This window comes from Mixophyes fleayi, chromosome 6 (assembly GCF_038048845.1).
Source record: "Mixophyes fleayi isolate aMixFle1 chromosome 6, aMixFle1.hap1, whole genome shotgun sequence".
Lineage (NCBI taxonomy): Eukaryota > Metazoa > Chordata > Amphibia > Anura > Limnodynastidae > Mixophyes > Mixophyes fleayi.
Genome location: NC_134407.1, coordinates 86,570,626 through 86,642,714, shown reverse-complemented (window position 1 = coordinate 86,642,714; position 72,089 = coordinate 86,570,626). Strand labels below are relative to the sequence as shown.

General features: G+C 37.6%; 6 long non-coding RNA genes across 6 annotated transcripts in view; all 6 read left to right on the top strand.

Annotated features, from left to right (window-relative positions):
• Positions 1-2,688, top strand: part of LOC142160331 (uncharacterized) — a 2,729-nt gene extending 41 nt beyond the window's left edge. The window contains exons 1-3 of the long non-coding RNA XR_012693160.1: positions 1-118; positions 922-975; positions 2,465-2,688. The exon at positions 1-118 is cut by the window's left edge and continues 41 nt beyond it. This is a non-coding gene — a long non-coding RNA (uncharacterized LOC142160331). The remainder of the gene's footprint in view (positions 119-921; positions 976-2,464) is intronic.
• A 4,664-nt stretch (positions 2,689-7,352) lies between these two features.
• On the top strand, positions 7,353-9,993 carry LOC142160330 (uncharacterized). The gene is made up of 3 exons (XR_012693159.1): positions 7,353-7,456; positions 8,235-8,288; positions 9,770-9,993. It is a non-coding gene; the product is annotated as an uncharacterized LOC142160330 (long non-coding RNA).
• An 11,958-nt stretch (positions 9,994-21,951) lies between these two features.
• Positions 21,952-24,659, top strand: LOC142160329 (uncharacterized). The gene is made up of 3 exons (XR_012693158.1): positions 21,952-22,119; positions 22,884-22,937; positions 24,436-24,659. It is a non-coding gene; the product is annotated as an uncharacterized LOC142160329 (long non-coding RNA).
• A 4,601-nt stretch (positions 24,660-29,260) lies between these two features.
• Positions 29,261-31,992, top strand: LOC142160328 (uncharacterized). The gene is made up of 3 exons (XR_012693157.1): positions 29,261-29,428; positions 30,217-30,270; positions 31,769-31,992. It is a non-coding gene; the product is annotated as an uncharacterized LOC142160328 (long non-coding RNA).
• Positions 31,993-35,689: 3,697 nt separating this feature from the next.
• LOC142160327 (uncharacterized) lies at positions 35,690-38,464 on the top strand. Its single transcript, XR_012693156.1, has 3 exons — positions 35,690-35,872; positions 36,676-36,729; positions 38,239-38,464. It is a non-coding gene; the product is annotated as an uncharacterized LOC142160327 (long non-coding RNA).
• A 6,319-nt stretch (positions 38,465-44,783) lies between these two features.
• Positions 44,784-47,759, top strand: LOC142161421 (uncharacterized). Its single transcript, XR_012693396.1, has 3 exons — positions 44,784-44,964; positions 45,734-45,787; positions 47,600-47,759. It is a non-coding gene; the product is annotated as an uncharacterized LOC142161421 (long non-coding RNA).
• Positions 47,760-72,089: the final 24,330 nt, after the last annotated feature.

Below are 72,089 nucleotides of genomic sequence, written 5' to 3'. Positions count from 1 at the left end.
AATCTTCCTAACATTTGATTTACTACAATCTTCCTGAGAACCATGTCAGGAGTGAAGGGACAACAGAAGAAATGCCCAGAGCCTTGCCCACCACCACCACAACAACCTTGCCAGGATCGTAAGTGTCTCACTGGTTGATCTTTTCCTTAAAAACTATACATGGTATACCAAGCAATTGGTAATATTTTAAAGAACATTTGTAAATGTGCTGTGAAAAGTATATCTTGGATACAGTTTAGGCAACCTATATAGGGCTATTCTTCCATAGTAGTCCCTTACTTCTAATAATAACAATAGCTGTATTATAAACCTTGTGGCTATATATGGTACCATAAACTGTGCTATTTGTCTTATCTATTGCTCTATGATGTCATAACTGACAAATTTCTAAAACGTAATATCAGATGTTAAGTGCTTTTGTAGATAAAAACAACATAACATAATTAGTTATTGTAAAGACATAGGGGTATATTTACTAAACTGCCAATAGCAACCAATTAGATTCTAGTTGTCATTTTGTAGAATGTACTAATTAAATGATAACTAGAACCTGTTTGGTTGCTATAGGCAACATCTCCAGTTTTTCAAACCAGTTTAGTAAATATACCATGGTTATTTTCAAAATAACTATGTCTTCAATTTTAAAAGATACCAATACTTGTCATTCAACTGTCTTGTCAATTCTCCCAACTTAAAACTTCATTCTGTGTTGCATTCTCCGCAAATGTTAGATCTATGAGAGCATGGATAAAACACTATCTGGGAGAGAGAAAACACTAGGAGATATATACAGATATATATATATATATATATATATATATATATATATATATATATATATACTACCTTTTGTTTAAGTCTTTGACTACAAATATAATCCACTCCGAAGTGAGCAAATGATATATACTGTTTTTGTTTCAGCTTGCAAGCCAAAGCCGGTGTGTTGTCCTGAACCAAAATGTCCTCCCCCACAAGGTAAAAAAACATGAACCAAATATTTCCCTGAATGCTGTTAGTGCTAGTTTGTATGTAGATATATTAGACTTTCACGCCAATGAAGTTTATTTTTATTCTGCATTATAGCATTATCTTTAGAACAGAATTTAGTACTTTGAAATTTGTTCAATAAATTTGGGGGTCAAGATGTCTGTGTTCTCTCTAATTTGTTGATATTTTAATTGTACTTTGTTTATTGTATTTTTCTGTTATGTTATATTCTGTTTCATCCTGTGCTCTCTGTACGACCCTGTGGACCCTTTGTGGCACCATATAAATAAAGGATAATTAGAATAATAATAAATGCTTTTGTTTTGTGATAATACATTTAGTAAAAGCAAAAAGTATTTTCCAATCTTTTGTCATATAAAATATTTTATGAAATACTCAATTTCAAGGATTAATGTGTTCCATACATAAATATTTAAATATAAAGTATACTTTGCACGTGTCTTTCTCAGTTACTCAATTTGTTGCATGTAGTATTATTATTATTTATAAGGCGCCACAGATTCCGTAGCGCCGGATACAGAAGTAAGTAACAAATAGATGAGGTAATACATATAAGTAGCACAGATGAGTTAGAGATATCCTATGGAGTCTCACACGGAGTGCAGAAAAAGCCATGACAGGATGTACGAGGGAGTCAGACAGTAGACAACATGGGATAATAGATAGAGAGGCCCCTACCTGCGAGAGCTTACATTAAAGGGGTGGTGAGAGACAGTAGGACCAACTGAGAGATAATGGAGATGGCAGGCGACCTTACTCTACTCTATGATGTCCTTAACTAAGTTTAGCTACAAATACATTTGTTCCCATAACAGTTGTTGTCCCTTTGATGCATTCATTAGCCAAATATGTGCTTTGACCTGGAATATATTTATGCATATTATTAGCTTGCCTTCTAAGCTCCTTTTTCCAAAGTAACACAAGAATAGTTTTTCTAGCATCTTTTGTCAAATCTACCCTTTCTTTCTATTTATTATTGAGGTTGCCTGTGTCTGAATGTCTCAAGCTCTTCTATATCCTTTTTTCAATGAAGTGTCCAAAATTTTACCCATGATGCAAGATGTCGTCAAAGTAGCGGCTTACGCTATTGTTATACTATATGTGCATTTATTCCCCTTTTAATGCATTGTTGCATCACTGTTCACCACAATTGGATCAGTGGCATCAGTCACAACCGTGGATGGCCAAATTTACATAGAAATCTCAATATTTTGTGCTGGTATATATACACTTACTGTCAATTAAATACCCTCCATACATGGTATGCAGGTCAACATTTGAACCATTTTCTCCAATTTAATCAGGTTGGTAAGTTTGGTCAAATTGACTAACCAAATCTGCACCATGTGAGCAAAATTTCATTTATTTGTGCAAGTAGATGGGCACATTATATATCTACAAATGCCACATATGTTCACACAGGTTACTTACTATGTGTTTATTTTATCTTTTGTAGAGCCGTGTAAGCCAACTCCACATTGTCAGCAGCATCATCACCAGAAGTGAATGAGGATAGCAAATGGAATATCTGCAGACAACTTTACAGAGACCCTTTTGGAAGTTATTATATGCATGCTACTACATGTTCATCAATTGTAATTAAGTGGATGAACTAAGTTATACTCCACTGAAACAATGATACAATGTGATTGAGTAAATATTAAAACATGTAAAAACATACATTTATGGTTTATTCATTTAAAGTCAGTGTCTATATTTACACCATTATAAATAGTGGATGTGGTAACTAATCAACAGAGCAAAACTACAGAACATATAAAAACAATTGTTAACAGACAACACTGATAATATCTATTTAAGGTGCTTAGAAAAATAACATTAATCAATACAGTAAAGAAAATATTAATTGACATCACTAGATAAAAATAATAACATAAACATTTTTGAATGGACCATGACCAGTTTCTACTAGGGATAATTAAACACTTATATTACATAGTGAACTTTCTTGTATAAGAACATCACCATATGTAACTGGGTGAGGGGAATCATTTCTAATTCCTGCTACTCACCAATACAAAGGGAGTAATTACAAGCTCAAAGCCTAAGACACTGGTGGGCCGTGCAATATTTTTCAAGGGTTTTACAACTGGCCCATGTTGTAGAAGGAGACCACACATAACTTTTAGCAATAATCATTTGGTCACATTATGACATCTAAGTACGAGTGTTTAAGCAGCTGAAAAACAAATAATTTTGCATCTGGCTAGTAAGGTCATACTAACTTGTTACATAGATTGTATAAGTGCACTGTGCACATTCTGCAACATCAGACCCACTAAGAAGGAGAGGATCAGGAGGGCCACATGCCACGCTTGACTGCTAAGCCAATGGAAAAGCTGCAGGCATTTAGAAAAAACGCTTAGCCAGTTATAGAAAAGATTTTTGCAAGCTGCACTCTGAAATAGTGTAACAATAGAAATCCTGACAAATTGTGACTTTCTAGGAATATTTCAGCACCTTGTGAAGAGTATGTGAACCTGAAAGACATTGACAGAGGGCATGGATGCTTCCTGCTTTGCAATTATTATTTTTATTATTACTATTATTATTATTACTAAAATTATAAGCATTTATTTATATAATAGCACCAACATATTCTGCAATGCTTTATAAATTTGAACAAATACACAGCAAGACTGAGTTTTAAGGAACATAGAAAGAGATAAGAGGGCCCTGCTTGCAAGCTTACTATCCATAGGAAATTAGGAGTTTAATACATAGGGTTAAATGCCACAAATTGCATGTTGATTCAGCCAAACAGGAAAACATATATAGTGGGGGTATTGTCACACAGAAATTTTGATTTGAGAGCCAGTAGGTTGTTATGAGCAAGTAAATAATTGATGATAAGACGCAAATATCTTAGGCACAGATTAGAGAGACTGAGTTGGGAGATATCTTGAAACAAGTAAAGAGATGTATGTTGGTACAGTTTAGTTAATGGTTTTGCATGTTAGTAGAAGTTTTTGATATTGGATTCTGTAAAGTACAGGCAAACAATATAAGGACTGGCAGAGTTGAGCAGCAGTAGAAGAATATTTGTTAAAATAAAACAATAAAAAAATAGTCTAGCTGCTGCTTTCAAAATCGATTAAAGCATCTAAAGTCTGGTTAAGGGAAAATCAGCAAGAAAAGAAGTGTTTTTGTGGGAGTAAATGCTGCCTCCCAAGGTGCACACTGCTAGAGGAGAATTAGTTATCCTATGGTGGAGGGGGTGCCTAGTTATTTTCAAAAGCAAGATGATTCTCTAGCCCTCTTGTAGCTTTGACTACCTTGAGCTTCTACTGGTGTCTTAAGCTCACTTGCTTCTTGGTTGGAACCTGGTGGTGCTCTGTTTGGAAAAGAGAAAGTTATTCATCACAAGGAAGGCAAAACAACTAGTGATTAATGCAGGCCTCCCTCCTCTTACCAGCACTGACATTAAATGAAAGTACCCATGTTTAATAATCTGGTCACCTTCCTGAGATTAAAATAATATTATTCATATTTTAAAAATAGGCATATTTACCCCCAACCAGCCCCGATATTAAATTATTAGCATTCATATTTCACAAATAGTCCTTCTTCTACTGCATCTCGGTTCCACATTCAGTTAAAAGAACCCAAACCTCCCCAGTATTAAATTAATAGTCCTCACCGCAACAATCATCCAACAATTGAATGAATCGTCCCACTAATAAATTAATAGCCTCAATCCCCATTAAATACCAATAAGTGAATAGCCACGACCACCGATAGATTTATAGACCCTACTCCAATTAAATTAATAGCCCCACTGTTAGCTTGAGTCAAGTGATTCCCCTATTTAGACTTTTTGAAAACCAGCTAGAGAAATTGAAGGAGGAAATGAAATAAAGCAACTACGCTAAATATCTTGGACTTGTAGATTAAGTACTTTATTCACATTGCTAGGATCCAAGAGTTATAAACATCTTGAATTCGGATGATTACATTTTGGCAACTGTACATGATCCTAGTTTAAGAGCTATGTCTTTTCTTTCTTTCTAACTGACCCAGATCTCAAGAGATGCAATGAGCTCCTGGTCAGCAAGCTGACAGCTCAAGTGGTACATGACACAATGACGTCTCCTTCAGTTTCTCTGGAAATTGCTGCTAGGAAAAAACTTAGCTTTCCCAAGACACCCAGTGGTGATGCAGATGAGTCTGCACAACATTTTGACATTTTGTCTGGTGTAAACGAATTGGCCAAAAATCGTGACAGCTCTTCCGTAAAATGTACTGCAAATTCCATGAGGAAGGCCATTACCGGCAATTGCTTCAAAGTACACAGACTTCTGTGATGGTGGATTCCAGCAGGGATGAATTAGTATTGTTTGAGGGTGTTGTACACACTGATGATGGTGAATATGATGACAGTGTAGATTGCAGGTGCTATGATCTACTTGAGAGAAGGGAGCTAGCTGATGATGGTTTGCTTGGTAATATTTTGGGTAGAATGGCATGTTGGCAATTTTATGTTTTTCTACAGTAAACTTTCACCTTTATTAGAGAGGTGTTTTTTTTCTTTAAAAAGGTACAAGCTTTCTATTTACATTTTGGTTTCCCTGACATAAAACCAATATGCACTTGAATATAGGCTTTAGCACATGAGGTGGAGGGATTAGTATCATCAGGATTGAGACTGGAGAGTGACAAGAACAATTGGACTGAAGACTGGAGAGTGACAAGGACACTGCCATTCCTCCTGTTTCTGTATGAGCTATGGCACAATATAATGTAACTGTAGATGTTGAAGAACACTGCCAGCCCTATTGTTTCTATTTCAGCAATGACACTTAATAATGGAGCAATGAAGCTCTCTTGTTTGTGTGAGAGCTATATAACACAGTATAATTTGACTGCAGATTTAGAAGATCATGACTGCCAGCCCTGTTATTTATATTTTAGCAATGACATTTAGCAATGGAGCTCTCCTGTTTGTGTGTTAGCTAGATACATCATACAATGTGACTGCAGATTTTGAACAATACTGCCAGCCATATTATTTCTATTTCAGCAATGAGAAATAGCAATGGAACAATTGAGCCCTCCGGTTTGTATGTGAGCTATAGAACACAGTACAATTTGACTGCAGATTTAGACCAAGACTGCCAGCCCTATTATTTCTATTTCAGCAATGACAATTAGCAATGGAGCTGTCCTGTTGGTGTGTTAGCTATATAACACAGTACAATGCGACTGCAGATTTAGAAGAACAAGATTGCCAGTCATATTATTTCTAGTTCAGCAATTACAATTAGCAATGGAGCTGTCCTGTTGGTGTGTTAGCTAGATAATACCGTAAAATGTGACGGCAGATTAAGATCAAGACTGCCAGCCCTATTATTTCTATTTCAGCAATGACAATTAGCAATGAAGCAATGGAGCTCTCCTGAATGTCACTGGAGACTTTGAAGAACACTGCTACCCCTCCTCCACTTCACACAGAATTGTAATTCCTCCTTTGAGTATGGAAAGAAGTTAATAATTTGTTCTTAACACCAGGGAAAAACATAAAGAAAATCATATTTAACCAAAGAGAAATTGAGTTGGTCATTAGGCCTCCAAATGACTAGGGTCTTCTACTTCTATAAATATGTCATTGAGATATTACAACAATTTGCAAATGACACAACAAACGACAAGCTAGCATATAATTTTGAATAAATCATGTTAATGGCAGAATAAACATAAGAGAAACAGCTTGTTGTCATTTATACTTTATTAATCATTAATACATGAGTACATACAACAGCCATCAGGATGCTTGCTCATCTGCTATTAGATAATTGTATTGCTACATAACCTGTGCGTGAGTATACATTGATTTTTACCTGAAATCACTTTACAACAAAATACACTAAATAACTGGTGGAAAAAGAATTCACTATATTTGCTGAAATCTAAATAATTATTGTGTGGTAGCTACATGGATGACACATAAACATTTTATTGCACAACATTAAAAATAAATGTGTTGCTCACATAATAGTGCATCTCACTAAAGAAGATGCTCTTATGGAATGTGCTTTAGGAGCTTAAGATGATAAACTATTAAGGAAGGGATGATACATTTTCAACACTCTAGGGGTTAGGGATGAAACACACAAGGGACCTCCCTGTCTTTCAGGAAAAAGGTACATGATTATATGCAAATATAATATTTCTCAACACACAGGGTCTCTGAGTAAGTAAGTAATAGAGTAGGCAGTAATTATGTTTCACAACTGGTTTGATTGTCTCTCAAGTGCATAAAACCCACAGCACTGAAAGAGACAAAGCACAGCAGAGAGATCATTTGCATCCAATCTTAGTAACATTTGATTTACTACAATCTTCCTGAGAACCATGTCAGGAGTGAAGGGACAACAGAAGAAATGCCCAGAGCCTTGCCCACCACCACCACAACAACATTGCCAGGATCGTAAGTGTCTCACTGGTTGATCTTTTCCTTAAAAACTATACATGGTATACCAAGCAATTGGTAATATTTTAAAGAACATTTGTGAATGTGCTGTGTATCTTGGATACAGTTTAGGCAACCTATATAGGGCTATTCTTCCATAGTAGTCCCTTACTTCTAATAATGACAATAGCTGTATTATAAACCTTGTGGCTATATATGGTACCATAAACGGTGCTATTTGTCTTATATATTGCTCTATGATGTCATAACTGACAAATTTCTAAAATGTAATATCAGATGTTGAGTGCTTTTGTAGATAAAAATAACATAACATAATTAGTTATTGTAAAGACATAGGGGTATATTTACTAAACTGCCAATAGCAACCAATTAGATTCTAGTTGTCATTTTGTAGAATGTACTAAATAAATGATAACTAGAACCTGTTTGGTTGCTATAGGCAACATCTCCAGTTTTTCAAACCAGTTTAGTAAATATACCATGGTTATTTTCAAAATAACTATGTCTTTAATTTTAAAAGATACCAATACTTGTCATTCAACTGTATTGTCAATTCTCCCAACTTAAAACTTCATTCTGTGTTGCATTCTCCGCAAATGTTAGATCTATGAGAGCATGGATAAAACACTATCTGGGAGAGAGAAAACACTAGGAGATATATACAGATATATATATATATATATATATATATATATACTACCTTTTGTTTAAGTCTTTGACTACAAATATAATCCACTCCGAAGTGAGCAAATGATATATACTGTTTTTGTTTCAGCTTGCAAGCCAAAGCCGGTGTGTTGTCCAGAACCAAAATGTCCTCCCCCACAAGGTAAAAAAACATGAACCAAATATTTCCCTGAATGCTGTTAGTGCTAGTTTGTATGTAGATATATTAGACTTTCACGCCAATGAAGTTTATTTTTATTCTCCATTATAGCATTATCTTTAGAACAGAATTTAGTACTTTGATATTTGTTCAATAAAATTGGGGGTCAAGATGTCTATGTTCTCTCTAATTTGCAATGTTGATATTTTAATTGTACTTTGTTTATTGTATTGTCCTGTTATGTTATATTCTGTTTCATCCTGTGCTCTCTGTACGACCCTGTGGACCCTTTGTGGCACCATATAAATAAAGGATAATTAGAATAATAATAAATGCTTTTGTTTTGTGATAATACATTTAGTAAAAGCAAAAAGTATTTTTCAGTCTTTTGTCATATAAAATATTTTATGAAATACTCAATTTCAAGGATTAATGTGGTCCATACATAAATATTTAAATATAAAGTATACTTTGCACGTGTCTTTCTCAGTTACTCAATTTGTTGCATGTAGTATTATTATTATTTAGTTATAAGGCGCCACAGATTCTGTAGCGCTGGATACAGAAGCAAGTAACAAATAGATGAGGTAATACATATAAGTAGCACAGATGAGTTAGAGATATCCTATGTAGTCTCACACGGAGTGCAGAAAAAGCCATGACAGGATGTACGAGGGAGTCAGACAGTAGAAAACATGGGATAATAGGTAGAGAGGACCCTACCTGCGAGAGCTTACATTAAAGGGGTGGTGAGAGACTGTAGGACCAACTGAGAGATAATGGAGATGGCAGGCGACCTTACTCTACCCTATGATGTCCTTAACTAAGTTTAGCTACAAATACATTTGTTCCCATAACAGTTGTTGTCCCTTTGATGCATTCATTAGCCAAATATGTGCTTTGACATATTATTAGCTTGCCTTCTAAGCTCTTTTTTCCAAAGTAACACAAGATTAGTTTTTCTAGCATCTTTTGTCAAATCTATCCTTTCTTTCTATTTATTATTGAGGTTGCCTGTGTCCGAATGTCTCAAGCTCTTCTATGTCCTTTTTTCAATGAAGTGTCCAAAATTGTACCCATGATGCAAGATATCGTCAAAGTAGCGGCTTATGCTATTGTTATACTATATGTGCATTTATTCCCCTTTTAATGCATTGTTGCATCACTGTTCACCACAATTGGATCAGTGGCATCAGTCACAACAGTGGATGGCCAAATTTACATAGAAATCTCAATATTTTGTGCTGGTATATATACACTTACTGTCCATTAAATACCCTCCATACATGGTATGCAGGTCAACATTTGAACCATTTTCACCAATTTTATCAGGTTGGTAAGTTTGGTCAAATTGACTAACCAAATCTGCACCATGTGAGCAAAATTTCATTTCTTTGTGCAAGTAGATGGGCACATTATATATCTACAAATGCCACATATGTTCACACATGTTACTTACTATGTGTTTCTTTTATCTTTTGTAGAGCCGTGTAAGCCAACTCCACAATGTCAGCAGCATCATCACCAGAAGTGAATGAGGATAGCAAATGGAATATCTGCAGACAACTTTACAGAGACCCTTTTGGAAGTTATTATATGCATGCTACTACATGTTCATCAATTGTAATTAAGTGGATGAACTAAGTTATACTCCACTGAAACAATGATACAATGTGATTGAGTAAATATTAAAACATGTAAAAACATACATTTATGGTTTATTCATTTAAAACCAGTGTCTATATTTACACCATTATAAATAGTGGATGTGGTAACTAATCAACAGAGCAAAACTCTAGTACATATAAAAACAATTGGTAACAGACAACACTGATAATATCTATTTAAGGTGCTTAGAAAAATATTATTAATCAAAACAGTAAAGAAAATATTAATTGACATCACTAGATAAAAATAATAACATAAACATTTCTGAATGGACCATGACCAGTTTCTACTAGGGATAATTAAACACTTATATTACATAGTGAACTTTCTTGTATAAGAACATCACCATATGTAACCAGGTGAGGGGAATCATTTCTAATTCCTGCTACTCACCAATACAAAGGGAGTAATTACAAGCTCAAAGCCTAAGACACTGGTGGGCCGTGTAATATTTTTCAAGGGTTTTACAACTGGCCCATGTTGCAGAAGGAGACCACACATAACTTTTAGCAATAATCATTTGGTCACATTATGACATCTAAGTACGAGTGTTCAAGCAGCTGAAAAACAAATAATTTTGCATCTGGCTAGTAAGGTCATACTAACTTGTTACATAGATTGTTTAAGTGTACTGTGCACATTCTGCAACATCAGACCCACTAAGAAGGAGAGGATCAGGAGGGCCACATGCCACGCTTGACTGCTAAGCCAATGGAAAAGCTGCAGGTATTTAGAAAAAACGCTTAGCCAGTTATAGAAAAGATTTTTGCAAGCTGCACTCTGAAATAGTGTAACAATAGAAATCCTGACAAATTGTGACTTTCTAGGAATCTTTCAGCACCTTGTGAAAAGTATGTGAACCTGAAAGACATTGACAGAGGACATGGATGCTTCCTGCTTTGCAATTATTATTTTTATTATTACTATTATTATTATTAATAAAATTATAAGCATTTATTTATATAATAGCACCAACATATTCTGCAATGCTTTATAAATTTGAACAAATACAGAGCAAGACTGAGTTTTAAGGAACAGAGAAAGAGATAAGAGGGCCCTGCTTGCAAGCTGACTATCCATAGGAAATTAAGAGTTTAATACACAGGGTTAAATGCCACAAATTGCATGTTGATCAAGCCAAACAGGAAAACATATATTGTGGGGGTATTGTCACACAGAAATTTTGATTTGAGAGCCAGTAGTTTGTTATGAGCAAGTAAATAATTGATGATGAGATGCAAATATCTTATGCACAGATTAGAGAGACTGAGTTGGGAGACATCTTGAAACATGTAAAGAGATGTATGTTGGTAGAGTTTAGTTAATGGTTTTGCATGTCAGTAGAAGTTTTTGATATTGGATTCTGTAAAGTACAGGCAAACAATATAAGGACTGGCAGAGTTGAGCAGCAGTAGAAGAATATTTGTTAAAATAAAACAATAAAAAATTAGTCTAGCTGCTGCTTTCAAAATCGATTAAAGGATCTAACGTCTGGTTAAGGGAAAATCAGCAAGAAAAGAAGTGTTTTTGTGGGAGTAAATGCTGCCTCCCAAGGTGCACACTGCTAGAGGAGAATTAGTTATCCTATGGTGGAGGGGGTGCCTAGTTATTTTCAAAAGCAAGATGATTCTCTAGCCCTCTTGTAGCTTTGACTACCTTGAGCTTCTACTGGTGTCTTAAGCTCACTTGCTTCTTGGTTGGACCCTGGTGGTGCTCTGTTTGGAAAAGAGAAAGTTATTCATCACAAGGAAGGCAAAACAACTAGTGAATAATGCAGGCCTCCCTCCTCTTACCAGCACTGACATTAAATGAAAGTACCCATGTTTAATAATCTGGTCACCTTCCTGAGATTAAAATAATATTATTCATATTTTAAAAATAGGCATATTTATCCCCAACCAGCCCCGATATTAAATTATTAGCATTCATATTTCACAAATAGTCCTTCTTCTACTGCATCTCGGTTCCACATTCAGTTAAAAGAACCCAAACCTCCCCAGTATTAAATTATTAGTCCTCACCACAACAATCATCCAACAATTGAATGAATAGTCCCACTAATAAATTAATAGCCCCAATCCCCATTAAATACCAATAAGTGAATAGCCACGACCACCGATAGATTTATAGACCTTACTTCAATTAAATTAATAGCCCCACTGTTAGCTTGAGTCAAGTGATTCCCCTATTTAGACTTTTTGAAAACCAGCTAGAGAAATTGAAGGAGGAAATGAAATAAAGCAACTACGCTAAATATCTTGGACTTGTAGATTAAGTACTTTATTCACATTGCTAGGATCAAAGAGTTATAAATATCTTGAATTCGGATGATTACATTTTGGCAACTTTACATGATCCTAGTTTAAGAGCTATGTCTTTTCTTTCTTTCTAACTGACCCACATCTCAAGAGATGCAATGAGCTCCTGTTCAGCAAGCTGACAGCTCAAATGGTACATGACACAATGACGTTTCCTCCTTCAGTTTCTCTGGAAATTGCTGCTAGGAAAAAACTTAGCTTTCCCAAGACACCCAGTGGTGATGCAGATGAGTCTGCACAACATTTTGACATTTTGTCTGGTGTAAACGAATTGCCCAAAAATCGTGAACTATAAATTCCATGACATCGTGAACTACAAATTCCATGAGGAAGGCCATTACCGGCAATTGCATCAAAGTACACAGACTTCTGAGATGGTGGATTCCAGCAGGGATGAATTAGTATTGTTTGAGGGTGATGTACACACTGATGAGGGTGAATATGATGACAGTGTAGATTGCAGGTGCTAAGATCTACTTGAGAGAAGGTAGCTAGCTGATGCTGGTATGCTTGGTAATATTTTGGGTAGAATGGCATGTTGGCAATTTTATGTTTTTCTACAGTAAACTTTCACCTTTATTAGAGAGGTGGTTTTTTTCTTTAAAAAGGTACAAGCTTTCTATTTACATTTTGGTTTCCCTGACATAAAACGACTATGCACTTGAACATAGGTTTTAGCACATGAGGTGGAGGGATTAGTATCATCATGATTGAGACTGGAGAGTGACAAGAACAATTGGACTGAAGACTGGAGAGTGACAAGGACACTGCCATCCCTCCTGTTTCTGTATGAGCTATGGCACAATATAATGTAACTGTGGATGTTAAAGAACACTGCCAGCCCTATTGTTTCTATTTCAGCAATGACAATTAGTAATGGAGCAATGGAGCTCTCTTGTTTGTGTGAGAGCTATATAACACAGTATAATTTGACTGCAGATTTAGAAGATCATGACTGCCAACCCTGTTATTTATATTTCAGCAATAACATTTAGCAAAGGAGCTCTCCTGTTTGTGTGTTAGCTAGATACACTGCACAATGTAATTGCAGATTTAGAACAAGACTGCCAGCCATATTATTTCTATTTCAGCAATGAGAAATAGCAATGGAACAATTGAGCCCTCCGGTTTGTATGTGAGCTATAGAACACAGTACAATGTGACTGCAGATTTAGACCAAGACTGCCAGCACTATTATTTCTATTTCAGCAATGACAATTAGCAATAGAGCTGTCCTGTTGGTGTGTTAGCTAGATAACACAGTACAATGCGACTTCAGATTTAGAAGAACAAGACTGCCAGCCCTTATATTTCTATTTCAGCAATTACAATTAGCAATGGAGCTCTCCTGTTGGTGTGTGAGCTATAAAACACAGTACAATTTGACTGCAGATTTAGGCCAAGACTGCCAGCCCTATTATTTCTATTTTAGCAATAGCAATGGAGCAATGGCGCAATGGAGCTCTCCTGAATGTCACTGGCGACTTTGAAGAACACTGCTACCCCTCCTCCACTTCACACAGAATTGTAATTCCCCATTTGAGTATGGATAGAAGTTAATAATTTGTTCTTAACACCAGGGAAAAATATAAAGAAAATCAAATTTAACCGAAGAGAAATGGAGTTGGTCATTAGGCCTGTAAATGACTAGGGTCTTCTACTTCTATAAATATGTCATTGAGATATTACAACAATTTGCAAATGACACAACAAACGACAAGATAGCATATAATTTTGAATAAAATATATTAATGCCAGTATAGACATAAGAGAAACAGCTTGTTGTCATTTATACTTTATTAATCATTAATACATGAGTACATACAACAGCCATCAGGATTCTTACTCATCTGCTATTAGATAATTGTATTGCTACATAACCTGTGCGTGAATATACATTGATTTTTACCTGAAATCACTTTACAACAAAATACACTAAATAACTGGTGGAAAAAGAATTCACTGTATTTGCTGAAACCTAAATAATTATTGTGTGGTAGATACATGGATGACACATAGACATTTTATTGCCCAACATTAAAAATAAATGTGTTGCTCACATAATAGTGTGTCTCACTAAAGAAGATGCTCTTATGGAATGTACTTTAGGAGCTTAAGATGATAAAATATTAAGGAAGGGATGATACATTTTCAACACTCTAGGGGTTAGGGATGTAACACACAAGGGACCTCCCTGTCTTTCAGGAAAAAGGTACATGATTATATGCAAATATAATATTTCTCAACACACAGGGTCTCTGAGTAAGTAAGTAATAGAGTAGGCAGTATTTATGTTTCACAACTGGTTTGATTGTCTCTCTCAAGTGCATAAAACCCACAGCACTGAAAGAGACAAAGCACAGCAGAGAGATCATTTGCATCCAATCTTCCTAACATTTGATTTACTACAATCTTCCTGAGAACCATGTCAGGTGTGAAGGGACAACAGAAGAAATGCCCAGAGCCTTGCCCACCACCACCACAACAACATTGCCAGGATCGTAAGTGTCTCACTGGTTGATCTTTTCCTTAAAAACTATACATGGTATACCAAGCAATTGGTAATATTTTAAAGAACATTTGTAAATGTGCTGTGAAAAGTATATCTTGGATACAGTTTAGGCAACCTATATAGGGCTATTCTTCCATAGTAGTCCCTTACTTCTAATAATAACAATAGCTGTATTATAAACCTTGTGGCTATATATGGTACCATAAACTGTGCTATTTGTCTTATCTATTGCTCTATGATGTCATAACTGACAAATTTCTAAAACGTAATATCAGATGTTAAGTGCTTTTGTAGATAAAAACAACATAACATAATTAGTTATTGTAAAGACATAGTGTTATATTTACTAAATTGCCAATAGCAACCAATTAGATTCTAGTTGTCATTTTGTAGAATGTACTAAATAAATGATAACTAGAACCTGTTTGGTTGCTATAGGCAACATCTCCACTTTTTCAAACCAGTTTAGTAAATATACCATGGTTATTTTCAAAATAACTATGTCTTCAATTTTAAAAGATACCAATACTTGTCATTCAACTGTCTTGTCAATTCTCCCAACTTAAAACTTCATTCTGTGTTGCATTCTCCGCAAATGTTAGATCTATGAGAGCATGGATAAAACACTATCTGGGAGAGAGAAAACACTAGGAGATATATACAGATATATATATATATATATATATATATATATATATATATATATATATATATATACTACCTTTTGTTTAAGTCTTTGACTACAAATATAATCCACTCCGAAGTGAGCAAATGATATATACTGTTTTTGTTTCAGCTTGCAAGCCAAAGCCAGTGTGTTGTCCTGAACCAAAATGTCCTCCCCCACAAGGTAAAAAAACATGAACCAAATATTTCCCTGAATGCTGTTAGTGCTAGTTTGTATGTAGATATATTAGACTTTCACGCCAATGAAGTTTACTTTTATTCTGCATTATAGCATTATCTTTAGAACAGAATTTAGTACTTTAAAATTTGTTCAATAAATTTGGGGGTCAAGATGTCTGTGTTCTCTCTAATTTGTTGATATTTTAATTGTACTTTGTTTATTGTATTTTCCTGTTATGTTATATTCTGTTTCATCCTGTGCTCTCTGTACGACCCTGTGGACCCTTTGTGGCACCATATAAATAAAGGATAATTAGAATAATAATAAATGCTTTTGTTTTTTAATAATACATTTAGTAAAAGCAAAAAGTATTTTCCAGTCTTTTGTCATATAAAATATTTTATGAAATACTCAATTTCAAGGATTAATGTGGTCCATACATAAATATTTAAATATAAAGTATACTTTGCACGTGTCTTTCTCAGTTACTCAATTTGTTGCATGTAGTATTATTATTATTTATTTATAAGGCGCCACAGATTCCGTAGCGCCGGATACAGAAGCAAGTAACAAATAGATGAGGTAATACATATAAGTAGCACAGATGAGTTAGAGATATCCTATGGAGTCTCACACGGAGTGCAGAAAAAGCCATGACAGGATGTACGAGGGAGTCAGACAGTAGACAACATGGGATAATAGGTAGAGAGGACCATACCTGCGAGAGCTTACATTAAAGGGGTGGTGAGAGACTGTAGGACCAACTGAGAGATAATGGAGATGGCAGGCGACCTTACTCTACTCTATGATGTCCTTAACTAAGTTTAGCTACAAATACATTTGTTCCCATAACAGTTGTTGTCCCTTTGATGCAATCATTAGCCAAATATGTGCTTTGACCTGGAATATATTTATGCATATTATTAGCTTGCCTTCTAAGCTCCTTTTTCCAAAGTAACACAAGAATAGTTTTTCTAGCATCTTTTGTCAAATCTACCCTTTCTTTCTATTTATTATTGAGGTTGCCTGTGTCTGAATGTCTCAAGCTCTTCTATATCCTTTTTTCAATGAAGTGTCCAAAATTTTACCCATGATGCAAGATGTCGTCAAAGTGGCGGCTTACGCTATTGTTATACTATATGTGCATTTATTCCCCTTTTAATGCATTGTTGTATCACTGTTCACCACAATTGGATCAGTGGCATCAGTCACAACCGTGGATGGCCAAATTTACATAGAAATCTCAATATTTTGTGCAGGTATATATACACTTACTGTCCATTAAATACCATCCATACATGGTATGCAGGTCAACATTTGAACCATTTTCTCCATATTAATCAGGTTGGTAAGTTTGGTCAAATTGACTAACCAAATCTGCACCATGTGAGCAAAATTTCATTTATTTGTGCAAGTAGATGGGCACATTATATATCTACAAATGCCACATATGTTCACACAGGTTACTTACTATGTGTTTATTTTATCTTTTGTAGAGCTGTGTAAGCCAACTCCACAATGTCAGCAGCATCATCACCAGAAGTGAATGAGGATAGCAAATTGAATATCTGCAGACAACTTTACAGAGACCCTTTTGGAAGTTATTATATGCATGCTACTACATGTTCATCAATTGTAATTAAGTGGATGAACTAAGTTATACTCCACTGAAACAATGATACAATGTGATTGAGTAAATATTAAAACATGTAAAAACATACATTTATGGTTTATTCATTTAAAGTCAGTGTCTATATTTACACCATTATAAATAGTGGATGTGGTAACTAATCAACAGAGCAAAACTACAGAACATATAAAAACAATTGTTAACAGACAACACTGATAATATCTATTTAAGGTGCTTAGAAAAATAACATTAATCAATACAGTAAAGAAAATATTAATTGACATCACTAGATCAAAATAATAACATAAACATTTTTGAATGGACCATGACCAGTTTCTACTTGGGATAATTAAACACTTATATTACATAGTGAACTTTCTTGTATAAGAACATCACCATATGTAACTGGGTGAGGGGAATCATTTCTAATTCCTGCTACTCACCAATACAAAGGGAGTAATTACAAGCTCAAAGCCTAAGACACTGGTGGGCCGTGTAATATTTTTCAAGGGTTTTACAACTGGCCCATGTTGTAGAAGGAGACCACACATAACTTTTAGCAATAATCATTTGGTCACATTATGACATCTAAGTACGAGTGTTTAAGCAGCTGAAAAACAAATAATTTTGCATCTGGCTAGTAAGGTCATACTAACTTGTTACATAGATTGTATAAGTGCACTGTGCACATTCTGCAACATCAGACCCACTAAGAAGGAAAGGATCAGGAGGGCCACATGCCACGCTTGACTGCTAAGCCAATGGAAAAGCTGCAGGCATTTAGAAAAAACGCTTAGCCAGTTATAGAAAAGATTTTTGCAAGCTGCACTCTGAAATAGTGTAACAATAGAAATCCTGACAAATTGTGACTTTCTAGGAATCTTTCAGCACCTTGTGAAGAGTATGTGAACCTGAAAGACATTGACAGAGGGCATGGATGCTTCCTGCTTTGCAATTATTATTTTTATTATTACTATTATTATTATTACTAAAATTATAAGCATTTATTTATATAATAGCACCAACATATTCTGCAATGCTTTATAAATTTGAACAAATACACAGCAAGACTGAGTTTTAAGGAACAGAGAAAGAGATAAGAGGGCCATGCTTGCAAGCTTACTATCCATAGGAAATTAGGAGTTTAATACATAGGGTTAAATGCCACAAATTGCATGTTGATTCAGCCAAACAGGAAAACATATATAGTGGGGGTATTGTCCCACAGAAATTTTGATTTGAGAGCCAGTAGGTTGTTATGAGCAAGTAAATAATTGATGATAAGACGCAAATATCTTAGGCACAGATTAGAGAGACTGAGTTGGGAGATATCTTGAAACAAGTAAAGAGATGTATGTTGGTACAGTTTAGTTAATGGTTTTGCATGTTAGTAGAAGTTTTTGATATTGGATTCTGTAAAGTACAGGAAAACAATATAAGGACTGGCAGAGTTCGGCAGCAGTAGAAGAATATTTGTTAAAATAAAACAATAAAAAAATTAGTCTAGCTGCTGCTTTCAAAATCGATTAAAGCATCTAAAGTCTGGTTAAGGGAAAATCAGCAAGAAAAGAAGTGTTTTTGTGGGAGTAAATGCTGCCTCCCAAGGTGCACACTGCTAGAGGAGAATTAGTTATCCTATGGTGGAGGGGGTGCCTAGTTATTTTCAAAAGCAAGATGATTCTCTAGCCCTCTTGTAGCTTTGACTACCTTGAGCTTCTACTGGTGTCTTAAGCTCACTTGCTTCTTGGTTGGAACCTGGTGGTTCTCTGTTTGGAAAAGAGAAAATTATTCATCACAAGGAAGGCAAAACAACTAGTGATTAATGCAGGCCTCCCTCCTCTTACCAGCACTGACATTAAATGAAAGTACCCATGTTTAATAATCTGGTCACCTTCCTGAGATTAAAATAATATTATTCATATTTTAAAAATAGGCATATTTACCCCCAACCAGCCCCGATATTAAATTATTAGCATTCATATTTCACAAATAGTCCTTCTTCTACTGCATCTCGGTTCCACATTCAGTTAAAAGAACCCAAACCTCCCCAGTATTAAATTAATAGTCCTCACCGCAACAATCATCCAACAATTGAATGAATCGTCCCACTAATAAATTAATAGCCTCAATCCCCATTAAATACCAATAAGTGAATAGCCACGACCACCGATAGATTTATAGACCCTACTCCAATTAAATTAATAGCCCCACTGTTAGCTTGAGTCAAGTGATTCCCCTATTTAGACTTTTTGAAAACCAGCTAGAGAAATTGAAGGAGGAAATGAAATAAAGCAACTACGCTAAATATCTTGGACTTGTAGATTAAGTACTTTATTCACATTGCTAGGATCCAAGAGTTATAAACATCTTGAATTCGGATGATTACATTTTGGCAACTGTACATGATCCTAGTTTAAGAGCTATGTCTTTTCTTTCTTTCTAACTGACCCAGATCTCAAGAGATGCAATGAGCTCCTGGTCAGCAAGCTGACAGCTCAAGTGGTACATGACACAATGACGTCTCCTTCAGTTTCTCTGGAAATTGCTGCTAGGAAAAAACTTAGCTTTCCCAAGACACCCAGTGGTGATGCAGATGAGTCTGCACAACATTTTGACATTTTGTCTGGTGTAAACGAATTGGCCAAAAATCGTGACAGCTCTTCCGTAAAATGAACTACAAATTCCACGAGGAAGGCCATTACCGGCAATTGCATCAAAGTACACAGACTTCTGTGATGGTGGATTCCAGCAGGGATGAATTAGTATTGTTTGAGGGTGTTGTACACACTGATGATGGTGAATATGATGACAGTGTAGATTGCAGGTGCTGAGATCTACTTGAGAGAAGGGAGCTAGCTGATGATGGTTTGCTTGGTAATATTTTGGGTAGAATGGCATGTTGGCAATTTTATGTTTTTCTACAGTAAACTTTCACCTTTATTAGAGAGGTGTTTTTTTTCTTTAAAAAGGTACAAGCTTTCTATTTACATTTTGGTTTCCCTGACATAAAACCAATATGCACTTGAATATAGGCTTTAGCACTTGAGGTGGAGGGATTAGTATCATCAGGATTGAGACTGGAGAGTGACAAGAACAATTGGACTGAAGACTGGAGAGTGACAAGGACACTGCCATTCCTCCTGTTTCTGTATGAGCTATGGCACAATATAATGTAACTGTAGATGTTGAAGAACACTGCAAGCCCTATTGTTTCTATTTCAGCAATGACACTTAATAATGGAGCAATGAAGCTCTCTTGTTTGTGTGAGAGCTATATAACACAGTATAATTTGACTGCAGATTTAGAAGATCATGACTGCCAGCCCTGTTATTTATATTTTAGCAATGACATTTAGCAATGGAGCTCTCCTGTTTGTGTGTTAGCTAGATACATCATACAATGTGACTGCAGATTTTGAACAATACTGCCAGCCATATTATTTCTATTTCAGCAATGAGAAATAGCAATGGAACAATTGAGCCCTCCGGTTTGTATGTGAGCTATAGAACACAGTACAATTTGACTGCAGATTTAGACCAAGACTGCCAGCCCTATTATTTCTATTTCAGCAATGACAATTAGCAATGGAGCTGTCCTGTTGGTGTGTTAGCTATATAACACAGTACAATGCGACTGCAGATTTAGAAGAACAAGATTGCCAGCCCTATTATTTCTATTTCAGCAATGACAATAATAAAGGGAGCTGTCCTGTTGGTGTGTGAGCTATAAAACACAGTACAATTTGACTGCAGATTTAGACCAAGACTGCCAGCTCTATTATTTCTATTTTAGGAATGGCAATTAGCAATGGAGCCATGGAGCTCTCCTGAATGTCACTGGCGACTTTGAAGAATACTGCTACCCCTCCTCCACTTCACACAGAATTGTAATTCCCCATTTGAGTATGAATAGAAGTTAATAATTTGTTCTTAACACCAGGGAAAAATAAAAATAAAATAAAATTTAACCGAAGAGAAATGGAGTTGGTCATTAGGCCTCTAAATGACTAGGGTCTTCTACTTCTATAAATATGTCATTGAGATATTACAACAATTTGCAAATGACACAACAAATGACAAGTTAGCATATGATTTTGAATAAAATATATTAATGCCAGTATAGACATAAGAGAAACAGTTTGTTGTCATTTATACTTTATTAATCATTAATACATGAGTACATACAACAGCCATCAGGATTCTTGCTCATCTGCTATTAGATAATTGTATTGCTACATAACCTGTGCGTGAGTATACATTGATTTTTACCTGAAATCACTTTACAACAAAATACACTAAATAACTGGTGGAAAAAGAATTCACTGTATTTGCTGAAACCTAAATAATTATTGTGTGGTAGCTACATGGATGACACATAAACATTTTATTGCACAACATTAAAAATAAATGTGTTGCTCACATAATAGTGCGTCTCACTAAAGAAGATGCTCTTATGGAATGTGCTTTAGGAGCTTAAGATGATAAACTATTAAGGAAGGGATGATACATTTTCAACACTCTAGGGGTTAGGGATGAAACACACAAGGGACCTCCCTGTCTTTCAGGAAAAAGGTACATGGTTATATGCAAATATAATATTTCTCAACACACAGGGTCTCTGAGTAAGTAAGTAATAGAGTAGGCAGTAATTATGTTTCACAACTGGTTTGATTGTCTCTCAAGTGCATAAAACCCACAGCACTGAAAGAGACAAAGCACAGCAGAGAGATCATTTGCATCCAATCTTCCTAACATTTGATTTACTACAATCTTCCTGAGAACCATGTCAGGAGTGAAGGGACAACAGAAGAAATGCCCAGAGCCTTGCCCACCACCACCACAACAACATTGCCAGGATCGTAAGTGTCTCACTGGTTGATCTTTTTCTTAAAAACTATACATGGTATACCAAGCAATTGGTAATATTTTAAAGAACATTTGTGAATGTGCTGTGTATCTTGGATAGAGTTTAAGCAACCTATATAGGGCTATTCTTCCATAGTAGTCCCTTACTTCTAATAATGACAGAAGCTGTATTATAAACCTTGTGGCTATATATGGTACCATAAACTGTGCTATTTGTCTTATATATTGCTCTATGATGTCATAACTGACAAATTTCTAAAATGTAATATCAGATGTTAAGTGCTTTTGTAGATAAAAATAACATAACATAATTAGTTATTGTAAAGACATAGGGGTATATTTACTAAACTGCCAATAGCAACCAATTAGATTCTAGTTGTCATTTTGTAGAATGTACTAAATAAATGATAACTAGAACCTGTTTGGTTGCTAAAGGCAACATCTCCAGTTTTTCAAACCAGTTTAGTAAATATACCATGGTTATTTTCAAAATAACTATGTCTTCAATTTTAAAAGATACCAATACTTGTCATTCAACTGTCTTGTCAATTCTCCCAACTTAAAACTTCATTCTGTGTTGCATTCTCCGCAAATGTTAGATCTATGAGAGCATGGATAAAACACTATCTGGGAGAGAGAAAACACTAGGAGATATATACAGATATATATATATATATACTACCTTTTGTTTAAGTCTTTGACTACAAATATAATCCACTCCGAAGTGAGCAAATGATATATACTGTTTTTGTTTCAGCTTGCAAGCCAAAGCCAGTGTGTTGTCCGGAACCAAAATGTCCTCCCCCACAAGGTAAAAAAACATGAACCAAATATTTCCCTGAATGCTGTTAGTGCTAGTTTGTATGTAGATATATTAGACTTTCACGCCAATGAAGTTTATTTTTATTCTGCATTATAGCATTATCTTTAGAACAGAATTTAGTACTTTGAAATTTGTTCAATAAATTTGGGGGTCAAGATGTCTGTGTTCTCTCTAATTTGCAATGTTGATATTTTAATTGTACTTTGTTTATTGTATTGTCCTGTTATGTTATATTCTGTTTCATCCTGTGCTCTCTGTACGACCCTGTGGACCCTTTGTGGCACCATATAAATAAAGGATAATTAGAATAATAATAAATGCTTTTGTTTTGTGATAATACATTTAGTAAAAGCAAAAAGTATTTTTCAGTCTTTTGTCATATAAAATATTTTATGAAATACTCAATTTCAAGGATTAATGTGGTCCATACATAAATATTTAAATATAAAGTATACTTTGCACGTGTCTTTCTCAGTTACTCAATTTGTTGCATGTAGTATTATTATTATTTATTTATAAGGCGCCACAGATTCCGTAGCGCTGGATACAGAAGCAAGTAACAAATAGATGAGGTAATACATATAAGTAGCACAGATGAGTTAGAGATATCCTATGTAGTCTCACACGGAGTGCAGAAAAAGCCATGACAGGATGTACGAGGGAGTCAGACAGTAGAAAACATGGGATTATAGGTAGAGAGGACCCTACCTGCGAGAGCTTACATTAAAGGGGTGGTGAGAGACTGTAGGACCAACTGAGAGATAATGGAGATGGCAGGCGACCTTACTCTACCCTATGAGGTCCTTAACTAAGTTTAGCTACAAATACATTTGTTCCCATAACAGTTGTTGTCCCTTTGATGCATTCATTAGCCAAATATGTGCTTTGACCTGGAATATATTTATGCATATTATTAGCTTGCCTTCTAAGCCCTTTTTTCCAAAGTAACACAAGATTAGTTTTTCTAGCATCTTTTGTCAAATCTACCCTTTCTTTCTATTTATTATTGAGGTTGCCTGTGTCCGAATGTCTCAAGCTCTTCTATGTCCTATTTTCAATGAAGTGTCCAAAATTGTACCCATGATGCAAGATGTCGTCAAAGTAGCGGCTTACGCTATTGTTATACTATATGTGCATTTATTCCCCTTTTAATGCATTGTTGCATCACTGTTCACCACAATTGGATCAGTGGCATTAGTCACAACCGTGGATGGCCAAATTTACATAGAAATCTCAATATTTTGTGCTGGTATTTATACACTTACTGTCAATTAAATACCCTCCATACATGGTATGCAGGTCAACATTTGAACCATTTTCACCAATTTGATCAGGTTGGTAAGTTTGGTCAAATTGACTAACCAAATCTGCACCATGTGAGCAAAATTTAATTTCTTTGTGCAAGTAGATGGGCACATTATATATCTACAAATGCCACATATGTTCACACATGTTACTTACTATGTGTATCGTTTATCTTTTGTAGAGCCGTGTAAGCCAACTCCACAATGTCAGCAGCATCATCACCAGAAGTGAATGAGGATAGCAAATGGAATATCTGCAGACAACTTTACAGAGACCCTTTTGGAAGTTATTATATGCATGCTACTACATGTTCATCAATTGTAATTAAGTGGATGAACTAAGTTATACTCCACTGAAACAATGATACAATGTGATTGAGTAAATATTAAAACATGTAAAAACATACATTTATGGTTTATTCATTTAAAGCCAGTGTCTATATTTACACCATTATAAATAGTGGATGTGGTAACTAATCCACAGAGCAAAACTCTAGTACATATAAAAACAATTGGTAACAGACAACACTGATAATATCTATTTAAGGTGCTTAGAAAAATATTATTAATCAAAACAGTAAAGAAAATATTAATTGACATCACTGGATAAAAATAATAACATAAACATTTCTGAATGGACCATGACCAGTTTCTACTTGGGATAATTAAACACTTATATTACATAGTGAAATTTCTTGTATAAGAAAATCACCATATGTAACCGGGTGAGGGGAATCATTTCTAATTCCTGCTACTCACCAATACAAAGGGAGTAATTACAAGCTCAAAGCCTAAGACACTGGTGGGCCATGTAATATTTTTCAATGGTTTTACAACTGGCCCATGTTGCAGAAGGAGACCACACATAACTTTTATCAATAATCATTTGGTCATATTATGACATCTAAGTACGAGTGTTCAAGCAGCTGAAAAACAAATAATTTTGCATCTGGCTAGTAAGGTCATACTAACTTGTTACATTGATTGTTTAAGTGTACTGTGTACATTCTGCAACATCAGACCCACTAAGAAGGAGAGGATCAGGAGGGCCACATGCCACGCTTGACTGCTAAGCCAATGGAAAAGCTGCAGGCATTTAGAAAAAACGCTTAGCCAGTTATAGAAAAGATTTTTGCAAGCTGCACTCTGAAATAGTGTAACAATAGAAATCCTGACAAATTGTGACTTTCTAGGAATCTTTCAGCACCTTGTGAAGAGTATGTGAACCTGAAAGACATTGACAGAGGACATGGATTCTTCCTGCTTTGCAATTATTATTTTTATTATTACTATTATTATTATTAATAAAATTATAAGCATTTATTTATATAATAGCACCAACATATTCTGCAATGCTTTATAAATTTGAACAAATACAGAGCAAGACTGAGTTTTAAGGAACAGAGAAAGAGATAAGAGGGCCCTGCTTGCAAGCTTACTATCCATAGGAAATTAGGAGTTTAATACATAGGGTTAAATGCCACAAATTGCATGTTGATTCAGCCAAACAGGAAAACATATATAGTGGGGGTATTGTCCCACAGAAATTTTGATTTGAGAGCCAGTAGGTTGTTATGAGCAAGTAAATAATTGATGATAAGACGCAAATATCTTAGGCACAGATTAGAGAGACTGAGTTGGGAGATATCTTGAAACAAGTAAAGAGATGTATGTTGGTACAGTTTAGTTAATGGTTTTGCATGTTAGTAGAAGTTTTTGATATTGGATTCTGTAAAGTACAGGAAAACAATATAAGGACTGGCAGAGTTGAGCAGCAGTAGAAGAATATTTGTTAAAATAAAACAATAAAAAAATTAGTCTAGCTGCTGCTTTCAAAATCGATTAAAGCATCTAAAGTCTGGTTAAGGGAAAATCAGCAAGAAAAGAAGTGTTTTTGTGGGAGTAAATGCTGCCTCCCAAGGTGCACACTGCTAGAGGAGAATTAGTTATCCTATGGTGGAGGGGGTGCCTAGTTATTTTCAAAAGCAAGATGATTCTCTAGCCCTCTTGTAGCTTTGACTACCTTGAGCTTCTACTGGTGTCTTAAGCTCACTTGCTTCTTGGTTGGAACCTGGTGGTTCTCTGTTTGGAAAAGAGAAAATTATTCATCACAAGGAAGGCAAAACAACTAGTGATTAATGCAGGCCTCCCTCCTCTTACCAGCACTGACATTAAATGAAAGTACCCATGTTTAATAATCTGGTCACCTTCCTGAGATTAAAATAATATTATTCATATTTTAAAAATAGGCATATTTACCCCCAACCAGCCCCGATATTAAATTATTAGCATTCATATTTCACAAATAGTCCTTCTTCTACTGCATCTCGGTTCCACATTCAGTTAAAAGAACCCAAACCTCCCCAGTATTAAATTAATAGTCCTCACCGCAACAATCATCCAACAATTGAATGAATCGTCCCACTAATAAATTAATAGCCTCAATCCCCATTAAATACCAATAAGTGAATAGCCACGACCACCGATAGATTTATAGACCCTACTCCAATTAAATTAATAGCCCCACTGTTAGCTTGAGTCAAGTGATTCCCCTATTTAGACTTTTTGAAAACCAGCTAGAGAAATTGAAGGAGGAAATGAAATAAAGCAACTACGCTAAATATCTTGGACTTGTAGATTAAGTACTTTATTCACATTGCTAGGATCCAAGAGTTATAAACATCTTGAATTCGGATGATTACATTTTGGCAACTGTACATGATCCTAGTTTAAGAGCTATGTCTTTTCTTTCTTTCTAACTGACCCAGATCTCAAGAGATGCAATGAGCTCCTGGTCAGCAAGCTGACAGCTCAAGTGGTACATGACACAATGACGTCTCCTTCAGTTTCTCTGGAAATTGCTGCTAGGAAAAAACTTAGCTTTCCCAAGACACCCAGTGGTGATGCAGATGAGTCTGCACAACATTTTGACATTTTGTCTGGTGTAAACGAATTGGCCAAAAATCGTGACAGCTCTTCCGTAAAATGAACTACAAATTCCACGAGGAAGGCCATTACCGGCAATTGCATCAAAGTACACAGACTTCTGTGATGGTGGATTCCAGCAGGGATGAATTAGTATTGTTTGAGGGTGTTGTACACACTGATGATGGTGAATATGATGACAGTGTAGATTGCAGGTGCTGAGATCTACTTGAGAGAAGGGAGCTAGCTGATGATGGTTTGCTTGGTAATATTTTGGGTAGAATGGCATGTTGGCAATTTTATGTTTTTCTACAGTAAACTTTCACCTTTATTAGAGAGGTGTTTTTTTTCTTTAAAAAGGTACAAGCTTTCTATTTACATTTTGGTTTCCCTGACATAAAACCAATATGCACTTGAATATAGGCTTTAGCACTTGAGGTGGAGGGATTAGTATCATCAGGATTGAGACTGGAGAGTGACAAGAACAATTGGACTGAAGACTGGAGAGTGACAAGGACACTGCCATTCCTCCTGTTTCTGTATGAGCTATGGCACAATATAATGTAACTGTAGATGTTGAAGAACACTGCCAGCCCTATTGTTTCTATTTCAGCAATGACACTTAATAATGGAGCAATGAAGCTCTCTTGTTTGTGTGAGAGCTATATAACACAGTATAATTTGACTGCAGATTAAGAAGATCATGACTGCCAGCCCTGTTATTTATATTTTAGCAATGACATTTAGCAATGGAGCTCTCCTGTTTGTGTGTTAGCTAGATACATCATACAATGTGACTGCAGATTTTGAACAATACTGCCAGCCATATTATTTCTATTTCAGCAATGAGAAATAGCAATGGAACAATTGAGCCCTCCGGTTTGTATGTGAGCTATAGAACACAGTACAATTTGACTGCAGATTTAGACCAAGACTGCCAGCCCTATTATTTCTATTTCAGCAATGACAATTAGCAATGGAGCTGTCCTGTTGGTGTGTTAGCTATATAACACAGTACAATGCGACTGCAGATTTAGAAGAACAAGATTGCCAGCCCTATTATTTCTATTTCAGCAATGACAATAATAAAGGGAGCTGTCCTGTTGGTGTGTGAGCTATAAAACACAGTACAATTTGACTGCAGATTTAGACCAAGACTGCCAGCTCTATTATTTCTATTTTAGGAATGGCAATTAGCAATGGAGCCATGGAGCTCTCCTGAATGTCACTGGCGACTTTGAAGAACACTGCTACCCCTCCTCCACTTCACACAGAATTGTAATTCCCCATTTGAGTATGGATAGAAGTTAATAATTTGTTCTTAACACCAGGGAAAAATAAAAATAAAATAAAATTTAACCGAAGAGAAATGGAGTTGGTCATTAGGCCTCTAAATGACTAGGGTCTTCTACTTCTATAAATATGTCATTGAGATATTACAACAATTTGCAAATGACACAACAAATGACAAGTTAGCATATGATTTTGAATAAAATATATTAATGCCAGTATAGACATAAGAGAAACAGTTTGTTGTCATTTATACTTTATTAATCATTAATACATGAGTACATACAACAGCCATCAGGATTCTTGCTCATCTGCTATTAGATAATTGTATTGCTACATAACCTGTGCGTGAGTATACATTGATTTTTACCTGAAATCACTTTACAACAAAATACACTAAATAACTGGTGGAAAAAGAATTCACTGTATTTGCTGAAACCTAAATAATTATTGTGTGGTAGCTACATGGATGACACATAAACATTTTATTGCACAACATTAAAAATAAATGTGTTGCTCACATAATAGTGCGTCTCACTAAAGAAGATGCTCTTATGGAATGTGCTTTAGGAGCTTAAGATGATAAACTATTAAGGAAGGGATGATACATTTTCAACACTTTAGGGGTTAGGGATGAAACACACAAGGGACCTCCCTGTCTTTCAGGAAAAAGGTACATGGTTATATGCAAATATAATATTTCTCAACACACAGGGTCTCTGAGTAAGTAAGTAATAGAGTAGGCAGTAATTATGTTTCACAACTGGTTTGATTGTCTCTCAAGTGCATAAAACCCACAGCACTGAAAGAGACAAAGCACAGCAGAGAGATCATTTGCATCCAATCTTCCTAACATTTGATTTACTACAATCTTCCTGAGAACCATGTCAGGAGTGAAGGGACAACAGAAGAAATGCCCAGAGCCTTGCCCACCACCACCACAACAACATTGCCAGGATCGTAAGTGTCTCACTGGTTGATCTTTTTCTTAAAAACTATACATGGTATACCAAGCAATTGGTAATATTTTAAAGAACATTTGTGAATGTGCTGTGTATCTTGGATAAAGTTTAAGCAACCTATATAGGGCTATTCTTCCATAGTAGTCCCTTACTTCTAATAATGACAGAAGCTGTATTATAAACCTTGTGGCTATATATGGTACCATAAACTGTGCTATTTGTCTTATATATTGCTCTATGATGTCATAACTGACAAATTTCTAAAATGTAATATCAGATGTTAAGTGCTTTTGTAGATAAAAATAACATAACATAATTAGTTATTGTAAAGACATAGGGGTATATTTACTAAACTGCCAATAGCAACCAATTAGATTCTAGTTGTCATTTTGTAGAATGTACTAAATAAATGATAACTAGAACCTGTTTGGTTGCTATAGGCAACATCTCCAGTTTTTCAAACCAGTTTAGTAAATATACCATGGTTATTTTCAAAATAACTATGTCTTCAATTTTAAAAGATACCAATACTTGTCATTCAACTGTCTTGTCAATTCTCCCAACTTAAAACTTCATTCTGTGTTGCATTCTCCGCAAATGTTAGATCTATGAGAGCATGGATAAAACACTATCTGGGAGAGAGAAAACACTAGGAGATATATACAGATATATATATATATATATATATATATATATATATATATATACTACCTTTTGTTTAAGTCTTTGACTACAAATATAATCCACTCCGAAGTGAGCAAATGATATATACTGTTTTTGTTTCAGCTTGCAAGCCAAAGCCAGTGTGTTGTCCGGAACCAAAATGTCCTCCCCCACAAGGTAAAAAAACATGAACCAAATATTTCCCTGAATGCTGTTAGTGCTAGTTTGTATGTAGATATATTAGACTTTCACGCCAATGAAGTTTATTTTTATTCTGCATTATAGCATTATCTTTAGAACAGAATTTAGTACTTTGAAATTTGTTCAATAAATTTGGGGGTCAAGATGTCTGTGTTCTCTCTAATTTGCAATGTTGATATTTTAATTGTACTTTGTTTATTGTATTGTCCTGTTATGTTATATTCTGTTTCATCCTGTGCTCTCTGTACGACCCTGTGGACCCTTTGTGGCACCATATAAATAAAGGATAATTAGAATAATAATAAATGCTTTTGTTTTGTGATAATACATTTAGTAAAAGCAAAAAGTATTTTTCAGTCTTTTGTCATATAAAATATTTTATGAAATACTCAATTTCAAGGATTAATGTGGTCCATACATAAATATTTAAATATAAAGTATACTTTGCACGTGTCTTTCTCAGTTACTCAATTTGTTGCATGTAGTATTATTATTATTTATTTATAAGGCGCCACAGATTCCGTAGCGCTGGATACAGAAGCAAGTAACAAATAGATGAGGTAATACATATAAGTAGCACAGATGAGTTAGAGATATCCTATGTAGTCTCACACGGAGTGCAGAAAAAGCCATGACAGGATGTACGAGGGAGTCAGACAGTAGAAAACATGGGATTATAGGTAGAGAGGACCCTACCTGCGAGAGCTTACATTAAAGGGGTGGTGAGAGACTGTAGGACCAACTGAGAGATAATGGAGATGGCAGGCGACCTTACTCTACCCTATGATGTCCTTAACTAAGTTTAGCTACAAATACATTTGTTCCCATAACAGTTGTTGTCCCTTTGATGCATTCATTAGCCAAATATGTGCTTTGACCTGGAATATATTTATGCATATTATTAGCTTGCCTTCTAAGCCCTTTTTTCCAAAGTAACACAAGATTAGTTTTTCTAGCATCTTTTGTCAAATCTACCCTTTCTTTCTATTTATTATTGAGGTTGCCTGTGTCCGAATGTCTCAAGCTCTTCTATGTCCTATTTTCAATGAAGTGTCCAAAATTGTACCCATGATGCAAGATGTCGTCAAAGTAGCGGCTTACGCTATTGTTATACTATATGTGCATTTATTCCCCTTTTAATGCATTGTTGCATCACTGTTCACCACAATTGGATCAGTGGCATTAGTCACAACCGTGGATGGCCAAATTTACATAGAAATCTCAATATTTTGTGCTGGTATTTATACACTTACTGTCAATTAAATACCCTCCATACATGGTATGCAGGTCAACATTTGAACCATTTTCACCAATTTGATCAGGTTGGTAAGTTTGGTCAAATTGACTAACCAAATCTGCACCATGTGAGCAAAATTTAATTTCTTTGTGCAAGTAGATGGGCACATTATATATCTACAAATGCCACATATGTTCACACATGTTACTTACTATGTGTATCGTTTATCTTTTGTAGAGCCGTGTAAGCCAACTCCACAATGTCAGCAGCATCATCACCAGAAGTGAATGAGGATAGCAAATGGAATATCTGCAGACAACTTTACAGAGACCCTTTTGGAAGTTATTATATGCATGCTACTACATGTTCATCAATTGTAATTAAGTGGATGAACTAAGTTATACTCCACTGAAACAATGATACAATGTGATTGAGTAAATATTAAAACATGTAAAAACATACATTTATGGTTTATTCATTTAAAGCCAGTGTCTATATTTACACCATTATAAATAGTGGATGTGGTAACTAATCAACAGAGCAAAACTCTAGTACATATAAAAACAATTGGTAACAGACAACACTGATAATATCTATTTAAGGTGCTTAGAAAAATATTATTAATCAAAACAGTAAAGAAAATATTAATTGACATCACTGGATAAAAATAATAACATAAACATTTCTGAATGGACCATGACCAGTTTCTACTAGGGATAATTAAACACTTATATTACATAGTGAACTTTCTTGTATAAGAACATCACCATATGTAACCGGGTGAGGGGAATCATTTCTAATTCCTGCTACTCACCAATACAAAGGGAGTAATTACAAGCTCAAAGCCTAAGACACTGGTGGGCCGTGTAATATTTTTCAATGGTTTTACAACTGGCCCATGTTGCAGAAGGAGACCACACATAACTTTTATCAATAATCATTTGGTCATATTATGACATCTAAGTACGAGTGTTCAAGCAGCTGAAAAACAAATAATTTTGCATCTGTCTAGTAAGGTCATACTAACTTGTTACATAGATTGTTTAAGTGTACTGTGTACATTCTGCAACATCAGACCCACTAAGAAGGAGAGGATCAGGAGGGCCACATGCCACGCTTGACTGCTAAGCCAATGGAAAAGCTGCAGGCATTTAGAAAAAACGCTTAGCCAGTTATAGAAAAGATTTTTGCAAGCTGCACTCTGAAATAGTGTAACAATAGAAATCCTGACAAATTGTGACTTTCTAGGAATCTTTCAGCACCTTGTGAAAAGTATGTGAACCTGAAAGACATTGACAGAGGACATGGATTCTTCCTGCTTTGCAATTATTATTTTTATTATTACTATTATTATTATTAATAAAATTATAAGCATTTATTTATATAATAGCACCAACATATTCTGCAATGCTTTATAAATTTGAACAAATACAGAGCAAGACTGAGTTTTAAAGAACAGAGAAAGAGATAAGAGGGCCCTGCTTGCAAGCTTACTATCCATAGGAAATTAGGAGTTTAATACATAGGGTTAAATGCCACAAATTGCATGTTGATCCAGCCAAACAGGAAAACATATATAGTGGGGGTATTGTCACACAGAAATTTTGATTTGAGAGCCAGTAGGTTGTTATGAGCAAGTAAATAATTGATGATGAGACGCAAATATCTTAGGCACAGATTAGAGAGTCTGAGTTGGGAGACATCTTGAAACAAGTAAAGAGATGTATGTTGGTACAGTTAAGTTAATGGTTTTGCATGTTAGTAGAAGTTTTTGATATTGGATTCTGTAAAGTACAGGCAAACAATATAAGGACTGGCAGAACTGAGCAGCAGTAGAAGAATATTTGGTAAAATAAAACAATAAAAAATTAGTCTAGCTGCTGCTTTCAAAATCGATTAAAGCATCTAAAGTCTGGTTAAGGGAAAATCAGCAAGAAAAAAAGTGTTTTTGTGGGAGTAAATGCTGCCTCCCAAGGTGCACACTGCTAGAGGAGAATTAGTTATCATATGGTGGAGGGGGTGCCTAGTTATTTTTTAAAAGCAAGAAGATTCTCTAGCCCTCTTGTAGCTTTGACTACCTTGAGCTTCTACTGGTGTCTTAAGCTCACTTGCTTCTTGGTTGGACCCTGGTGGTGCTCTGTTTGGAAAAAGGAAAGTTATTCATCACAAGGAAGGCAAAACAACTAGTGAACAATGCAGGCCTCCCTCCTCTTACCAGCACTGACATTAAATGAAAGTACCTATGTTTAATAATCTGGTCACCTTCCTGAGATTAAAATTATAATATTATTCATATTTTAAAAATAGGCATATTTACCCCCAACCAGCCCCGATATTAAATTATTAGCATTCATATTTCACAAATAGTCCTTCTTCTACTGCATCTCGGTTCCACATTCAGTTAAAAGAACCCAAACCTCCCCAGTATTAAATTAATAGTCCTCATCGCAACAATCATCCAACAATTGAATGAATCGTCCCACTAATACATTAATAGCCCCAATCCCCATTAAATACCAATAAGTGAATAGCCACGACCACCGATAGATTTATAGACCCTACTCCAATTAAATTAATAGCCCCACTGTTAGCTTGAGTCAAGTGATTCCCCTATTTAGACTTTTTGAAAACCAGCTAGAGAAATTGAAGGAGGAAATGAAATAAAGCAACTACGCTAAATATCTTGGACTTGTAGATTAAGTACTTTATTCACATTGCTAGGATCCAAGAGTTATAAACATCTTAAATTCGAATAATTACATTTTGGCAACTGTACATGATCCTAGTTTAAGAGCTATGTCTTTTCTTTCTTTCTAACTGACCCAGATCTCAAGACATGCAATGAGCTCCTGGTCAGCAAGCTGACAGCTCAAGTGGTACAATGTGACTGCAGATTTTGAACAAGACTGCCAGCCATATTATTTCTATTTCAGCAATGAGAAATAGCAATGGAACAATTGAGCCCTCCGGTTTGTATGTGAGCTATAGAACACAGTACAAATTTGACTGCAGATTTAGACCAAGACTGCCAGCCCTATTATTTCTATTTCAGCAATGACAATTAGCAATGGAGCTGTCCTGTTGGTGTGTTAGCTATATAACACAGTACAATGCGACTGCAGATTTAGAAGAACAAGATTGCCAGCCCTATTATTTCTATTTCAGCAATGACAATAAACAATGGAGCTGTCCTTTTGGTGTGTGAGCTATAAAACACAGTTCAATTTGACTGCAGATTTAGACCAAGACTACCAGCTCTATTATTTCTATTTTAGCAATAGCAATTAGCAATGGAGCAATGGAGCTCTCCTGAATGTCACTGGCGACTTTGAAGAACACTGCTACCCCTCCTCCACTTCACACAGAATTGTAATTCCCCATTTGAGTATGGATAGAAGTTAATAATTTGTTCTTAACACCAGGGAAAAATAAAAATGTAATCAAATTTAACTGAAGAGAAATGGAGTTGGTCATTAGGCCTCTAAATGACTAGGGTCTTCTACTTCTATAAATATGTCATTGAGATATTACAACAATTTGCAAATGACACAACAAACGACAAGATAGCATATAATTTTGAATAAAATATATTAATGCCAGTATAGACATAAGAGAAACAGCTTGCTGTCATTTATACTTTATTAATCATTAATACATGAGTACATACAACAGCCATCAGGATGCTTGCTCATCTGCTATTAGATAATTGTATTGCTACATAACCTGTGCGTGAGTATACATTGATTTTTACATGAAATCACTTTACAACAAAATACACTAAATAACTGATGGAAAAAGAATTCACTGTATTTGCTGAAACCTAAAAAATTTATTGTGTGGTAGCTACATGGATGACACATAGACATTTTATTGCCCAACATTAAAAATAAATGTGTTGCTCACATAATAGTGCGTCTCACTAAAGAAGATGCTCTTATGGAATGTGCTTTAGGAGCTTAAGATGATAAACTATTAAGGAAGGGATGATACATTTTCAACACTCTAGGGGTTAGGGATGAAACACACAAGGGACTTCCCTGTCTTTCAGGAAAAAGGTACATATTATATGCAAATATAATATTTCTCAACACACAGGGTCTCTGAGTAAATAAGTAATAGAGTAGGCAGTAATTATGTTTCACAACTGGTTTGATTGTCTCTCAAGTGCATAAAACCCACAGCACTGAAAGAGACAAAGAACAGCAGAGAGATCATTTGCATCCAATTTTCCTAACGTTTGATTTACTACAATTTTCCTGAGAACCATGTCAGGAGTGAAGGGACAACAGAAGAAATGCCCAGAGCCTTGCCCACCACCACCACAACAACATTGCCAGGATCGTAAGTGTCTCACTGGTTGATCTTTTTCATGAAAACTATACATGGTATACCAAGCAATTGGTAATATTCTAAAGAACATTTGTGAATGTGCTGTGAAAAATATATCTTGGATACAGTTTAGGCAACCTATATAGGGCTATTCTTCCATAGTAGTCCCTTACTTCTAATAATAACAATAGCTGTATTATAAACCTTGTGGCTATATATGGTACCATAAACTGTGCTATTTGTCTTATATATTGCTCTATGATGTCATAACTGACAAATTTCAAAAACGTAATATCAGATGTTAAGTGCTTTTGTAGATAAATATAACATAACATAATTAGTTATTGTAAAGACATAGGGGTATATTTACTAAACTGCCAATAGCAACCAATTAGATTCTAGTTGTCATTTTGTAGAATGTACTAAATAAATGATAACTAGAACCTGTTTGGTTGCTATAGGCAACATCTCCAGTTTTTCAAACCAGTTTAGTAAATACACCATGGTTATTTTCAAAATAACTATGTCTTCAATTTTAAAAGATACCAATACTTGTCATTCAACTGTCTTGTCAATTCTCCCAACTTAAAACTTCATTCTGTGTTGCATTCTCCGCAAATGTTAGATCTATGAGAGCATGGATAAAACACTATCTGGGAGAGAGAAAACACTAGGAGATATATACAGATATATATATATATATATATATATATATATATATATATATATATATATACTACCTTTTGTTTAAGTCTTTGACTACAAATATAATCCACTCCGAAGTTAGCAAATGATATATACTGTTTTTGTTTCAGCTTGCAAGCCAAAGCCAGTGTGTTGTCCTGAACCAAAATGTCCTCCCCCACAAGGTAAAAAAAACATGAACCAAATATTTCCCTGAATGCTGTTTGTGCTAGTTTGTATGTAGATATATTAGACTTTCACGCCAATGAAGTTTATTTTTATTCTGCATTATAACTTTTTCGTTAGAACAGAATTTAGTACTTTTGAATTTGTTCAATAAATTTGGGGGTCAAGATGTCTGTGTTCTCTCTAATTTGCAATGTTGATATTTTAACTGCACTTTGTTTATTGTATTGTCCTGTTATGTTATATTCTGTTTCATCCTGTGCTCTCTGTTCGACCCTATGGATCCTTTGTGACACCATATAAATAAAGGATAATTAGAATAATAATAAATGCTTTTGTTTTGTGATAATACATTTAGTGAAAGCAAAAAGTATTTTCCAGTCTTTTGTCATATAAAATATTTTATGAAACACTCAATTTCAAGGATTAATGTGGTCCATACATAAATATTTAAATATAAAGTATACTTTGCACGTGTCTTTCTCAGTTACTCAATTTGTTGCATGTAGTATTATTATTATTTATTTATAAGGCGCCACAGATTCTGTAGCGCCGGATACAGAAGCAAGTAACAAATAGATGAGGTATTACATATAAGTAGCACAGATGAGTTGGAGAAATCCTATGGAGTCTCACACGGAGTGCAGAAAAAGCCATGACAGGATGTACGAGGGAGTCAGACAGTAGACAACATGGGATAGAAGGTAGAGAGGACCCTACCTGCGAGAGCTTACATTAAAGGGGTGGTGAGAGACTGTAGGACCAACTGAGCAAAAGTGGAGATGGCAGGCGGCCTTACTCTACCCTATGATGTCCTTAACTAAGTTTAGCTACAAATACATTTGTTCCCATAACAGTTGCTGTCCCTTTGATGCATTCATTAGCCAAATATGTGCTTTGACCTGTAATATATTTATGCATATTATTAGCTTGCCTTCTAAGCTCCTTTTTCCAAAGTATACAAGAATAGTTTTTATAGCATCTTTTGTCAAATCTACCCTTTTTTTCTATTTATTATTGAGGTTGCATGTGTCTGAATGTCTCAAGCTCTTCTATATCCTTTTTTCAATGAAGTGTCCAAAATTGTACCCAATATGCAAGATGTCGTCAAAGTAGCGGCTTACGCTATTGTTATAATATATGTGCATTTATTTCCCTTTTAATGCATTGTTGCATCACTGTTCACCACAATTGGATCAGTGGCATCAGTCACAACTGTGGATGGCTAAATTGAACTAGTTCTTTACATAGAAATCTCAATATTTTGGGCTGATATATATACACTTACTGTCCATTAAATACCCTCCATACATGGTATGCAGGACAACATTTGAACCATTTTCACCAATTTGTTCAGGTTGGTAAGTTTGGTCAAATTGACTAACCAAATCTGCACCATGTGAGCAAAATTTCATTTCTTTGTGCAAGTAGATGGGCACATTATATATCTACAAATGCCACATATGTTCACCCAGGTTACTTACTATGTGTTCTTTTATCTTCTGTAGAGCCGTGTAAGCCAACTCCACAATGTCAGCAGCATCATCACCAGAAGTGAATGAGGATAGCAAATGGAATATCTGCAGACAACTTTACAGAGACCCTTTTGGAAGTTATTATATGCATGCTACTACATGTTCATCAATTGTAATTAAGTGGATGAACTAAGTTATACTCCAATGAAACAATGATACAATGTGATTGAGTAAATATTAAAACATGTAAAAACATAAATTTATGGTTTATTCATTTAAAGCCAGTGTCTATATTTACACCATTATAAATAGTGGATGTGGTAACTAATCAACAGAGCAAAACTACAGTACATATAAAACAATTGGTAACAGACAACACTGATAATATCTATTTAAGGTGCTTAGAAAAATTAACATTAATCAATACAGTAAAGAAAATATTCATTGACATCACTAGATAAAAATACTAACATAAACATGTGTAAATGGACCATGACCAGTTTCTACTAGGGATAATTAAACACTTATATCACACAGTGAACTTTCTGGTATAGGAACATCACCATATGTAACTGGGTGAGGGGAATCATTTCTAATTCTTGCTACTCACCAATACAAAGGGAGTAATTACAAGCTCAAAGCATAAGACACTGGTGGGCCATGTAATATTTTTCAAGGGTTTTACAACTGGCCCATGTTGCAGAAGTAGACCACACATAACTTTTGGCAATAATCATTTGGTCACATTATGACATCTAAGTACGAGTGTTCAAGCAGCTGAAAAACAAGTAATTTTGCATCTGGCTAGTAAGGTCATACTAACTTGTTTCATAGTTTGTATAAGTGCACTGTGCACATTCTGCAACATCGGGCCCACTAAGAATGAGAGGATCAGGAGGGCCACATGCCACACTTGACTGCTAAGCCAATGGAAAAGCTGCAGGCATTTAGAAAAAACACTTAGCCAGTTATAGAAAAGATTTTTGCAAGCTGCACTCTGAAATAGTGTAACAATAGAAATCCTGACAAATTGTGACTTTCTAGGACTCTTTCCGCATCTTGTGAAGAGTATGTGAACCTGTAAGACATTGACAGAGGGCATGGATGCTTCCTGCTTTGCAATTATTATTATTACTATTATTATTATTACTAAAATTATAAGCTTTTATTTATATAATAGCACCAACATATTCTGCAATGCTTTATAAATTTGAACAAACACAAAGCAAGCATGAGTATTAAGGAGCAGAGAAAGAGATAAGAGGGCCCTGCTTGCAAGCTGACTATCTATAGGAAATTAGGAGTTTAATACATAGGGTTAAATGCCACAAATTGCATGTTGATCCAGCCAAACAGGAAAACATACATAGTGGGGGTTTTGTCACACAGAAATTTTGATTTGAGAGCCAGTAGGTTATGAGCAAATCAATAATTGATGATGAGACGCAAATATCTTAGGAACAGATTAGAGAGACTGAGTTGGGAGACATCTTGAAACAAGTAAAGAGATGTATGTTGGTACAGTTTAGTTAATGGTTTTGCATGTTAGTAGAAGTTTTTAATATTGATTCTGTAAAGTACAGGCAATCAATATAAGGACTGGCAGAACTGAGCAGCAGTAGAAGAATATTTGGTAAAATAAAACAATAAAAAATTAGTCTAGCTGCTGCTTTCAAAATTGATTAAAGGACCTAAAGTCTGGTTAAGAGAAAATCAGTAAGAAAAGAAGTGTTTTTGTGGGAGTAAAGGCTGCCTCCCAAAGTGCACACTGCTAGAGGAGAAGTAGTCATCCTATGGTGGAGGGGGTGCCTAGTTCTTTTCAATAGCTAGATGATTCTCTAGCCCTCTTGTAGCTTTGACTACCTTGATCTTCTACTGGTGTCTTAAGCTCACTTGCTTCTTGGTTGGACCCTGGTGGTGCTCTGTTTGGAAAAGAGAAAGTTATTCATCACAACAAAGGCAATGCAGAATCAATGGCGCTATATAAATAAATCCAAATCCACAAAAATCAAACACCATTTTCAAGTTTTAACGAGCATATACCATCTTTCTCTCCATACCTGACATTGACCCAGAATTGGCCTTGTATAGGCCCATCAGGCTTTTGAATTAAGACTTCAGATTTCTTTCCAAAATTATGGCAAACAGACTATAAGATATAATGCCCTCTTTACTCACCTTCACCAGCTATGATTCACACATGGACAACACGTGGTCAGGCTATAAGATCTGCTATTGCAACCAGACAAAATCTCATGGTCTTTCCTGCACCACATCTTTGAGGTATGCACCTTTGGCTCCCTGTTCTAACAATTCACTAAGTACCGTTATGACACCACATTTATAATCAACAACAGCAAAGGAAACCCAGTACATAAGTCCAGAGGCACAAGGCAGGAGTGCTCTCTGTCAATCTTGCATTTTAAATTAGCATTTGACCTGCTAATTTAAAGCCTTGGAGACAGGAACACTTTTCAAGTTATCCATATTGGCAATACTAGTGTAAAAGCATTTGCAGATCCTTCTATACATATCCACTCCCAAACAGAATTTGCAATTGATCCTTGAAAAAGTGTACTGCAATGGCCCTGGGGCAAATTACAAGAGAAAGAAAATTCACCTAAGCAGGAATCCGAATATTTCACAGGTTGTACATCTCAATAGTTTTTTCTGTATGCCATGAATTCAGTTAGAATTATTAATCCCTTTGATTGTATGGGTTAGGTAACATAAACAAATGGATTGGATCAATAGATCTATCTGTAAAGTGCTTTAATATTGCTAAACCACTCTTGGAATGCTTTGCACACCTTATGATTAGAACATTATGGGATCTATAATCTGCTTTAAAGCATGTAATCTTAATAGAATGCTTTTGCATGACTAAACCATTCTTGCAAAATCTTGATGTGACAAATATTAATGTTGAATAGTGTATTATGCACTTTGGAGTGATATGTAAATGACCTGTCAGTGTAATTTTGGAGTCTCTTAATTAAGCTGTGATTGAGTTATTTGAATACTTTCCAGCTAAATACGTGGTTTACTCACAGGCTTATTGGATTTGTCGATGTTTAGGTTGTCTGTGATATTAAAGTCACTCACTACAATTAAGTTGCGAATGTCACGTTGTTAAGGATATGATAAATTTTTTTAGTAAAAGCTTCAGATTGAGGCAATAAGTGTGTATATATTTTATAGTAGGTAGTGTATGGAGCAGATATGCACTCTTGTATCCTATTGCTCTTTAAGGATGAGATGATTTTAGAGCGATACACCAGTGAATCTCCTGAAGGAGTGCAAGAATTTAAAATGTGTAATAACTTGTTTTCTTTTGGGTGGTTAGTTAAGTTATCAGTGTTGGTGTATGTTCCGTAGTGGCAGTTAGTGTGATGGATGTGTGTTTCTGTGTCGTGGAGGTCAGCTCATCCCAGCCTATTGAGTCACTCTCCTGAATAGCATGCCACGAAAAAGAGGATCCATGCTGGAAATTGGTTGCTAGAGTTGATAAATTATAACCTTTATGGGATCAAAGGTTCAACTATTTTCCTTTATTAGCTCCACCAGGTAAAATCATAAGGTTTCTGCAAAAAAGCAGAATCAAAATAGTAAACAGTAATAAAGGATCATTATATTCTCTATGTGGTGGTGACTTGCAATGGGTAGAGTACTAAATTCCGACAGTGGAAATGTCGTCAGTTAAACTGTTGACATGAAAATGTCAGCAGGCTAAAAGCCGATACTTCCATTGTGGGGACATCTTGAAAATGCTGACAGTGTGATTATTGATAATCACAATGTCGACAATTACAATGATGACATTAAAAGACCAATGACAGCGGGTCCGGCGGATAGCCACCTAGTCAGGCTGGATAATTTGGGATGCTCTCTAGCCGAGTCGTGATCTTGGAACAGGACAGGCTTGCTATCACTTGTCACTTTTAACTTTGCAAGGTTTAAAAGGACAAATGTAATATTTGGGAAACTAAATTTAAAAAGTTTTGGAAGATCAGCATTTTCTTACCCCCGATGGTAAGGAATCTGTTTTTTTCCAAATACCATGAAGATATTTTATTTATCTTTGAAATTTAGCAATTTTTACACTTACCTGTCTCGGATGATTATTTGTGTTTTGGGAGCCACTTTCTGGTCCTATGCAATAAACGTGTTCAATTTGGTTGTTGCCATCTTTCGTTGGGACATTTAAGGTGTTAACTAAGCCAGTGCTGAGGAAATATTGTAGCTCTGCCCTTATATCTTCAGGGATTCCTGTAAAGCAAAAACTATGTCTCCTTGTATGATTTTCCAGATTGTCCATCTTGTCTGTCAGGGACAAGATAGATTTAATTTGCACTTCAATTGTATTTTGCATGTTTACTATTTTCTAGAGTTCAAAAATGTGATCAGCATTAGACTCCATAGGGTTAATGTATCAAATAGCGATGTTTGCAAATCGACGATATCCAGCGACTTTGCATAGTAAATTTAAAACGGCAATCGCTTTAAAGGCAAGTTTTGTTTTTAAAGCTATTGTCGCTTTAAATTTGCCATGTAAAGTAGACGGATATCGGCGATTTGCAAAAATCACTATTTGATACATTTGCCTCTATGTGTTCAATTACTGTATTGATTGAGTCTTGTATGGAGAATATTTATTGATATATTAATAACATAATAATTTTGGACATTTCTTTAGGAGTTTCGTACCATGATATGAATAAGTTAGATTGTGCTTGTGTGTCCCCCCAAATATGTCAGGTCTATGCCCTGGGGAGGGCGATGAACTGCGTTGAGGTTGAGATTTCCACTTACTTTGCCCATCTTTGTACTGGGAGTTTTTCTTAGAATATTTTTCATATTCTGTGGAGCCAATGGTTAGAGAGTGTTGTCTCCAAATCCATTACCCCTGTTTTTCACATGCTAGTAAAATATTAAAATACACTACAGAGAGAAAATAAAACTGGTTGTTGACTTTCAGATGTTGCCAAAAATGTGAGTAGATGAAATGGTAATCAGTACTTAAAAAAGGGAGAAAATAAAGATAATTTTGTATTTTAATACTTTAGATGAAAATGCTATCAACAGCATATTTGTACATTGACATAGCTGAAATTAGAGCTTTGCTGCTCACTTAAGTTATACATAGAGTTAGCAAAGTTTATGGCTTATTTATATGTTTTTGCATTGATATATGACAAATAGTGCCATGCACTATAATTAAACTGTTAAACTGTGTGGGGTGACTAAACTTGGGATCCCAGGTCTTTTATGGGTCCCTGGCCTTGGTCTCTTGCAGATACCAAGATTACTGATTACTAATGTGCTGAAGTTCAATAGGCAACACACTTTCAGAATAAAGGTCCAATGGGGTCTTGTTGGTTCAGTGATGTCTCAAGGACAGGTAAATGTGGGTTTTCCAGGTTCAGTTCTGCTCAGTATGTGTGAAGGCGTCTATAGTGAATAATTGTGCTGCTAGCCAGCTCTCCACACTGCGGGCCTGCTTAACATGAGCATTCAATGTGTCAGTGGGTGCTCCGTGGTATCCCTTTCCACAAGTTTTTGGGTGAGGAATACCCCAATTGAGAGCCACAGGTAGGTTGCTGGATACTTGCTTGTTACCATTTCAACGTAATGCACAGACTCTATATTGTCATTGTAGCTGTCCACTATTCTGCCTTCAATGTTGGATGTCCACAGAGTTCCCCCTCTTGGACTTCTAGCGCAGCAGGTACCACGAGATATATCACTTGAGTCATATACGAGGTAATAATGCTGTAATCACTGCTTGTGGGTTTAAGGCTTGTAGGTGTATGTCATAAAGACTTTCATAGCCTTGCAATGTAAAATTGTGCTTGCTTGGTAGAGACAGATCTTGTAAGCATGGTATACTGTTAGCAATCTGAGTAGTTATCAGATAAAAATCTAGTCAGTAGGACTGTAGACAATTGAGGTCTTCTTCTTGATAAATATGACAGAAATATTACAACATTCCACAGATGATCCAACAAACCATAAAATAGTATACATTTGTTGTTAAAAATGTTGATACCGATATAGAGATAAGAAAAACAGGATGTTCTCATTTATACTCAAAAATAAAAATACATACAGTACATACAAGAGCCTTCAGGATACTTGCTCATCTTCTATTAGATGATTCCATTGCTATATACTCTGAGTGCCTATGTTGATTATTTCCTGCAACCACTTGTACAATGACAAAAAAATGTTAATAATTACTGTATTAGCTGAAACCTGAATAAGTATTGTGTGGTAACAACTATGAATGACACACAAGTTTCCCTTAGCTAACATCACAAATAAACATGTTGCTCATGTAATTGACGCTCCCAACAATGAAGATGCTCTTATGGAATTTGTTGTGATGATAACTCATTAAGGAAGGGATAATATTTTTTCAACACTCTAGGGGTGAAAGACTGAAATACATCAAGAACCACCCTACTTTCCAGGAAAATATACAGATCATTATATGCAAATATAATATTTCCCAACATACAAAGTCACTAAGTGAAGTTATTAGGCAGTAAAATTGCTACACAAAAGGTTTACCTCTCCTTCAAACATATAAAACCCCACAGAACTGAAAATGACCAAGCACAGTATAGAGATCATTTGCATCCATTTTTCATCACATTTAATCTACTAACCTTTTCCAGAGTACAATGTCAGGAGTGAAGGGACAACAGAAGAAATGCCCAGAGCCTTGCCCACCACCACCACAACAATGCCAGGATCGTAAGTATCTTATGTGTATTTTCCTTAGAAACTGTACATAGTATACCAGACAGTTTTATTAATGTGCTGAGAAGAGAATATCATAGGTAAAGGTTATACAACTAATATGGGGATCATTCTTCCATAGTAGTCCCTAACTTCTTATAATAATAATAGCTATATATTAAACCCTGTGGTACTATATATTGGGTTATTATGCCATAAGCTCTGATATGGGTCATTGTTCTGTGAAATCAAACATGAGTCCAGTTACTAAATTTGCAAAGAGTAATAATGTATAAGACAGCAAAGTACTTTTTCAAAAATAAAAAATAACATACATATTTTTAGTGCATGGCCACTTTCAAAATAATGGCTTCAATTTTAATATCTCCCCAAATATACACATTTGCCATTAGATCATGATGCCTTTGAGCTTTAGTTCAGAAAAGCAGCACTGTCTGGCACCATGTTGAGTCATCCTCTTTAGTTTGTTTTGGTTTACATATCTGAAAAGTTAACCTAGTCATAGGAGCCTGCTCTTTGGGTTCTGTGGGTGTTGAGCACCCCCAATATTTGTGTTGATGCACCACTAACCATGTTTATGCATAGCATTTTTCAGTCAAAAGGGGGGAGGAGTATTAACAATGGCATCTCTAATAATTTGAAAAAGTTAGCTCCAATGAACTTGAGTACCACAATCCGTGTGTGTCAAAATATAGCTTTCTCTTTGTCTACAGGTTTTAAACACACTAGAGCAAATAAATTATAGTTACTGTTTTTGTTTCAGCTTGCAAGCCCAAGCCAGTGTGTTGTCCTGAACCAAAATGTCCTCCCCCACAAGGTAAAAATATTAACCAAGCATTTCCCAAAATGTTGTTTTATTTGCAATTGCATGTCCATATAATTAAATTAAACTACAATGAAGTTTATTTTTATTATGGATTATAGCATTTTCTTTTTTATGCACTTATGTCAGCCTTTTAGTACTTGGGAATTTATTATGCATATTAAAATTATTACTATTACAAATTATTCAAGTGTACACACAACACACAATGGGGATATTTATTAAAACCGTTGTAAGGGAATTGTACAATATACAGTAACCCATAGAATCAGATTATGTTATTCTTCTAGTATAGTGTAGAACAGTGATGGGCAAAATTATATACTTCAATTGTCCCATGGGCGGCTCTGAAACCTTCAAAAGGACTGTGCATTGCCTTTAATTTCAAAAATGATAAAGCAACTCTAAAACTACGTCGTTACGCCCACCTCAATAATATCAAAATACCCCCATATGCCTCACACTTGTTTCCAAATTCCACCACATGCCAATCAGACCTCCCAACTCCTCCAAAAAAAGACCTGAATGCTCTCAGACTCCACTTGCCACCTTGGTAATACCATGTTGCACTGCAGGAAGGGGGCACATTTAGACAGATTTTCAGTAGCCCCCTTGTGTGTCCTAGCACTAAATTGCACCTTTTCATTTCTTTGCTCGTGTGTGTGTGTGTGTGTATGTGTTAATGCTCCTCCTTTTCAGTCTTCGACATATTCTTACTGCATACAGTTGGCACTATTGTTATACTGATGATGGAGTAATTTAGTCATTGACTAAATGCTTTCCTAAAACAGTGAACAAGCAAAGAGAAAAAACATAATTGCAAAAACAGAAATATAAGACTACAAAATTAGTTAATATACGTTACAATATATTTAATTTGATACAACAACATTGAAATAATTTGCTCCAGTGATCGAAGTGAAAATTTAGCAGTGGAGGTACGAAAATGTAATGGAAATGTACGAAAATGGTATTTGATAGTTTTACAATTAAAGTAGTAGCAGAAGTGGCGGTATGGCACACAACTGGTGTATTCACACAAAGTCCCAACGTAGCATTCTTTGTCACCAACTTATAGGTCTTTTCAACAAACTGGGGGAAATATTTAGATCAGGGGTAAAGTTATTTGTGTATCCTCTATTTTGGAATGTTTTTGTTTTGTGCTAATACCTTTATGAAAATCATAATTAATGTTCCACACTTTCTGCACAAAAATATTTTTTATGATTTACTCTGTTGAGATGACTCCTTGTCATCTGTATATTCTTGATACAAAATGTTAGAAAAATGTTTGCATTGAGCTGGAATATAATTATACTTATTAATAACCACTGAGGTGCCTTTTTCCAATGGAAACAAATATATTTTTTTAGCCTCTTTCTAATTCTACTCTTCCATTTCCATTATGAATGAGGTTACCTGCTTTTGAAATATCTTAGGCTCTCCTATATATTTATTGCAGTGAAGTGCCAAAACTGTTTCCTATGTTAAAGATGTGGTCTAATTATTGTTGTACATTTGTTATACTTTGTTTGCAGTATGTGCATTTATCCTGCTGGTTGGGCATTATTGCATAGATATTCACAACTGGATCCATGCACTCGTTTTTCACAACCATGGGTGACCAAATTGAACAGATCTGGTTGTTCAGGTGCCAGGCAATTTGATCCCCTTGCACTACAGTGACTTTGACTGTGTTAAAAAGTTTGGTCAAATTGACTAACCGGAATTGCATTGACTTTTTACATTTTACATTTCTTCCAGCAAGATTGGTTACTTACAATATGCTTCTTTTATCTTCTGTAGAGCCATGTAAGCCAACTCCACAATGTCAGAAACAGCATCACCAGAAATGAGTGAAAACAATAAATGGAATATTTTGAAACAATTTAACAAGATAATCATCTGAGTTATACTCCAAAGCATTGTTGATACATTGTGTTTGAGTGAATATTAAAACATGTTTTAAGAACATACATTTATGTCTTTTTAATTAAAGGAAGTGTTCATATCTACACCATGGTACATAGTGAATATGCAAATTAATAAAAAAAACAGGTAATAGCATGCTATGGTATAACTGAGTGAGAGGAATACTTTCTAGTTCTTGCTGCTCACTAATACACAGGTAGAAATTTAAAGCTCTGAGTCAGTGTGGTCAGCATGATACCTTTCAGAGGCTTTACAACTGGACCATAGGGCTACAAGGAAGCTGCACATTGTTAATCATTAGATCCCATTATGACATCAGAGCAGCAAACCAATGTTCAAACAGCAAGTTAAGCAATAGAGTGTAAGGTCAGATTAACCTGCTACATAGATTGTATGAATGCACTATGTACAGTCTAAACCACTAAGAAGAAGTGGAAAGGGATAAGGACAATGTGCATGAGAAGGGCAGCGTGGCTACTGTCACAGGGTATGGACACACATCATTGGGCATGGCATGACAGCTGACTCACCCCAGCCACCTTCAAAACAACCTTTTAATAGCATGCACACTAGTGGCTATGTAGAGCAGCAATAAACACGACTTACCTCCCAACTTTACCACCATGGAGCAAAGCTGTCCCTGGCAGGATTGAGGGATAGAGACCTTAAATTGGGATTGCCACACCTTAAGCAGGGCAGTTGGGATATATTCAGAAGTTCAGAATGTCACAATTTGGGCCTCTGTTTCCACATTACTACATTAACAGTAGTATGAGTGCTAAGCAAATGGGAAAGCTGCGTGCAGTAGGACAAACGCTAGCCCAGCTATAGAAAATATTTTTGCAAGCTGCATTGTAAAATTGTGGTAAAATAGATATTCAGACAATATTATTTACAACAATAAAAATAAGTTGATCGAAGAGGGCCGATATGAGTGGAAGTGGGTAGGTATTTCTAATGCTAATTTTATTTAACCCACGGAAGTCAATGCAGGGTCGAAGAGAACCATCCTTCGTAGACACAAATTAGAACCCGGTTCCTATCGGGGATTGGGGGCAGCACGAAAGGCTAAGTAGTTAGCACTACTGCCTTATAGCACTGGGGTCATGAGTTCAATTCCTGACCATGGCCTTATCTGTATGGAGTTTGTATGTTCTCCCCATGTTTGTGTGGGTTTCCTCTGGGTGCTCCGGTTTCCTCCCACACTTCAAAAACATACTGGTATATTAATTGGCTGCTAACAAATAGACCCTAGTCTGCGTTTCTGTGTGTGTCTGTGTGTGTGTTAGGGAATTTAGACTGTAAGCTTCAATGGGGCAGGGAGTGATGTGAGTGAGTTCTCTGTACAGCACTGTGGAATTAGTGGCGCTATATAAATAACTGATGATGATGATTTAGAAGGCCTAATAAAGCCCTTTTTAAGATTCTCCTTAATATACTCCTCCATGGCCTGCATTTCTTGTATCGAGAGGGAGTCGATCCAGACAAACAAAGTCTAAGGCGAAAATAAAGTTTACAACTTTCCTTAAAGTTGCAAAATAAGGTTTTATCTCCAGAGAACCAGTCTGGCAGGATCAATTTGGGTTCCACAGTAGAGGCCAGGAGAGCTTGCTGGGCTTGTGAGGCTCTAGCAGCTTCATCTTGCGCAGACAACCAATGTGACAGACCTTGGACCATCTGAGATAGTTGGTGAAGGACTTGTCCCGCTTTCATCCATGGAAACAGTTTCCACTATTCACTGGCCGATTATAATGTTACGGCTAACGGTCTTATCATAAACCTGTAGAACCAGATGGAGAGTTCTTCACCTATAGCAGCCGCCTTTCCCATAGAGTTCGCTATGCTAAAAGGTACTCGGATGCCCCCAGGTCTTATACTCAGAGTAGTACAGGTGTATGAATGCACCGTAGTGTAGAGTAGCGGGGTGTAGAATCTAACTTGATCACAAAACAGGCTGAGGTCTAGGTCCGAAGCAGGTAACGTGGTATTAAAGTAATTCTATCGTTTTCAAATAAGCATTTCATAAGCGAGTGTATTGTGTTTCCAAAGCACAAAGTAATTTATTTTAGCAGATGTAAAATTTAACAATTCAATACATGAATATAATACAGTACAGCCAATACCAAGAGATAAATACATACTGCTGCGCTCTCTTGCGCTAGCTGGTACCAGCGAACAGAACTTCACTCCAGAATACTGTGGTCAGAGAAGACTGAGGCCAGTGCCAGCACAGCTATATTATATACAGTCAGTGTTACAGAGAAAACAATGCAGATGACGTGGCTTGCTTTTATAGGTCCAGACTTCAGGTGGATCCAGTGTAAACAGGTCATATAACCCCCTCCAAGGCTGAGGGTCAACATTCCAGATGATTCTCCCGCCCAGAAACCAGTTTAAGCTAGTCCATTAACATATTACAGTCAGTATAAATTTAAGTATTTATTCCCTAACATCACTAACTAGAGTATGCAATGTGCGATCTCTTCATCGAAAGAACCGGACAACTGCTGATGAATAGGGGATTAAAATGATACCAGACATGACACATTTCCTATAACCTGGACCTTAAATAAAACTAAAGTGTACATATAATCATAATATAAACTAATAATAAACTAAATACTATCTGCTCATAAATCACTGTGGAATGGAATCAATATAAATATGAAATATATAAATAACTAAATGTTGTAGTGCGAGTGTGTGCGTGCGTATTTTACCGCGTGATCGCTCCATGCCATGTGTAGCGTGGCATACTGAGTGCAATCGCATGATAAAACAATACTAATTAATATACTTTTGCTCATCCAATTATACAACTTCAACAGTTCCACCCTTTGATAGTATACTAAACTATCACCCTAAAGATTTTATATGCAGGATCTCAGTACCACGTTTCATTGCTCTGTAATGCAAGTCCCCCTTGGTGTATGACCACGCTGTCTGTAGATCTAAACAAGTTATCACAATAGAGAGTCTTAATCCTCAAAACAATTTTCTTCTTTTACTATAGACCGTATACCTCTGGAGCTTTTTTTTTTTTATGCCCTTCAAGGGGACAATAGAACATGTAATACATTATTTGGAATGGTATGGGGTACAATAGAACATGTATCATCAATTACAGAATACTCTACTACAGTTGTTTATGTCTAACAGGTTCATCCGACCAACGCATGTCATTAAGCTCAGACTACATTTAAACATTTCATATGCACCAATAACATAATAAACCTGAGTTACAATATACATTCCAATAATATCAACATTTCCTTTCTTCAACACTTTTGGGGCGGGCTATTGTCTGCTCGTTCTTCCCAGTCTCCCAATAATCCTACTTGATATAATCTCTGAGGCACGTGAGAGCACACCCAGCACTCAGTTTGGTCTACAACCTTACCCACCCAAGAATGATAATCATTCTCAAGGATGCCTGCTCAAGTCCGAATATTACTGGACTGGCATCGCTGGATGTACCTCTGTTCAACTATGGGGTCAACGTATTTATGGACATAATGCTACTCAGACATAAGCCCCTCAAGCTTTCTCCAAGCTCCAAGGTTTCCAAATTTTCCTTTACCCCTCAATTGAATAGAGTAATTGGCTGGACCGTTTGTGCTGCTAACTTCTCCTTCATCCCCAACTTCTCCTTCACTACCTGAGCCAGCCTCTGTCACCTGTCCACAATTAAAAGAATTGACTGTCCTGAAAAGAGAATGAAATGAGAGAAACACAGAACAGGAAAACTACAACTTCATGCTGGACAACTGTCTTAGTCTTTGGCTCAGGTGCTACTAACTGCATTCGAGGCCTCCCAGAACAGATTCATGCATGCCCTTGGACCCTTCTCTGGGTGTTGGCTCCTCTGCAGTGGGTGGAATTGGTACCAGTGTGTCTCTGTTACCCTTGAGGTCCTGATGCTGGTAGCCTACACTTGGTACCTGTCTGTCAAATAACCTGAGCCTAGGAGATTACTGTTCCACAACTTACTCTCCCGGTCCAACGTCCTGACAGTTAGTGTATCTTTTCAGGAGACAATGTTTTGAATGTTCTCGGTTGCTGTCTCACTATTTACCTCTCCTCTCAAGGTCTAGACCAGTCTCTCAGTTACAAACTCATCACAAGAAAAGTCATAAACATTTCAAAAGTCAACAGGTTAGGAGGCAGCTCAGGAGTGATCTTGATAGTGGGGAGGACTAGTGGCTAAAGCTACCAGCCACTTCAATCAAGTTCCAACCCTCATTCTATTCAATTCCTTCTAACTAGTACCGTTACTTTATGTTGACACTGGTTTGTAGCTAATCAAAAGTATGTAATTTGTTACCACTACTCATACATTTTACATTTATTATCAATAACATGAATACCCCTATCACCTATTATAACTCTAGGGCTATCACATTGAATAACAAAAGCTTTGAGTATGACACAGTAATACATTAGACACATTTCAATACACCTTTACCCAGACATATTTCATTGGTACACCAGTGTATACTTGAGGATCCTGCAAGGTGGTAATTGGATGACGTGGATTTGTCTTACCTGGAGAAAACCCATCTGCAGGAGGGATATGGGATGGCTCTATTGGTATCATCTTCCTGACATTCTCTTAATCAAGACAGGACGTTGCCTTCCTACTAACTTGAGAAGAAATGTCTGGAGCACCCCAATATACTCTTATCAGCTTGCACATACCTTCTGTTCCCAGCTGAGCCAGACCATGTGCTGCCTCCGCTATGTATGGAATATACACTCTGGAAGCTACTGGTCTACCTGTCCATCTCTCCAGGGTCCGTCAGACTCCTAACCACATCTCTTCAGCTTCCAGACAGTTTATTCTACAGGTGACACAAATCTTCATATATTAACCAATATGTGTATGCGTGCCTGTGTGTGTGTGTGTGTGTGTGTGTGTGTGTTCACATTTTAAAACAATACAACGAAAAACAAAACAAAACATAGATTTGTCAGCTGTCACATAAAACCCTGTCTATTTGACAGATATGTTTGCCCTGGTGTGACAGCCATGTATAGTCGTGTGTGTAAGAGTGGGATTTTACTAGCAGCTACTTCAGTTGGTAACTGTGTCACAGTATCAAGTCCTCTATGTAATGTCCTACTCATGTGCTGGTATTGCCATAAAAAGATTTTTCAGTCACCTCAACGTCGCCCCCTAGACTAGAAAAATGCTGAAGACCAATGTATATCAATCGATTTTCTCTCTGCCAACTCACATGCCATTTTCAGTACCCCATGTTCAGCTACTTGGCTAAGTAAAAAGGGCAAAGGGGTCTATCTCTATAACACTTTCTTCAAATATAACAGTATCCAGTACATGTCTGTCTAACAGTGAAAAAATATAAAACATGAAAATTTTACATTTTCTAGGGTTTCACATTATGTCATATCTTGTGGCAAAAATCTTACTCCAATGTTCTACACAGAGATGCACATCTGTATGTCTAACCTCCAGCAATCTCCTAACTACCCTTTGTGCATAAATATAAAGACACACTTTGTACAGGAGCCCCGAAACAAAAAAAAGCAAAAACAAAACAGATATGTAATCTATAAAACATCAATCGTATTTCTACAACAAAAAACTTTCTGCTTAACATTAGCAGCTTCTATACACATAACACCAAATTCCTAGCTGCTTCTGTGACTTATGTCAGTCTTGTGTATGTATCCCTGAGTTTGTCTTATGTCATAAATGTCTTAACCCCATTACTGAGACCGTGTCTATGTCTTTTTGTATCTCTATACAAGAGAAGAGAGAGAGATAGCATAGATGTAAAGAATAAGAAAACAGGAAAACAATGAATAATAAGAATCCAAAGATTTGAATACAAGGGTTTGAAAACAAACAGAAATGCAGAAAGTGAGATTTTTACAGTAAACATGACAGCTGGATTGGACACTATGGGAAAATGACTGTATTCATTCCACTAATCCCCTTAGTTATTCACTAAACTATGACCCCTCCCCATACTTGACTAGGGGGTCTTACATCAACCGTGCAATCTGGTGTCGTCAGTCATTTTGTTCATTAAGAACTCGGTATCACCATAACTATATACCTCTGCAACGGACTTCCTGACTTATAATAGAGAAATGAAAAATTAATTCTTGGTGACTCATACTTATCTGAAATACATAAAACGATATTTTAGAGCAAAGTATGTACATATTTCATTTTTGAATAATGATTCTCAGCCAAACAAATTATCATGAGCCATTGCAGCCTAAAACAAAGAGTGTTCCAATGATCCATTGTTAATTTGTCTTTCAAGAGTAATTTTTATACTTCTCTATCCCACCACCCTTATTATTATTATTATTATTAATATTTATTTATAAGGCGCCACAAGGCATCCGCAGCGCCGTACAGAGACAAACAAAATCACAGTACAATGGGAGACAGCACAGTACAGTAAACACAGCAACTCAGTACGCTCAATGCACAGCTAGAGAGGGCGGGGAAGGGGTAGGGAGGATCCGCAAACGACGGGGCCCAAGAAGGAGGGCGCGGAAGACAGGGAGACCCCCAGGGGGGAGGAGGGAGCGAGAGTGGACGTGGGGTGGAGGACCCTCGAGGAGGAGGGCTAAGTAGCTGGAGAGCAGAGTTAGAAGTGGTGGAAACAGGAGGAGAGATGGCCCTGCTCAGAGGAGCGTACAATCTAAGGGGAGGGGTGGACAGACAGAGAGACGCAGGGGAGAGAGGGAGAGTAGGGGGACAGAGGCAGAAGATAAGGTAGGAAGTTAAGTGGGAGACAGAAAGGCTTTAAGAAAAAGGTGGGTTTTTAGGGCCCGTTTGAAGCTGGACAGATTAGGGGAAGTTCTGATGGAGGAAGCTTGTTCCAGTGGAGGGGGGCAGCGCGGGCGAAGTTTTGGATACGCGCGTGGGAGGAGGTTATAAGGGGGGAAGAGAGGCGACGGTCAGAGGCAGAACGGAGAGGGCGGGATGGAGCATGAATAGAGAGGAGGGTGGAGATGTAGGGCGCAGTGGAGTTGGCGAGGGCCTTGTAGGTGAGTGTGAGGAGCTTAAAGAGGATTCTGAAGGGGAATGGGAGCCAGTGAAGGGCTAGGTAGAGGGGGGAGACAAAAGAGGAGCGGCGAGAGAGGAAAATAAGCCTAGCTGCAGCGTTAAGGACGGATCGAAGGGGATCGAGATGAGAGTGGGGGAGGCCAGTGAGGAGGAGGTTGCAGTAGTCCAGGCGGGAGATGATCAGAGAGTGGATAAGGCATTTGGTTGCATCTTGGGAGAGGAAGGGCCGAATGCGAGTGATGTTGCGCAGCTGGAAGCGGCAGGATTTAGCAAGAGAGAGGATGTGGGGGCCAAAGGAGAGAGAGGAGTCGAGGATGACACCAAGGCAGCGAAGTTGGGGGACAGGGGAGATAGAGGTGTTGTCGACAGTGATGGAGAGGTCAGAAGGGGATGGGGTATGAGAGGGAGGAAAAACTATGAGCTCAGTTTTGGCAAGGTTAAGTTTGAGGAATCGAGAGGACATCCAGGAGGAGATGGCAGAGAGGCAGGCAGACACCCTAGAGAGGAGGGAGGGAGAGAGATCAGGAGAGGAGAGGTATAGTTGAGTGTCGTCAGCGTAAAGGTGGTAGCTGAAGCCGAAGGAGCTGATGAGTTCACCCAGGGAGGAGGTGTATAGAGAGAAGAGTAAGGGTCCCAGAACAGAGCCCTGAGGGACCCCGACTGGAAGGGTGGATGGGGGGGAGAGAGACCCAGAGGTGGTGACAGAGAAGGAACGGTGAGTAAGGTAAGAGGTGAACCAGGACAGGACTGGGCCGGAGAGGCCGAAAGACTGGAGGGTGTGAAGGAGGAGGGGGTGGTCAACGGTGTCAAACACTGCAGAGAGGTCAAGGAGGATGAAAAGGGAGAAGTGGCCCCTGGCTTTTGCAGAGAGGAGGTCATTGGTGACTTTAGCCAGGGCAGTTTCAGTGGAGTGGAGGGGGCGGAAACCAGACTGGAGAGGATCAAGGAGGGAGTATTCAGAAAGGTAGGAGGTGAGACGGCTGCAGACGAGCCTCTCGAGAATTTTGGAGGCAAAAGGGAGAAGAGATATGGGGCGATAGTTCGAGAGAGAAGTGGGGTCGAGATTAGGTTTCTTAAGAATGGGGGATACGAGAGCATGTTTGAAGGAGGAGGGGAAGATGCCAGTGGAAAAGGAGAGATTAAAGAGGTGAGCGAGGTGGGAGCAGGTGGTGGGGGAAAGGGAGCGAAGAAGGTGGGAGGGGATGGGATCCAGGGGGCAGGTAGTGGGGGGGGAGGAAAAAATGAGAGAGTGGACTTCCTCGCCGGTGGTGGGACGGAAGGAGTGGAGGGGAAGGTGGTTGGGGGGGAGGACAGAAGAGTGGGAGGGGTGGAAGAGAGAGTGGAGGAGGAGATTTCAAGTCGGATGGCCTCGATTTTAGAGGAGAAGAAGGAGGCGAAATCAGAGGCAGTCAGGGAGGAGGGGGTGGGGGGAGGGGAGGGGGCCAAGAGAGTGCTGAAGGTGGCAAAGAGGCGGCGGGGGTTAGAGGACTGGGAAGAGATGAGGGATTTAAAGAAAGATTGTTTAGCGAGTGAGAGGGCAGAGCTGTAGGATGAAAGGATGAATTTAAAGTGGAGGAAGTCAGCCAGGGAGCGGGATTTTCTCCAGTGACGTTCAGCGGAACGGGAGCATTTTTGGAGGAAGCGGGTAAATTTGGAGTGCCAGGGTTGGGGTTTGGAGCAGCGGGGGTGGACGGAGTGGGCAGGGGCGACCGCGTCCAGAGCGGAGGTGAGGGTGTGATTGTAGAGGGAGACCGCCTGGTCTAAGTCTAAGTCTACTAAGTCTATATTTCTTTTGTCTAGCCTTATCTGTGAGAAGAAAGGACAAGATAGTTATCTTTAAACAACAAACGAAACAAACATTTTCATTCTTTACCATCGGCCAGCGATCAGGAAAGCAAACATGACAACATCAAACAAACAAGCAAAATCAACAAAGTATACTTTTAAACCAGTTTCTTTCTATCCCTGCACACTGATACTTACCACAGAATAACATTTACCTTGCCTGGTTATAGGACTACAGGTATGACCTGACTTATAGAGTTGACTATAGTTCTTACTCAAAACATTTGCTGCTGTGAGGTGTGCAGGTAACTGTTGGAAAACCTCTGTGACTTGTGTGCGCCTTCTCTGTGGGTGTCTATGTAATTCCCCCTTAAGTGGCCCAAGTCTGTTTGCTTCCGCTCTTGTCATTGTACAGTCCCTTGCTTGATGTCCTGTTTTATGGCATCTAAAACACTTCCTCAACTCATGTTGTTTCTGTTCCTTAAACCAGGTGTTATTATACTGTGGTCGTGTGTGCAGTCCCTCTAGTGCTGTGATACTTACCATCACTACCCTATCACTTAGTTTCTCTTTCTGTTTATTTATACTTCTATCATGTCCTATAGCTGACTCCCTGAGAGCATTTACAGTGATTCCTTTTCAGTTTGGTAATGAAGTTTGCACCCTTCTTTTCAAGTTTTTCCTGAGGCCATCCATTAGAACTGAAACAGCAACCTCCCTGTAGTGTACATTATCTTTTATGTCTGATACTCCAGTGTATTTGGCCATTGCTATCAGAACTCTGTGAAAATAATCTGTTGCATTTTCACTATCCTTTTGTTTGATAGTAAAAATTTTACTCCAGTCCACTACCATAGGAAAGTATATGGCTAACTGAGAAATTATGCGTTTAATATTTTCATGGTTATCACCCTCTGTTGAGGATCTATCCTTCTCCAACATACAATCCTTAATAAACTTTTGTATATCAGTATTGAGAGGAAGACAGGTCTTCAACACTACTCGCCAGTCGTTATTAGTTGGCTCATACACATTACCATAATATCTAATAAACTTCTGACATTTGGCCAAATCTTTTCTAGGACCAGAGAAATCAGACAAAATTTAAAACATTTCAGACCTAGTCCATGGATCATACTTTGCTACATGTTTTAAGGGAACTTCATCATCTCTGTCCGCCTTCCCATTAGGAACTGCTGTTGTGCGAACAGGATGCAAGCCTACCAAATCACTACATTCTGAACTGGTTGCTGGAATTGCTGTTGCAGTATAATGGATGTCTCCCCCTCTGTTAACCTTTACATTATTCTCACCAATTTCAGCCGCTGCTCCTGCTGGTGGGATCGTTCCTTTTCTTTGTCCTGAAACATTACTTTTAACATTACTTAAAACAATATACAAGTTACTAGTTACAGTTTTTACATTTTTGGCATTGGTTGTACTTACCGCCCAGCCCACATTTGTCGGGGCGCGCTAGCGCTCAGTTCTCCCCACTTTTCAACGGCTATTTCAGCTATGCATGTGCTTTTCGCCACACTTACTTCCGCTGTGCACTCGCTGCTCTGCCACTTGTTGCCTTCCATTTGCCACAACTTTAAACAATCACTATGTCTAGTTCTCACTTCAGTTGATCTAATAAACCACACTTTTTCTTTAACATTATTTAACACCTCTGACTCAAAACTACCTATGTTTGGGAAAGGTTTCACACACTCCCGGGTCATCTTGACCCATTTGTCGCAACTCACCGTTGCGTATGCACCATACTTTTCAAACATATGGAACCTTGCCGAACCAATTGGTCCTTCCTTAGGCAGCACAACATCAACCATCTCTAGCGTTTGCTCCGCACCCATTGTGAAAACAACCTATTTCTCAATGCTACGCAAAAAAGGCCTTTTTAACTGTTCTCGTTTCAAACAGAACCTACTAGAGATTAACCGTGGACGATTTAATCAGGCTACGCCACCCACCTCCTAACACAGAAATATCACTATGGACAACAGAAATATCAGCTCCTCGATATCCTGGCTCAACACAAAATCTGTTGAGTATATTACTTAACTGGTAACATCAAAGTTTACCCGCCTTACCAGCGTAATTCCTCCCGCATCTCCACCCAATTCACAATCACGATTGCACAATAAACCATACGGTCCAATCGCACCGCTTAGCGATACTAGCTTTTGCTAAGCTTTGCGATTACGATTGGGGAGTACGTTTCAAAAGCCTTTTTAACTGTTCTCGTTTCAAACAGAGCTTTTGCTGCCGGTATACCTGCCATGTATACCTAACCTCGGTGTCCAGGTCGCCTCGTCAGACGACAAACAATAAATTTCCCAAACAATAGCACTATCTTTTCAGAGGTTTTACCAAGTGATTGCACTATGCATATATAACAGACTATAAACACGACTGTTTAAACACGTGGCAACAATACCGGAGGTTCACATACGCAATGCAGGAAGTACACATACCCTATGCAATGCAATACCTTTTAAAACGCAAAACGACAATAAAAAGAAACATTTTTCTTTCTTGTTCCGAGATTCAAGTTAGCGTTCCTTCAGATTATGCAACAACGGACATTTGGTTTCTCAACACAGAATGAACAACATGTTTTGAACACATTGCGTTCTTTCTCGTATGTGACGCATTAATCCACCCTTTGTTGAGGAACCGAAATCCGTAAGCATTGCATACCTTCCGGTAACGTAACCTCGCCGCTAAGAGTCCCCAAATTATTAAAGTAATTCTATCATTTTCAAATAAGCATTGCATAAGCGATTGTATTGTGTTTCCACAGCACAAAGTAATTTATTTTAGCAGATGTAAAAATTTAACAATTCAATACATGATTATAATACAGTACAGCCAATACCAAAATATAAATACATACCGCTGCGCTCGCTTGCACTAGCTAGTACCAGAGGACAGTACTTTACTCCAGAATACTGTGGTCAGAGAAGACTGAGGCCAGTGCCAGCACAGCTATATTATATACAGTCAGTGTTACAGATAAAACAATGCAGATAACGTGGCTTGCTTTTATAGGTCCAGACTTCAGGTGGGTCCAGTGTAAACAGGTCATAGGCTAGTTCAAACAACCCCCTACAAGGCTGAGGGTCAACATTCCAGATGATTCTCCCGCCCAGAAACCAGTTTAATCTAGTCTACACATTACAGTCAGTATCACTTTAAGTATTTATTCCCTAACATCACTAACTAGAGTATGCAATGTGCAATCTCGTTGGCCAAAGAACCGGACAACTGCTGATGAATAGGGGATTAAAATGATACCAGACATGACACATTTCCTATAACCTGGACCTTAAATAACACTAAAGAGTACATATAATCATAATATATAAACTATTAATAAACTAAATACTATCTGCTCATAAATCACTGTGGAATGGAATCAATATAAATATGAAATATATAAATAACTAAATGTTGTAGTGCGAGTGTGTGCGTGCAAATTGTTATGCACGTTTGTCGCTATCCAATAACGATTGTCGAATCTTGATTTGTGTTTTCAACGCACAAATATTTATTCTCAAAAAGTAGCATAATAATTCAAGCGAAATAATAATAAGTACAGCCGTTACTTATCGCAGGCGCTCTGGATCCAGTGAACAGTCATTCAGGTCTGAAGTCTTTGGTCAAAGATGACTGTCCACTAGATGAAAAGCTCCTGCTTATATGCAGAAAGAAAATACAGTGAAACAATGCAGATGACGTGGCTTGCTTCTATTGGTCCAGGCTTCAGGTGGGTCCAGGGTGTTGCAGATCATAGGCTAGTTCAAACCAAAATATACAAAGGTGGGGGTCATCTCTCCAGTGGATGTGTTCCTACTTTCCCGCCAAGAATCCAGTCTCAACTAGTCTATTAGCATTTTATAGTCAGCATCACTTTAAAGATTTATTCGCTAACATCAATAACTAGAGTATGCAATGTGCGATCTCTTCGCCAAATGAACCGGACAGCTGCTGATGAATAGGGGATTAAATATACATGACACCTTTCCTTTAACCTGAACCATATGTTTTACTAACATGCATATAACTTATAATATTACACATAAATACTACTATATTTCAACATAAATAACTGTGTTGCAACTACAATTAATGTGTACTAATTACAAATGTGTGTGTTTGTGCGAATGTATATAAAAAGTGTAAAAACTGTTATTGCCATGTGTTGCGGCTGGATACGCCCTTCCACGACGTAGCGTGCTCTACGCATATTTTCAGACAAAGACAAGCAAGTTTGCTAGATATTAATTGAAATGACTTTATCCAATTTGCTGACTTTTACAGTATTTTACCACGTGATCGCGCCATGCCATGTGTAGTGTGGCATACTGAGTGCAATTGCACAATAAAACAATATTAATTAATATACTTTCGCTCATCCAATTATACGACTTCGACAGTGGTCAGAGTCAGGCAAGATGTCAGGGCTGGCATCATACAAGGAGAATCCTGAAACGAAGCAAAGGTCAGGGCAACAGGCAAGAATCAAGTCCAATAAATGAAGCCAAGAGTCAGACACAGAAAATCCAAAGAGCAACAGAATCAATTTCATAGGAGCAGGCTACCACACAGCAACTGAGAACTATAACTGGCAGGGAGGCTAAGCCCTCTTTGCCTTATATACAGAGACTGGCCAATGGTTGCAGTGGAGCCCAGCAGGGAAAAATCAGCCTCAGGGGCCGATAAATTAATAGATTAATAATATGCGCATGCACCAGCTGCCCCTTATGCCGGGACGTGGCGCTAGTTACTACAGTGTCCCGACTGTTGCCTAGGCAACGGTCGGGTGCAAAAACAGGAAGTGAAGTCCCGGTCACCATGGAGACGGCCGGGTCGCAGATGAGCAGAGAGTCGCGGTGGCTGGGCACCGCCGTGGCTAGTAACATGATGATGATGATAATAATACCCTAGTCTCTGTCTGTCTCCCTCTCTGTCTGTCTTTGTGTGAGTGTGTGTATATATTAGGGAATTTAGACTGTAAGCTCCAATGGGGCAGGGACTGATGTGAATGAGTTCTCTGTACAGCGCTGCGGAATTAGTGGCGCTATATAAATAAATGATGATGATGATGATGATGAATAATAGTTCCTTTTCTCCTTTTCTCCAATTTATCTTGCAGCTAGTGTGTAATGATTTTGTCACAGGCCCTTTTCTCTCCTAACATACACATTTTACAATTCATTAGATACATTGGTTAGATACACTTTCTAACAGACTATCTAATGACACCTGTTATAAGAGTCTCTGATCTTCATTGGGCATGGTTATACCACTGGCTACCAACACTGCATCATCTGACCAATGTCATGGGTTTGAAATCACTATTATGAGACTCTTTGGATTTACACTTTCCATATTATGGCTAAAATGCTCCACAAAGGTCGACTTAGCACATAAATTTCTATGTGTTTGCTATGTTCATATTATCATTTCTATAAATGTACCTCAATTAAGGTATAAAGGAAATAAAATAAGATAAAGTATTCAATTGCTTGAAAGTGTGTAAATGGTGACCTAGTAGAACTCATTATGTCATGTGAAGTCTTTTAAAAGATTTTAACCTGATGTTATATCCTTAAGTTATGATTGCAAGCAACATATTTCTTAAGAAACACTTTGGCATATTCTGATGATTGGGAAGTTAATGAATCTATACCACCTATCATCAGGTGGGTTGAATGAGGGTTTGTGGATTTTCAGTAAGCAATAAAATATTGGGATGACTGGGTATGGTTGGTAAAGGTATTGAAGTTCATCCTTAGCAATAATTTTTTAAGGAGGAAGCTTTCCTTAGAATAGTAACCAAAGTTTCTAAGAATCAGGCTGTGGGATACCATCATTGAGGAGCCTCTGTGCTTTTAAAATGCAATCTATATGTCTATAGTAAGTATAACAATTCCTCCCTCTCCCTTTGTCTGCTTACTTGATAACCAGTCATTTACTGTCTTTCAAATTCTGTTATTTTATCGGGTTGGGTACAAAATCCTGACGGGACAAATCCTGACACTTATCCTGCCGACATGAAAATACTGCAGGGTTGTTAGGAACCTCTCTAGCCACTACAGCAAAACCTGGAGTCTGCTCTGAAGTCTGGTATTCACTGTTGCCCCTAGTGGTGGGGACAGGCTTGGCTGCAGACAAACAGAGGGTCCAGAGATGTGTACCGGCTAAGGAGAACCCAGGAATAGAGTGTTATGGCAGACAGCAGCATGGGGTCCAGGCAAGAGTCGGTGCCGGCAGCAGACAACATATCCAAAGAACAAACCAAGGTCATGGGTCACAGGCACAGGTTCGGAATCCAGGGACAGGCGAAAGATCAGGATCACTAGCAGAGAATCAGAGTCCGGGTTCAGGCAATAGATCAGGGTCAGAAGCAAAGGTTCAGAATCCAGGAACAGGCAAGGGTCATACACGGGAAATCAGTCTTAGGTTAAACATCAAACACAGGGACAAAGAAGCAGGCAGCAGTACTGAAACAGGACGCTATAACCGGCAGTGAGGCTCAGTCCTCACTGCCTTAAATAGTCCAAGTAGCCAATCAGGGAAGAGCCCTACAGAATCCCCAGGAGCAGCCTAATTAATACATAGCCCTGCCAACCAATGAGGGGAGAGAGGGCAGTTGCTGCTTAGTGACTAATGCTGAGCAGCTGAACTCAGAGCCGGATTTAGACCTCATGGGGCCCTAGGCAGGATACTGTTTTTGGGCCCCCTCCCTGAAACAATCCATAGCACTATATTTTTGCAGCCTACCATATACCCCTATAGTTACGTAGAAGTTAAAGCATGTGCCACCGCATGCCTACCATATACCCCTATAGTTAAGTAGATGTGAAAGCATGTGCCGCCGCATGCCTACCATATACCCCTATAGTTAAGTAGATGTGAAAGCATGTGCCACTGCGCAGCGGAGGTGGGGGTGTGGCTTGCCTCTTTGGGGGCGTACCTAACACGTGAAAAGAGCAAGGCCACCCTGCTGCAGAAAAAAGGCACCCCTAAATAATTACCGAGCAGTCCCGTTTTTTTAAGTAGTTGGGTCAAAACAACCTAATAAGTATTTAAGTCAGGACAGAAATATTAAATATTAATATTAAATTAAGTTGTTTGCAAAAATAATACGCATAAATCCAAGGATGTGCCCTTGTCACTTTTGTCCCTCAATCATCACACTATGCCCATTTATTGCCACTATTGTCCCTTCACAATATCACCTTTGTGCCCTCTCACTGTGTCACCTCTGTGCCCCCTCACTGTGTCACCTCTGTGCCCTCTCACTGTGTCACCTCTGTACCCCTTCACTGTGTCACCTCTGTGTCCCTTCACTGTGTCACCTCTGTGCCCCTTGACTGTGTCACCTCTCTGCCCCTTGACTGTGTCCCCTCTGTGCCCCTTCACTGTGTCACCTCTGTGCCCCTTCACTGTTTCACCTCTGTGCCCCTTCCTTATCACCTCACCCTATGTGCCTCCGTTTTACTTACCTGTCTTTTTCTCTTTTGTATTCCACTTTTCTGTCTTCTGGTCTTCTTGTCTTCCTGTCTTCTTTTTTCTCCACCATGCAGCTCCTCGGTTAGTCCTCACACTGTGGCCAGAAACAGACTTAAAAAAAAAAACAGTCACGTGATCGCATGACAGGTCCCGGCAGTCTCTCCTGTCTCTCTGTTTCCCCTGAATGAGGAGGAGAGACTGCCGGGACCTGTCATGCGATCACGTGACTGTTTTTTTTTTTTAAGTCTGTTTCCGTCCGCAGTCTCTTTTACTATGTCGGTGGACAGAGAGGGATGGCAGGCGGAGGGGAGCACTTCTCCGCCTTGCCTACCCCGCTCACCGCCAGTCCAGATTGGGCCCTTTGGGGACCGCTAGGCCCTAGGCAGTTGCCTAGGTTGCCTAGCGGGAAATCCGGCCCTGGCTGAACCTACACAGACCTGCGCGCGCCTGGCTGTTTGACAGCTCGCCGGGCGCGGCGGCAGGAGAACTACAGCATCCCGGTTGTTGCCCAGGCAACCGGGACGAAGACCCCAGAAATGACGTCCCGGTCGTCATAGCGATGGCCGGGACAGCTGCAGACAAAAGGTCGCCGCGACTCCTAACAAGGGTAAATGCTGACATTTCCAATACAATGCTCCCTTGCAATGGAGGGTATGGAGTTTATGCATACTGAACACCCTCTGGGCTAAACTATATGGGAGATCACCTCCTCTTTCTCCTAACTGGATTTGTTTGATTGCCCTGCATGATAGATATTGGGAATTAGATTGAAAGAAAGTCACATGACAAAACGCACATAGGACAGGAGTGATTATAGTGGTAAAGGTCACAATGTCTCTCTCCTGAGATTTTTTGCGATGGTTTTTCATTGGAAGATTCATATTTAGGATTGCCAGGCATGGAACATTAGCATTTCACAGATAAGCTGTTCATTAATATGTTTTATGTACATATTTTAATCTGTTTATATAATAAAGATCTGTTTGTACAAAATCATGCACTATTATGATCTATTGGTATACCCCTTATTAACCTGAGGTAATTTGAAGTTCCCATGCTGGATCATCCCATGTCTTAGACTGGGAACAATTCCTGAGGAGTAGCATCCTTCTACATAGGACTGAGGAAGATCTGACATTCTGCGTTTTGACTGGCCATTATGAAGTGCAACATGTGGCATGTGCATTGGCTGTATTAAGTATTTTTCCTGTGTTGCATATTTTACCATTGGGTGCCTATATTGTCAACCTACTCACACCCATTGTGATATCTGAAAATAAAAAAAGAACAGTAGAGTGCTGGTTAAGGTGAATTAAAATTGATTATAACTTATAAATTGAACTATACATTTATTGTTATAAAACAATTATATACATATATATATATATATATATATATATATATATTTATTTATATATATATATATATGAATACAAATAGTTAAACCCACAGTTATCCAGGATACTTCCGATATTTGATGATGATTTAGTTATTGTATATCCGCACTATAGGGATAATTAATTTCTTTGAACAAATAGCGTTATCCAAGAGAAATTCCATATAAGGATTAGGTCCAACAAATATTGAGACCAATTAAGTAATTCCCTTCATTCGGTGATTAGACTGCAAGCCTTAATAAGACCTTGGATTCAAATGAAATAGCGCTATGTAAAACACCTCTTATTCCAAGTATGAGGTGCAAAGTCCATCCATCCCTATTAGGGAATAATCCCATTAATATTTAAAAATACAAAAACAGTCAATTAGGCAACAATTGAGAAGCCAAAAAAATTTGCTGTCCACAGTATATTGTTTCTGTACCTTATAGCTAGATGATGATCTGGTTTCTGTGAAGCTGGAGAAAGTCTGGATATAATAAAAACCACAATAACGCTGATAGTAATGAGCTGAATAGATTGATACACTTGTCAAACAGAATAACCTGACGCGTTTCTCTGCCTCTTTGGGGGCGGTTTCATTAGAGGTAAATGTGTTTGCCATCGAGGCACCCTTAAATATCATTAATATCATTAAATGTATATAAGGAGCCAATCATTATTGCTCCCTAATTAATTGATCAGATTGCTATAAAAAACATTGTACATATTTCACTTGAAATCTTTTAAAATAAAATGCACATTTTCAAACATTATGAACATAAACATACAAAAAATATACCTTTACTTATCCTGCATAGCTTTATCCATTACGTCCATTACGTCCATAGTTGGATAATACGGCCGATGTAAACAAAAATCGCATGATTGAGTAAGCAATTGTGATATCTAATAAGCTTGTACTGCTCTGATGAAGCGGGTATGCTCATTTTTTTATCAACACATAAAAATTTATTGACACGCCTTACATCTTTTGTAACCAAAATTATGAGCTTTATCTACATCCCATTTTGGGTAGTTGTGATCTGTAAGGTGTAGGGAAGGACTCCTTGTGAATGAGGCATTGTAATATACGTGTATATATATATATATATATATATATATATATATATAATATATATATATATATATATATATATATATATACATATGTATCTATCTGTATATATATATCTATATCTATCTATCTATCTATATATCTATCTATCTATCTATCTATCTATCTATCTATCTATCCATCTATCTCTCTCTCTCTCTCTCTCTCTCTCTCTCTCTGTATATATATATATATATATATATATATATATATATATATATATATATATTTATACATATATCTGGGCCAATGCTAGCATGTCTGGCGCCCCCTGCCAAAAAAAAGTTTGGGTCCTCTTCCCCCCCCCCCCCCAAAATTGTTTGTTCATTCAATAATGCTTTTCTTCTTTTAATGCAAATCATATAATAAGCTTTCATAAAGAGAGTATTACAAATAAGTTTAGGAAACATCGTACATTTATTGTTATATGAAATATCAATGAAGAATATATATTTTTTGCACTAAAATTTTACATTTTTAGCAAATTAATTTGGTGAGAATACAGAAGACAAAAAAATGCCCACTTCATCACACTGTAATCTCCTTCATCAAACTGTGCTCCCTCTTTCAACACACTTTTGTCCCTTCCTCACACTGTACCATCCTTCATCACACTGCTCCCTCCTTCATCACACTGTACCTTCCTTCATTATCACACTGTGCTCCCTTCATCATTATAAAGTCCCCTCCAACATCATCCCACTGTGCCCTCCTTCGTTATCCCACTGTTTCACCCCTTTATCATTACACTGTGTCACCCCTTCATTATCACACTGCCCCCCTATGTTATCACACTGTTCTCCCCCTGCATAATCACTCTATCCCCCCCTGCATTATCACACTGTGTCCCCCCTGCATTATCAGACTGTTCGCCTCATGCATTATCACACTGTCCCTCCCCCTGTTTTATTACACTGCCTGACCCTGCATTAACACACATTTCCCCCCCCCCACATTATCACACTATTCCCCCCCTGCATTATCACAAAACCCCACTCCCCTGCATTATATCACTGTTCCCTCTGTTTTTACTTACCATTATATGGTCTTTTCATCTTCTTCTCTTCCTCTTTTGTCTTCTTATCTTCGGTGCTGCTTCCTGTGCGGTTCCTCAATGACAGAGTGTCTGGGCGTCATGACGTCATGCTCGACACTGTCAGTGAGCAGGGAGAGCGCAGAGGAGGGAGGATGGCATGGCACTGGGGGGAAATGCAAGAAGTGACTTTTTTTTCTTTTTTAAGCCGAATACGGTGCACAACAGGGAAGGCAGGCAGGGGAAGCAGGGCGACCCCCGTCTTGCTTGCTTAATTTGGTGAAAATACAGAAGAGAAAAAAATGACTACTGTGTAGTCAGATCTCAGATCTCGCGAGTTTTGTATTCTATAAGTACCGCCCTCCACGGCGATACAGTGCCATTTCACAGAGGGACACAGAAGGGGTAGCACAGTTCTTGGCAGTCTGTAGAGCAGTTGGGCAGGGACATAAGTAGCATCGAAAGTGGAGGGGGTAGCAGTGTTCTTCAAAGTCTACAGTGAAATTCTGGAGAGCTCCATTGGTCCATTGCTAATTGTTGTTGCTGAAATAGAAATAATTAATAGGTCTGGCAGGCTTGGTCTTCCAAATCTGCAGTCCCATAATGTACAGTGTTTTATAGGTAACACAGAAAGAGGAGAGCTCCATTGCTAATTGTCATTGCTGAAATCCAAATACTAGGGCTGGCAGGCTTGGTGTCACATTGTACTGTGTTATATATTGCAGTCTTTGTTTGAAAGTGTATGGAAATAATATTGTGACCTGTAAGGCGGTCAAAATTGATTGCAAATGACTTGAAATTAGTGTTATTGAGGTTAATAATAATGTAGGGGTAAAAAAAGCAAAAATATGTGATTTTAGAGAAAAAAAAAACACGCAAGGGCAGTTTTGCCAAAACCAAAACCAAAACATGAAGTTAATCCAATTCCAAAAGCAAAACCAGAACACGGGGGTCAGTGAACATCTATAATATATAATTTCTCGGAGGTCTACAGACAATTCCTTTCACTTCATGCTTGGTTTGTTCTCTGACATGCACTGTCATGTGTGGGACCTTATATAGACTAGGGATGTGCACCGGCCACTTTTCGTGTCTCGTGTTTTGTGTTTTGGGTTCAGATTTGCTTGAGGTTTTGGGTTCGGATTTGTTTCACAAAACACCTGACGAAAGGTTTTGGTTCGGATTTAAGGTTTTGGATTCGGATTTATTTTGAAAAAAACATAAAAAGTGTTAAAATCAAGTTTTTTTTGGTTTATTTTCACTCCTACGCTATTATTAACCTCAATAACATTCAATAACAATCATTTCCACTAATTCCCAGTCTATTCTGCAGAATCAGTGAACTTTGTAATATAGCAGTACCAATGGACTTATACTGCAAAATCAGTGAACTTTGTAATATAGCTGTACCACTAGACTTATACTGCTGAATCAGTGAACTTTGTAATATAGCAGTACCAATGGACTTATACTGCTGAATCAGTGAACTTTGTAATATAGCAGTACCAATGGACTTATACTGCAGGATTGTTTTTGGATATATTTTTTTTTATAATTACTTATAATTTTTAGAATTTTGAGCTCCATGGCAAAGGCTGTGAATACTTATGTACATGTGATTTCTTAGTTTTTTATTTTTAATAAATTTGCAAAAATCTCCAAAAAAATGTTTTCATGTTGCCATTATCAGATATTGTGTGTAGAATTTTGAGGGAAAAAAGGAATTTATTCCATTTTGGAATAAGGCTACAACATAGCAAAATGTGGAAAAAGTGAAGCGCTGTATATATAGACACGTATCTGCTGATTTTGAGCGTACAATTTCAGTGAGGGAACAGGGCAGGTAAGGGGCATTTGGCCACAGCCAATTTACAGTAAGGGTGTGCCAAACTCAAGCACACACAAAGACGTCTGAATCAAGCTCTGGGCATTGCAAAGTTGCTTGTTTTGCCGTATCTCTTGCTCAAGCTACTGGACTAGTCAAAGTCCTGATTGGTAGTGATGACTACAAGATATAGCATGGGTTTGCAATAAACAACTGCAAAAATGTATTTTATGTTAAGTAAACATTAAGAGCATCCAAATAAATGTGTTTGAAGAGGGGTAATTTTTTTTTTTACTATTTTATCAGTAATGCCTATATTATTAACAGATGACATAAATTGAATATATATTTTTTTTATTTCTGCGCTTTCTTTTGCAAATTTATAATCCACATAGGTATTGGACGTATCCAGTAATGCCTTGTGTAGTAGAGCACAACAGACCTACAGCTGAATTAATCTGCGCACGTTTCTTCAGATCCGTTCCTTGTTGAATTTGGAAGTGCAGAGAGTTCATTTACGTGCATTTTAAAACAACTGCATGTTGCGCTCAGTATGCGTGCTTTGATAAATCAGGCCCTAAAAGTTCTATGTATCTACACTCCATAAAGATTTTTACATGCACTATACATACAATATGGATATTTGGTGAAATGCATAGGTGAAATCCACCCCCTGAAAATCTTATCCTTGTCTCTATATGTGATCAGTAGCGGATTACTATGTGTAAAGATTCTGTCAGTAGTCCAACAGGTAGGATCTGGAATTACATATGGCGCATTTTGGATGGTATTAAATAAAGTTGTTGAGATGGTGATCCCTTTCTGAGGTGATCAGATCCATATGTAGTGCAGCTGGGCTGAAAAAAACATCAGTATTTAGAGTTACATGGATGGAAGCCATCGTATCAGAAAATTAAAGTGGTTTGACAGTTTGTGGTCTGTCAGTCCGTAGTCTTACGATCAGTCCAAAAGATTAGGATTTAATTGGTATTGCAATACATTGGAATATTTTCATGGTTAAAGAAGTTTAAAATGATCTTTCCATTTTCTCATAAAGAGTTTAACATACTATTCTAAAAAGGACAGTTCCATTAGTACTATATGTATTATGTTCCAAAAACCCGAAGGCCCTTTTTGTCTATGATCCAATGACATTACTGCTTAATCTGATTGAAATCAACTATAAGAACAAGCTGACCCCAGTGTCGGACTGGGGCATGAAGGGCCCACCGGGGGACTGCAATGCTAGGGGCCCACCAGAGGGGGTGTGGCCAACCATCACAGAGGCGAGACCAGACACTAGCACCATAGTGTAGTATATAAAGAATGCAGTGTGTGTATAAAGAGTACACAGTCTTGACCTGCACCTTAGATTGGGCAGAACAGTCACCAAAAATCGGGATTATCCCACTAGACCAGGCTTGGCTAACCTGTGGCACGCCAGGTGTTGTGAAACTTCAAGCCTCAGCATGCTTTGCAAATATATAGCAGCCTATTGCTGGAAGGGTATGCTGGGACTTTTAGGTTCACAAAACCTGGAGTGCCACAGGTTAGCCAAGCCTGCACTAGACTCAGAACATTTGACAGACTGTCCTACCTGTTCTTGTCACTTTTACCACCTGTGGCTGCTGATTTCTTTAGTTGTGGCTTGTCTGGATCCTGGAATGTTTGGGGCCCTATTTGAAAAAAATAATGGGTACATTTAGAAAATTTCAACCAGCCCTGGCTTTAAATCAATAGGACCCACAATTAATACTTAGGCCTTCCTCCAGCCCCAACATAAAAGTAATTGTATTCCCATGTAATAAACCTATTTCCCTCGCTCCAGACAGCCCCTGCAATAAATTAATCACATTTACGTATAATAAATATACCCATTTCCAACAACCGTCACTGCCATTAAATAATTCATATTCACATTTAATAAAGAGACCTCATGCTCCTCAAACTAAGCCCCACATTCAATTAATAGCGTTCCAACCACCCCATCTTAAATTAATAGTCCCCACTATAAAATTAAATTGCCCCATCTTTACCCTACAAAGAAAATAGCACCCATTATTTAACCACCACCTACCACACACACATTACATTTCCACAAGCCCGTTGTGCCATCACACACACATTACTGCGCCCCTTCATCACCATGCTGTGCCTCCTTATGATCAAACTGTGCCCTCCATGCTGCTTCTGCTCCCACCTTCTCCTGCCCCCCTTCATCACCCTGTGCCTTGCTTCTTTTGCTCCTCCCTTCTCCTGACACCCCTTCACACTCTGCCATGCTTTCTGTGCTCCCCCTTCACTCTGCCATGCTCCCCCTTCACTCTGCTATGCTCCCCCTTCACTCTGCCATGGTCCCCCTTCACTCTGCCATACTCCCCTTCTCTCTGCCATGCTCCCTCTTCTGTGCCATGCGCCCCCTTCTCTGTTCCATGTGCCCCCTTTTCTGTGCCATGCGCCCCCTTCTCTGTGCCATGCTCCCCCTTCTGTGCAATGCTCCCACTTTTCTGTGCCATGCTCCCCCTTCTGTGCAATGCTCCCCCTTCTCTGTGCCATGCTCCCCCTTCTCTGTGCCATGCGCCCCCTTCTCTGCCATGCTCCTCCTTCTGTGCCATGCGCCCTTTTTTCTGTGCCATGCTCACCCTTCTCTGCC